The following is a 72,089-nucleotide window of genomic DNA, read 5'->3' as shown; positions in this document are numbered from 1 at the left end:
GGAAGCATCCGACGATCGAACCTGAGTTTTGATCATGGCAAAGAGTTCAAAGTTAAGGTTATTTGTTATCTAACAAAGCTCATTGAGATTGCAGGAAAGTCCTAAGTTATCTTAGGTAAAAGTCCTAGTAGATTCTAGGCAGGTGAAAAACCCTAGGGGGTGGTAACCCTAGGTCATAGGGGGAGGTAACCCTAGGTGGAGGAAAGTCCTAACTATGGTTAGATAGGTGGAAAACCCTAGAGGGTGGTAACCCTAGGTCCTAGGGGGTGGTTGTAACGACCACCCTTCTTACTACTACTACACTCTAAGGATGACCGTTACTTGACTACTAACTCTACTTAACCGGTATGATTAAAAATCACATGGAAACCCTACCGAAAAATTTCGGCAGAGTCTCCCCTGTACCAGTGACCAAATCAACAATACAAATAATATATACTCAGCCACAGGCGGCTGGAACATATAATCACTCAACCACGCAGTATAATAACTCAATAAGAAGAATGAAACTACTCTAGCAATAGTAAACAGATAATACTCCAACAATAAAACATAACAAAGTGCGGAATAGACTCAATTACAATCTCAACTTCATCATAGCATTAAGGAGAAAAGAAAAGGAAATATAACAAATCTTAAACTAAGTGAGTTCTTTAGCTAAGTCCAAAGGATCTCCATAGTCCACACATCACACACCGTCACAGCATCTCCTTGTCGCCTTCTTCCTTATACTTTAGCTTTTCCTTTATCTGCAGTAGGAGGAAAATAGTATCTATAAGCTAAAAGCTTAGTGAGCGCTATCCTACTCACAAAAACTCGATATGCATGTATATAAATAAAAATATGCTAAAACTGAATGCTAACATGTAAAGCTACTCATGCTCATAAATAGCAAAGAAATCAACTAACTGAAAAGCTAACATGTATAGCTACTCATGCTCATAAATAGCAAAGAAATCAACTAACTAAAATACTAAACATGTATAGCTAATCATGCTCATAAATAGCAAAGAAATCAACTAACTAAAATACTAAACATGTATAGCTAATCATGCTCATAAATAGCAAAGAAATCAACTAACTGAAAAGCTAACATGTATAGCTACTCATGCTCATAAATAGCAAAGAAATCAACTAACTAAAATACTAAACATGTATAGCTAATCATGCTCATAAATAGCAAAGGAATCATACTAACTGAAATACTAAACATGTATAGCTAATCATGCTCATAAATAGCAAAGAAATCAACTAACTGAAAAGCTAACATGTATAGCTACTCATAGAACTATCATGTGTATCAATAAGAAACTGAACTGATACATAAGCTGAACTAATTAATGCTAAACTGAGTCTAACTTGTATTCACATAACTAATTTGTAAAGTTTTGAAAAACTATTTACATAATAGATCAAAATAGTAATCATACTGCTGATGGGCCCGGCAACTGTACTTGCTGTGCGCGTATCCCTAACTAAACCCGGGATTGCAAGTTCCGAGTCTAGTAGGATTTACTAGGTTATCTAAACCTAGGGACGACTGTGGGAGCCCAACCCAATGGATATCTAATCCAGTACAGTGCCACTGCTGAAAGTAAAATACTGGATCATAAGCTAATTAACTTATCTTGCTTTTACTAGGTTATCTGAACCTAGAACTAGGTTATCTGAACCTAGAGGCGACTGTGGGAGCCCACCCATTGGACTGTAGTCCCATATAAGCTGAAGCAAGACTAAATAAGTTATTTTAAATGCTTCTACTGCATTAACTGAGCTATTAAAATGCCTACTGTGGCATTATATCGAGCTAAGCATTTTATCAAGCACTTGGTGTGCACTAGAACACACCCTACGTACTGAAAATCTGTATACAAAGCTTAACATAAATCTACATGCAAAGCTTAACAAAAATCTGCATATTAAGCCTATCAAAATCTGCATACTTTACTTATAAAAATCTGCATGCTATATTTATAAAAATCTGCTTATTAAAGTCTGCATACTATACTTAACAAATCTAAAATCTTTAGGCATGCTACAGCAGAAATAAATCAAAGAAAGAAAGATCTGCATTCTTTAAAAGGGAAACTGCATACACTTAGAGGGTAGTTGTTCATGCTTGTTAAAGTAGCGAAGAAACTAAAACTGCAATGCTAATAAACAGGGCTTATCATGTTTGTTAAATAGCAAAGAAAACTAATACTAGGTACTTAGATTAAAGGCTGTTCGTGCCCTCTAAATATCACAAAAAGGTCTAAACAGAAAATGCTAAACATAGGGCTGTTCGTGCCCATTAATGGCACAAAAAGATCTAAACTTGTATGCTAAATATAAGGGCTGCTCATATTAAATCTGCAAAAGATCTAAAACTGGTATGCAATTTGTGGCCGGTTCTTGCTTATGGAGATACAAAAGAAATCTGGACCGCACACTTGAATTAAAGCTGTTCATGCTCAGAATTAACGCTGATCTAAAACTGATCTGGATTTGGCACTAATTTAAAACTGCTTACTAAATAAATAAAAGATCTAAAACTGATCTAACTTGCTATAGGCTTATAAAACCCAAGTCGAAGTTAAACATGAACTTAAAATTCATTTAAGTTAATCACAACCTATTTTGAAGTGTGTCCGCATCTCAATCTGAGAATGAAGCTACAAGATGGCATCTAAACATTTGCAGATTCATTTCCATAAGATACAGAACTATATATATATAACTACATATATATATGTAACTATTTCTTGTTATTTAATTCAATCTAGATGCTCAATTAAACTAAACCATTTCTTGATCCTTCTTTGAAACCCACAGCAGCAACCCCAAAATCGCAAGAACCAAAAGGAAACCAGCCGAACAACAGGAAGGCACAGAAATACCAAATCAGAGCTCATTCGCAAATCAAGACTCGCGGAACTACTCCTACTACAGGTGAGAAGCAACTCACATCGCTGTTCTTGGACTTACAACCGGAGAGGAGAAATCTAGGGTTTCGGGTGAAGCTTGAAGATCTCGGCGGCTCCCTTGAGTTCCCGAGCTCTCTTTGTCGCGGTGACCACGCACAGGTGAAGGCCGACCGGAAGAAATCTTCGTCGGTCGCCGGAGAGAAACCCTAGGTCCAGCGTCATTTTCGCCCGAGAGTAGAAATCGCCGCGCGCCGTCGCGAGGGAAGGGTGAGGAAAAGTTTTCGTTTCGGGAATAAGAAATTAACCCTTTATAACCTAGGTTTTAAACCGAACTATACCTTAAATCAATTTGTTCTCATATCTAGTTAACAAATCGAGCACAGCTCGGTTGGTCGGGCCGAGTTCTGCTTGGGCCGAGGAGCTGGGTTCGAACCCCAGCTTCTACAAACTTATTTTTCTTTTCTTTCATTTTATTTTTAAAACTTCTTCCTCTGGGTAAAAATACCAAACGAACTCCAAAAATTGCATAAAAATACTCTAAAAATTTCTAAAAATCTCTAGAATTTTTCTAAAGCATTTCTAGATTTTTATAAGGACTTTTAGAACTCGAAATAGGGAAAATTGGGTCGTTACAGTGGTAACCCTAGGCAGAAAGTCCAGTCGGTCTGGAGGACAGATTGACAACAGGTAATTTTTCTTGAGAGGAGTAGATGAGGATGCGTTCCCCGGTGAGTGAACAGTAGGCGTTGGTTCGACCTAGGATTTCTGGAGGAAATCCGAAGTCAGAATCGGACAGTCCGAAGATTGTCAACTTAATTATTTAATATATTATTTGCCTAACTCTGTTTTGTAGGAAACTAATAGTTCTGCAGGGCCAGACTCAGTTTTGATTGGTCGACCGAACCCCAGTACATAAAGGATCAAAATCCAGCTCTCGGTGAAGGGTTGACCAGAGAGATCGGTCGACCGAACCTCAGGATCAATCGATTGAATTGAAGATAGATAGAGACCTGGTCGAGCAAGTTGATCGGATCAGATGAGGTAGAGACCATCGGCTGATCATTCGACCGAACAGAGGGATCGGTCGATCGAACGCAGGCGTTATCCAGAGAAGCTGCATCTAGACGGAATGTCGGGCAAGTTCAGCAGGTTCAGTTGACCGAACCTGGGGATCGGTCGACCGATCCGGGTCGAGTCAAGGCTTGATTCCGAAGATCAGGGGATCTGGATTAGGCTTAAAGCTGCTATAAAAAGGGGTCTCGGCCAGCTACTTCGAACAATAATTCTACAAGTAATTTTCGAACCTCCGCTCTACGCCAAAATGACTCAACGACGCTCAGCTGCTGTTCCGACAATCGACGACTACTTCTATCATCTTTTGTATTATCAGTATAATCTTTTAAGTTCAATACTTGTATTTACTTATTTGTAAAGATTCTCGAGCTTATGGTGATTTTCCACCAAAGCGATCAACGATCGCGAGCCTTGAAGTAGGAGTCAACACCGGCTCCGAACCAAGTAACCAAAAAGTGTTAGCATTGCTTCTGTGTCATTACTTTTCCGCTGCGTATTTACTTTAAGTTTTCTGAAACAAACGAAAGTGAAAGCAACGAGCGCTATTCACCTCCCCCCTCTAGCGCTTTTCGATCCTACAGAACTTAGTACAAAACCTTAGTCTAATTAGTTAGGATTCGTAAGAGGTAGCTTCAGTTAGTTCCACTAAGACAAATGTGTAGGACCGTTAGATTCGATAGAGGGGGGGTGAATATCGATTAGAAATTTTAGAGTATAAACGCAGCGGAAAAGTAAAATAGACACAAATATTTTTTTACTTCGTTCGGAGCCTGTGACGACTCCTACTCGAAGGCCCGTGGTCCTTGACCACTTTCGTTGGGCAATCACTAACAAGTCGAAATATGATTACAGAATGAATACAGGAAATGCTAGTGAAAATAAAGCAATACCGACAAGGAAATTAAATAAAAACCGAAGGAGCACTTTGTCGGAGCGTTGTTGGCGTCGCACTGAACGTCGAGCAACAAGACCAGCAGTAAAAGAGTTCTCAGATTAATTATTGATTCTGAAGCTCCTGCCTGGGGCTTCTTTTATATGCTGCTCTGGGCGCCTGGATTCCTTCCGGGCGCCTGGAATGTAACGTAGCTGCTCAAACCGAGATGCTCCACGTGGCGACGACTTGGCTGGATAGAATTTGCCTTCCGGGCGCCCGGACCACCTTGTTCCAGAAATCTCCTTTTTCCTGCAAAACAAAGTTAGTCTGAGGCAATATATATCCTGCAAAACAGATTGTTAGCACATTTTATCATAGTAGGAATTAGCACAAGTAGTATGACTTAGATTCCGTCTTTCCGAGACCGGAATCTAGTCACGATCTCGACTTAGATATCTGAAATGGATCTAAGCCGGATCGACGCCTAATGTTCCCTTCCCGGAAACGCGTCCTCGCAGTCACTCCCCTCCAGTGACTTACCTCACTTACCTACCAGACGTCCGGTCAGCCCTTCGACCCGTCTGGACTTCTTGCCAGCTATCCGGTCAGCCCGTCGACCTAGCTGGACTTCTCGCCAAGCGTCCGGTCAGCCCGTCGACCGTCAGCCAGTCGACCTAGCTGGACTTCTCGCCAAGCGTCCGGTCAGCCCGTCGACCTAGCTGGACTTCGTGCCAGACATCCGGTCAGCCCGTCGACCTGTCTAAACTTATCCTGCACACTCGATCAGAGTGTTAGATAACGACGAACCTAACTTAACCTGATTTGTCATTCATCAAAACCTGAGTTAGACCGTTAGTGCTAACCACACCAACAATCTCCCCCTTTTTGATGGAATGACAACCTGGTTAAGTTAGTGATAAATATATGCAAAAATCAAGCATGATTTTCGAGGTTTTTAAGTTAGTTTTTCAAGTTTGCATTTAGTTGCTCTAACTTAACCACCTAACCCTCCCCCTTTGGCATCCATAAAAAAAAAACAAGGGTAAACATAGTGTAGAATTACTGTAAAATAGCTGATCTTGAAAAATATCTGAGTTTGGTTCAAAAATTCAAGAAAAAATCCAAGTAAAAAGAATCAAGTTGTCTTGGGGGAGACAAGTTGAATTTTGAAAAATATAAAGTTAATCAAGTTTTAACCTTTCAGGCGTGTAAAATTTTTAAATCAGGTTTTTCAACTTTTCAAAAAAAATTTCGATTTTAAGTAACATTTACTTTTCAAAAGGTAAATTTTCAACTTCACTTTTTCAAAACAAAGCAAAAATTAAGTGAGATTAAATTTTGCCAAAATAAAATTTTAAGGCTAATTTGATAAAAGCTAAATTTGTAAAGTTTAATAGTCAACTTTTTAAATCAGGTTTGAAAATTAGGTGGAATTAACCTTCCAAGTTTTTCAAACACTTAGTTAAGTTTAACTTTTTGTAAACATAAATTAGTTTTAAAAACATTTTTCAAACACACAAAATTTTAGTTAATTTCTCCCCCTGAACTTGATACTTAAATTTAACCAGCTGTCTAACCAATTATGTACTAACTGACTATCAGAAGATAGTAGTTTTCACTTGGTTAGTCAGATTAAGTTGACTTGATTGATCAACTTAATCTGATTAATATCTGAGTTGTATTTAACGTCCAGACTTATGCTGATGCACTGAAATAAGCATCTTAAGTCCAGACAATTGGCCTATGCATCTCACCCCTTTCTATGTTTGTCAAACACAAGCAAGGTAAACCTAAGGTGTTGGTGAGATGCTCAAAAACTAGACCTATGGGTACATGCTTTCTAAGGATTCAAAACTAGTCTAAGGCCAAAACTGTTTTTGAAAATCTAAAAATGGAAAGTTTTGAAAGCAAACAAGTTTAACTTATAATTTGAAAGATTTATTTTTGAAAACCATTTTGAAATTTAAAATTCCTAGTCTATTGAGCACATCCCTAATTTTCGACGTAAGTTGCTAAACTCACTTTCAGGGAGTGGTTTTGTGAAAATGTCTGCTAAATTTGATTTGGACTCAATGTATTTGAGTTCAATATCACCTTTAGTAACATGATCCCTGATAAAGTGATGCCTAATTTCAATATGTTTGGTTCTTGAATGATGCACAGGGTTCTTGGTTAAGTTAATTGAACTTATATTGTCAATTAATACTTTTACATTTGTGATATTTAAGTTGAAATCTTTTAGAGTATGCATCATCCATAATAATTGTGCAACACATTCACCTATAGCTATGTATTCTGACTCAGTTGTAGATAGAGCAACACAATGTTGCTTTCTACTAAACCAGTTAACAAGTGATGAACCTAATAATTGGCATCCACCACTTGTGCTTTTGCGGTCTAATTTACATCCAGCATAATCTGAGTCAGAATACCCTACTAGTTCAAAATTATTGGTCCTAGGATACCAAATTCCTACATTTGTTGTTCCTTTAAGATATCTAAAAATTCTTTTAACTTGTGTCAAATGGGATTCCTTAGCACAAGTTTGGTATCTAGCACACATACTAACTGCAAATAAAATATCAGGTCGGCTTGCAGTTAAGTACAGTAGGCTACCTATTGCACTCCTATAATATTTTAAGTCAACTGATTTTCCATTTGGGTCATTATCTAAGATTGTGTTTACTGCCATAGGTGTTTTCATTTCTTTTGTATTTTCCATTCCGAATTTTTTAAGTAATTCTTTAGTGTATTTGTGTTGATAAATATAATTTCCTTCATTTGTTTGTTTGATTTGTAATCCTAAGAAATAAGTTAATTTTCCTACTAGGCTCATTTCAAATTCTTTTTCCATTAGATTAATAAATTCCTCTAAAAAATCAGAATTTGTTGAACCAAATATTATATCATCTATGTATATTTGTGCAATAAATATGTCTGTATTTAATGATTTAACAAACAAGGTTGGGTCAATTTGACCTTGTTTGAATCCTTTAGATGTTAAGTAAGATGTTAGCCTTTCATACCATGCCCTGGGTGCTTGTTTAAGTCCATATAGTGCTTTCTTTAACTTAAAAACATAATCAGGGTGTTCTAGACTTTCAAACCCAGGAGGCTGACCTACATAAAATTCTTCTTTAATTAGTCCATTAAGAAAGGCAGACTTAACATCCATTTGGTATAATTTGAATCCCTTATGGGCTGCATAACTTAGTAACATTCTAATGGATTCTAATCTGACTACTGGGGCATATGTTTCATCATAGTCAAGTCCTTCAACCTGACTAAACCCTTTGGCAACCAGCCTAGCCTTATTTCTAGTAATTTCCCCAGTTTCACTTAGTTTGTTTCTGAATACCCATTTTGTTTCTATTATTTTCTTATTCTTAGGTGGTGGGACTAGGTCCCACACCTCATTACGCTCAAATTGGGCTAGTTCTTCTTGCATAGCTATAATCCAATCTGGGTCTAGTAGGGATTCATCCACAGTTTTGGGTTCAATTTTTGAAATTAAAGAAATTTGACTTAGGTTTCTAAATGATGATCTGGTTTGAACTCTTAAGTCTGGGTCACCAATTATTTGATCAGTTGGATGATTTGGGTTAACCCTTATTATTCTAGGGGGTTGACTCTCTTGATGTTGTTCTTCTTCTTCATGACTTAGAGTTTGGTTGGTTTCTGGAACAAACTCAGGTGGTTGTGTAGGTTCTTTGTCTTGTTTAGTTTCTTCAAATTTTACATTAGTAGTTTCTTCAATTTTTAAGGTAACCTTATTGTAAATTCTGTAGCCTCTACTATTTAGGGAATATCCTACAAAAATTCCATTTTCAATTTTAGAGGTGAATTTTCCTAAGTGTTCTCTTGTATTTAAGATAAAAACTGGGCACCCAAATACTTTAAAATATTTTATATTTGGTTGTTTATTATAAAACATTTCGAAGAACGTTTTGTTATGGGTTTTATTTTTCTGTACATAGCAGGCTGTACTAACAGCTTCTGCCCAAAAGTATTTAGGTAGGTTATACTCATTTAACATTGTTCTAGAAGCTTCAAGTAAGGTTCTATTTTTTCTTTCTACAATCCCATTTTGTTGGGGGGTTTTAGGGCATGAGAACTCATGATGGTAACCGTTTTCTAGACAAAAACTGTTAAAGTTGTGATTTTTAAATTCTCCCCCGTTGTCACTCCTAATTCTTTTAATTTTAATATCTTTTTCATTTTCAATTTGTTTGCAGAAATTTGTAAAAATTCCAAAAGTTTCATTTTTATGTTTTAAGAATTTTACCCAAGTAAACCTAGAATAATCGTCTATAATTACTAAACAATATAAGTTTCCATTTATAGATTTGACTCCATGGGAGTCAAAAAGGTCTAAATGTAGAAGTTCTAATATTGAGTTAGTTTGTGGTTGATTTGTTTGTTTGTGGGTTGATTTAGTTTGTTTGCCTTGTTGACAAGCATTACATATGGTTGAATCTAAGTTAGGTAATTTTGGTAAGCCTTTTATAAGTCCATTTAGTTTACTTATATTTCTAAAGTTGGTGTGAGACATCCTCCTATGCCATAACCAAGTTTCTTCTTTTTGTGTTAAATAACACTTAATGGAAGAAATGGTTAAGTTGATGGCATATATGTTGTCTTTTCTAAAACCTTTTAGGCTTATGGTAGGATTATCTAGATGTTGGATTAAACACTCTGTGGATAGAAATTTAACCTTATACCTAGTATCACACAATTGACTTATACTTAGAAGATTGTATTTAAAATTTTCAATAAGTAAAACATTTGTAATTATAAAGTCTAATTTTAATTCAATATTACCTATACCAATTACCTTGAGTTTGCCGTTGTTTCCAAAGGCAACTGTTCCTATGCTTTTGTAAGTGAGTTGAGTGAACTTGGTGTGATCTCCAGTCATATGTTTGGAGCAACCACTGTCCAAAATCCACTTGGTTTCCTATAGTAGGATTTAAAGTTAGACTTTTTGAGCAGACATTATTGTAGTTAAGTTTTAAGGATTTGAAATTAATTTTTTAAGTTTAAAATGAAAATTTTGAAATCAATTTTTTTTAAGTTTAAAATTAAAATTTTGAAGTTAATTTTTTAAGTTTAAAATTTAAAATTTTGAAATTAATTTTTTAAGTTTAAAATTAAAATTTTGAAATTAATTTTTTAAGTTTAAAATTAAAATTTTGAAATTAATTTTTTAAGTTTAAGATTTAAAATTTTGAAATTAATTTTTTAAGTTTAAAATTTAAAATTTTGAAATTAATTTTTTAAGTTTAAAATGAAAATTTTGAAATCAATTTTTTGAGTTTAAAATTAAAATTTTGAAGTTAATTTTTTAAGTTTAAAATTTAAAAATTTGAAATTAATTTTTTAAGTTTAAAATTTAAAATTTTGAAATTAATTTTTTAAGTTTAAAATTAAAAATTTGAAATTAATTTTTTTAAGTTTAAAATTAAAATTTTGAAATTAATTTTTTTTAAGTTTAAAATTAAAATTTTGAACCTTATTCATCTCACCCGATCTATATTATCAATCAGGGAATCCTATAATTTTGTGAGATGAAATTAGATTTTTTTTTTACTTATGGAGTTTTGGTTTAACTTGTGTTAGATTCAGATTTAGCTTTGGTCTCCACAAATAGGCATTCTTCGGATAAATTTCTAAGCTTGGTGAGTCACATGGACGTCATTAGAAGTAACCAACCTTTTGAGATTTTCCGAATAGTCCTATCCACGGAGCTTAGTACTAAATCTTGGTCTAACTGATTAGGATCCATTTAAGGGTAGCTTCGGTCAGTTCCACTTGGCCAAATGCACCAGATCGAAGCCATATCTTTCTAGACATGCGATGCCCAAGCTTCCCTAACGTACTATCATCCAAAAATTTCACCAGTACCATGATTCAAGTTGAACTTGGTCTTTAATTCTAATTACCCTGCCGGGTTAGTTTATTTTGGGTTACCCTGTCGGGTAAGTTAGTTTTGGAGGTGCCAGCTATTCTGGAGCCTCCCCCTGAATTATTGGCCATTATTTTAAATTTTGATTTTTGGTTTGTGTCGATTCTTTTTATAGTTATGGTTAACTTGATGATAATTTTGTTGATTTTTAAAGTGTTTAGATTTTGAATTTGATTTGGGTTTGTATTTTGAATTTTGGTTTGGTTTATTTGATTTTATATAATGTATTTTTTCTTTAGGTATATAATATTGATTGAGTCCTACTTGCGTGGTTAAGCACGCTTTCGGAACCCAAGCTTGATTAGTTGATTTGTATTGAGTTATTAATGACTTAAAAGTTTTATTTGAGTTTGACTTGTATCCGAGTCCGGTTTTATTATAACATGCTTTTTGATTGTTCAGGATTAAGTCAAGATTTTTTGATCTTGTTGTGAATTTTTCTAACATTCCTTTTAAACTGTTGATCTCATTTTTTAGTGATAAATTCTCCTCCTCAAGTGTTAGATCTTGAGTTGGATTTGAATTTTTGATTTGTTCCTTGAGGTTTTGATTTTCCTCAAGAAGTGATTTGTTTTCATTTTCTATTTTGGTTAATTTACTATTTAAACAGGAAATAATTCTAAAAACTTTTTTTTGTTTAAATTAAAATATACCTCATTCGGGCCTTCGGAAAGAGTACGGACTCGTGGCTTGTTTCGGGTTCAGACCCGTCTTCATCTTCCGACTCGTCTTCTATTTCGTCTTCACGGGCCATCAGTGCGAGGTGGCTTTGATGTTTCTGCTCTTCTTCCTCTGATTCGTCCGAGGAGTCGTCCCACGTTGCTTTGAGTGCCTTCTTTCTGGTTGGCTTTGGTTTGTCGAACTTCAGTTTTGGGCATTCGTTCTTGTAGTGTCCCTTTTTATTGCAGCCGTAGCAAATCACGTTCTTTTGTTCTGAGGGAGAACTGATCTTTTGAAGATCCTTTTTGCTGAAGCTCCTCTTTCTCCTGGTGAACATTTTTCTTACCAAGTTCACCAGGTGTTCTTCGTCTTCGGAGTCTTGGTCGGAGTCTTCTTCAAATTTAGGCTTGCTTTTCTTTTCTTTGGAGGAACCTGCAAATAAAGCTACACCTTTCTCGGCTCCAGCATTAGTTTGTTCATGTAATTCTAATTCACAGAAAAGCTCATCTAATTTTAATTTAGAAAGATTCTTAGAAATTTTGTAGGCATCCACTATTGATGCCCACAAACTATTATGTGGAAAGGCGTTTAATGCGTACCTTATTAAGTCTCTATTATCCATCTGGTGGCCTATCGCATGAAGCCCGTTGAGGATATCCTTGATCCTCGCGTGAAGCTGATTCGCCGTTTCACCTTCCTGCATTTTTATATTAAAAATTTTATTCAAGAGCAAGTCTCGTTTGGTTACCTTGGCGTCGCTCGTTCCCTCGTGCAGCTCGATCAATTTGTCCCACAGCTCTTTAGCATTTTTGTGTGGACCGACTCTGTTTAGTTCTTCTCTTGTTAATCCGCATTGTAGAGTGTTGATTGCTTTATTTTCTGTTGATGCTTTCTTCTTCAAATCAACTGTCCAATCTTCAAGATCCAGTATATTCCTGGAAGTGTTTGTTGGAATTTTGTAGGGCCTCGTAACGCTCATCCACTGGTCGAAGTCTGTTTTGAGGTAGACCTCCATGCGCTTCTTCCAGTACGGAAAATCGTCCCCGTTGAAAAGTGGAGGTCATACTGTGCTGAAGCCTTCTTGTTGGGACATCCTGTACACAGATAAATAACCAAAAAAAATCCCAAGACTTGGTCTTAGATTAGTAGTACGGGAAGAGAGAAAAAAAATCTAGATTGGTGTTGCACCAATTTAGTTTTAATTGCAACAAAAAAAATATTAAAAAAAATGATAAACCAGTTTTGAGTTTAAGTGTAAAACTGAAGACCGAGAGAAAAAAGGAAACAAAAAATTTCACCCCCAGTCTGATTGGTGGTTGCACCAAATCAGAGCGGTACCTGCTCTGATACCACTTGTAGGACCGTTAGATTCTATAGAGGGGGGGGTGAATATCGATTAGAAATTTTAGAGTATAAACGCAGCGGAAAAGTAAAATAGACACAAATGTTGTCTGTGACGACTCCTACTCGAAGGCCCGTGGTCCTTGACCACTTTCGTTGGGCAATCACTAACAAGTCGAAATATGATTACAGAATGAATACATGAAATGCTAGTGAAAATAAAGCAATACCGACAAGGAAATTAAATAAAAACCGAAGGAGCACTTTGTCGGAGCGTTGTTGGCGTCGCACTGAATGTCGAGCAGCAAGACCCGATGAAGAGTTCTCGGATTAATTATTAATTTTGAAGCTCTGCACGGGCTTCTTTTATATCTTTGCTCGGGTGCTGGATTCCTTGGGCGCTGGAATGTGTGCTCAAAGAGATGCTCACGTGGCGGCGACTTGGTTGGATAGAATTTGCCTTCCGGCGCCCGGATCCCTTCCGGGCGCCCGGACCTCCGGGCGCCCGGACCACCTTGTTCCGAAATCTCCTTTTTCTTGCAAAACAAAGTTAGTCCGAGGCAATATATATCCTACAAAACAGATTGTTAGCACATTTTATCATAGTAGGAATTAGCACAAGTAGTATGACTTAGATTCCGTCTTACAGGAATCTAGTCACGATCTCGACTTAGATATCCGAAATGGATTTAAGCGGATCGGCGCCTAATGTTCCTTCAGGAATGCGTCCTCATGATCCTCCCCTCGATGACTTACCTCACTTACGCCGGACGTCCGGTCGCCTTTGACCGTCGGACTTCTTCCGACTATCCGGTCGGCCGTCGACCTGGTGGACTTCTTTCAGCGTCCGGTCAGCCCGTCGACCCGCTTGGACTTCTCGCCAGCTATCCGGTCAGCCCGTCGACCTAGCTGGACTTCGTGCCAAGCGTCCGGTCAGCCCGTCGACCCGCTTGGACTTCTCGCCAGCTATCCGGTCAGCCCGTCAACCTAGCTGGACTTTGTGCCAGACATCCGGTCAGCCCGTCGACCTGTCTGGACTTATCCTGCACACTCGATCAGAGTGTTAGATAACGACGAACCTAACTTAACATGATTTGTCATTCATCAAAACCTGAGTTAGACCGTTAGTGCTAACCGCACCAACAAAATGCACCAGGTCGAAGCCATATCTTCCTAGATATGCATAGACAGAATTTCCCTAACCTACTATCATCCAAAACTTTACCAGTACATTTGTCAAGTTAAATTGTTATCCCTATTTTGGCTAGTCCTAATTACCCAGCTGGGTAAGTTATTATTTTGGAGGTGTCAACTAATTTGGAGCATTCTCCTGAATTGTTGAGTTGATTTTTAAGTTTTAGGTTTGTGTCGATTACTTTTATAATTATAGTGGACTTGTTGGTAATTTAATTTGTTTGATTTTATTTTGTTTTTAAGTTTAGAATTTAGTTTTGAAGATTTGTTTTGGTTTGAATTTAAGGTTTTAGTTGGATTTGATTTTATATAATGGATCTCATTTTTAAGTACATAATATTGGTTGATTCCTACTTGCGTGGTTAGACACGCTTTTGAAACTCAATCTTTAGTTTGAGTCTTATTTTAATTAACTAAGGATATAAAGAATTTATTGGTTGAGCTGGACTTGTATCCGAGTTCGGACTTGTTGTGCACAGTTCTTTGTGACCCAAGTATCATGTCGAGATACTTAGATCTAGTTGTGAATTTTTGTAGTAAATCTTTTAATTCAATTATTTCATTTTTCAATATGAGATTATCCTTCTTAAGTTTTGCAACTTGAGTTGGAATTTCAACTTGAATTGGTTCAGTTGTTAAACTTGATTTTAATTGTTCATTAAGTTTGTTATTTTTTTTTGTTAGTTCATTTATGTAATTTTCAGAGTTAGTTAATTTCTTATTTAAACATGTAATAATTAAAAAAAAAACTTTTGATTAAAGAAAAGTATACCTCATCAGAACCTTCAGAAATGAGTGCGGACTCATGGCTCGATTCGAGTTCGGACCCGTCTTTCGAATCTGATTCGTAAGCCATCGCGCAAGGTATGGTGTGCTTCAGTTCTCCACCGTTTGATTCATCTCCAGACAATTCGTCCCACGTCGCTTTGAGGGCCTTCTTTTTTCTTCAGATTTGGACAGTCGATCTTTTAGTGCCCCTTCTTGTTGCATCCGAAGCAGGTCACATTCTTGCTATTGGAATTGGAGGAGGAGTTGATCTTTTGCAGGTCTTTTTTGCTGAAATTCTTCTTTCTCCTAGTTAACATCTTTCTTACCAGGTTCACCAGGTATTCTTCATCCTTTGAGTTTTGGTCAGACTCAATTTCAAGTTCAAGTTTGGTTCTGGACTTTTCTTATGATATCCCTGCAATAAGAGCAATACCTTTCTCGGTTTTAGTGTTAGTCTATTTGTGCAGCTCTAGTTCACAAAATAACTCATCTAATTTTAATTTAGACAAGTTCCTCGAAATCTTATAGGCATCTACGATGGATGCCCACAGTAGATTTCGAGGAAACGCGTTTAGAGCATACCTTCCTGCATTTTTATATTAAACAATTTATTTAGATATAAGTCTCGTTTCATTACTTTTTGCGATGTTGGTCCCCTTATGTAGTTCTATGAATTTGTTCCATAACTCTTTGACATTTTTGTGAGGGTTGACGTAGTTCAACTCTTCTTTTGTTATCCAGCACGGGATTATGTTGAGGATCTAGAAGTCAATTTGTGCTTTTTTCTTCTTTTCTGGGTCCATTGGAATTCTGGCGCTGCCCATTGGTGCTTTGTACCCTTTGGTGATGTTGAACCACTGGTCGAAGTCCGTTTTCAGGTGCACCTCCATCCGCTTCTTCCAGTACAGGAAGCCGTCAATGTTGAAGAGGGGAGGACGAATGGTGTTGTATCCTTCGTTTTTAGCCATTTCACAACTATAGATAGAAAATTAAAAGAGGTGTCAAGACTTGGTCTTGGATTATCAGAGTTTGAGATAAAGAAATATAAAAAAACTTGAGAGGCGTTACACCAATTTCAAGTTTAAAATCAAACGAAAAATTATCCGAATAGGTAAAGTTTTACCAATTCTAATAGAGTATGAAGAACAAAAAAAATGATTCCCCTGACTTGATTGATGGTTGCACCAATTCAGAGCAGAACCTGCTCTGATACCGCTTGTTGGATCAATACGCACGTGAAAGAGGGGTGAATCATATGATTTTCAAATACTCATTTTGTCGGTTTTAAAATTTGCAGCAGAATATATATATGAAATTGGAATTTAAAGGACATGAGAAAGACACAAGTAGTTTACTTGGTTCAGAGCTTTTGACGATACTACTCCAAGACCCAGGCCCGCGGACCTATCGATGGGTAATTCACTAAAAGCTTCTTTCGGTACCTCCAAAAGAGGAAATCGAGTACAAAAGAAAGTTTGAACATGTGCAACACACTGCACTTATCCTTTTGCAGTAATCAAGTACACAAATGAAAGATTACCGACACTTTAAAAATAGAAGTAGGAGCACTCGTGCGTCGGTATCGGTTTGTCGGCCACGATCGGAAGTTCTTGGAGCAGTTGTCGGGCGTAGCAACTTTGCAGCAGAGTCGTAGTAGAAGCCTGGAGCAGTCGAAAGCTCAAATGGATGCTCAGTATCTCGTATATCAGTGTTATTCCAATGCCTTCTCGAGATAGCCTTATAAAAGGCATGGAAAGCGCCTTTCATAGCCATGGAACAACCCGACACTTATCCACGACTTCGGCCAAAATTTATCTTGCTGAAGACGCCTTCCATAACCATAGAAGGTGTCTTCTATGAACAGTAAGAAGGCGCCTTCGACACTGTTCATCCGAAGACACTTTTTCTCTTTTTGTCTTGCAAAACAACGTTAGTCCAAATAGCTTGTAACACAAGTATTAGGACAAATAATAATTAATAATAAAGACTAATAATTAGTGTTGGTTGCTACTCGGAAAGCCTAGAGGTTCCACTGTACAAAAATTTTGTACAAAGGTCTGAATCTTTTCCTAGCTACCATATGTTCTTTTAAATTAAATTTTGGATCGCCTGTGGAACTTAACACGTTTGATCCAAAACTTAATCTATTTGTTCTTTTAGGTTTTGACTTGGATCTCCTGCGGAACTTAACACGTTCGACCCAAATCACCTTAAGTTATTAATTCCATTAAATATTAATTTCCATAATTGGATCCCAGTACTGACGTGGCGAGGCACATGGTCTTCTTGGATATGGGAGCAACCACCACCGACTAGACAAAACCTTTTATAGAAATCTAATATTTAATTTCCTAAAATAACTTTAGGTTAACCGAAAAGAACAATCAAATCACAAGGAAAAATAAAACAAAAAAAAAACACAACTTCGAAAAACATATTCGAAATACTAGAACGTATGCCTCTTGTATTTGATATTATTTCCATAAATAACTAGTATAATGCGGAAAGGAAAAACTACTAGTTATACCTTCTAGAAAGACCTCTTGATCTTCTACCGTATTCCTCTTCTAACCTCGGATGTTGTGTGGGCAACGATCTTCCGAGATGAGAAACCACCAACCACCTTCTTCTCCTCCTAGCTAGGTTCGGCCACAACAAGGAAGCTTCACTAAGGAAGAAGATCAAAACACCAACCAAGCTCTAAGAGATGCTAGCTTTCTCTCCTTCTTCTTCTTCTTCTCCAAGTAGTATCCGACCTCCACAAAAACTCCAAGCAATAGGGATGTTTCGGCCACCACAAGAGGAAGAGAGGGAGAGGATGATGATGGCCGGCCACAACAAGGAACAAAAGAGGGAGAGAAATAATAGAGGTTATTTTTTCATGAAGGCACCCCCACCCCTTCTTTTATATTCCTTGGCCTAGGCAAATTAGGAAATTTAATTACAATAAAATTTCCTTAATTTCCTTGACATGATTTAATTGAGAAAAATAAAATAAAATTTCCAATTAAAACAATGTTGGCCGTCCACATCAAAAGAAATAAATTCCTAATTTGTTTCCGGAAATTTTAAAAAATAAAATTTCTCTTCAAAAATCTCTTCATGGTTGATAAAAAAAAAATTCTATAATTTTAATTTAACAATATGTGAATAATTTTTAAAGAGAAAATAAAATATCTCACCAATCTACAAATAAGGAAAGAGATCTAATATCTTTCTTTAATCTTTTGTAAATATTTTACAAGAGAGATATTTTAATTTTAATTCTCTTTAATAAACTATATCTTCCACATAATAAAAATTAAAATTAAAATCCTTTTTAATTTAATATGCTGCCAAGCTGCACACCAATTTATGCTTAGGCCGGCCCTAGCTTGGTTCCCAAGCTAGCTTGGCCGGCCCCTATTAGGTGGGTATAGAAAGTGTTGGAGTGTATACTGAAAGCCTAAGCTTTGTAAACATTCATTATGAATAAAGAATCACATTTGGTCAAATTGTCTACATTTAGTTGTAGTTGTTCAATTAATTTATACTGTAGATAACATAGTATGTGGTGCCACATGCAGAAGATAATGTTATCAGTACCTTATAAATTATAAACAGTAGCTCACGACCAAAATGGAAAGGAACAAACCATTAGAAGGTTGTAGTGTAATTAGGTATCAGTTTATCTTGACTGTATAATTACACTAGTACACTTAGAGTGTAATGAGTAGGACCATTTGAGGTTGTTTCTTTTATACTAACTTTATAAAGAAACAAAGACCTCGGTTATTATGGAAGTGTGTGCTCTTAATCCTAATATAATAACAAGCACATGTATTTGATATTTATTTCTTTAATTTATCAATGGGTGAGATTTAGTTCGATGAATCAATAAGCCCGATAAGTTGGGAAATGGTATCACTTATAGTGCGTGTTGTTGATTATAGAAGGAAACTGTGTCCTAGAGATACTAGGTTGATAATGTCCTCAAGAGGAGCTCATAAGGATTGTCATGTTAAACCCTGCAGGTGGAGTTAATCCGACATGATGATAAGGTTGAGTGGTACTACTCTTGGACTAAGATATTAATTAAATGAGTTGTCAGTAACTCACTTAATTAGTGGACATTCGATATCTTAAACACAGGGAGACTAACACACTCATAATAAGAAGGAGCCCAAAAATATAATTTGGAATTGGTGCGGTAGTTCAATAATAGTTCTCTAGTGGAATGAATTATTATTGATAAAATTAAGTTGTGTGTTCGGGGCGAACACGGGATGCTTAATTTTATCGGGAGACCAAAACCAATTCCTCCTCTCGGTCCCTATCGTAGCCTCTTATTTATAGAGTACTATACCCACCTATACCCACTTTCTATACCCACCTAATAGGGGCCGGCCAAGCTAGCTTGGGAACCAAGCTAGGGTCGGCCTAAGCATAAATTGGGGTGGCCGACCAGCAACCCAAGCTGGAGGGGCCATATTAAATTAAAGGATTTTAATTTTTTTATTAGGAAGATATAATTTATTAAAGAGAATTAAAATAAAATATCTCTTGTAGATCAACAAAGATTAAAGAAAGATTGAATCTCTTTCCTGTTATGAATTGATGAGATATTTATTTTCTCATTAAAATTATTCACATGATTAAATTAAAATTATAAATTTATTTTATCAACCATGAAGAAGACAAGAAATTTTATTTTAAAATTCGGAAACAAATAAAGTTTAATTGTTGATTAAAACTTGTCTAATTTTTCTCTTGATGTGGGCCGGCCAATATTGTTTTAATTGGAAATTTTATTTTATTTTCTCAATTAAATCATGTCATTGTAATTAAATTTCCTAATTTACCTAGGCCAAGGAATATAAAAGAAGGGTGGGGTGCCTTCAAGAGAGACTCTATTATTTCTCTCTCTCTTTGTTCCTTGGTGCACTGATCATCTCTCCTCTCTTCCTCTCTCTCCCTTGGTGGTAGTGGGCCGGATACTACTTGGAGAAGAAGAAGAAGGAGAAAGCTAGCATCTGGAGCTTGGTTGGTGTTTGATCTTCTTCGCAGTGAAGCTTCCGTGGCCGAACCTGGGAGAAGAAGGTGGTTTGTGTTCTCATCTCGAAGATCGTTCCCACACAACGTCCGAGGTTAGAAGAGGAAGATCAGGTCTTTCTAGAAGGTATAACTAGTAATTTTCCTCGCATCATACTAGTTTTTATGGAAATAATACCAAATACAAGGACATCGTTCTAGTATTCGAATATGTTCAAGTTGTGTTTATTTTATTTTTCGATTTGATTGTTCTTTTCGGTTAACTAAAGTTATTTTAGGAAATTAAATATTAGATTTCTATAAAATGTTTTGTCTGGTGGTGGTGCTCCCATATCGAAGGCCATGTGCTGCGTGAACCAATTATGGGTGTATTTAATGGAATAACAGGTGATTTGGGTCGGCGTAAGTCGCGAGATCAAGTCAAAAAACAAATAGATTATGTTTTGGATCAAGCGTTGTTCATGACGATCAAATTATTTAAAAGAACACTGTGGAAAGGTTCGATTCTTTTCTGATGGATTTCAAACTTTCGAGTAACAACCAACAAAATGTCGAGCTAGGGTTTTGCCTCGTGTATTTGGTATTAGTTTAATTATGCACATGTCATACATAATTTAGGCAGGATAATAGTAGGATGTGCTAACTTTGTGGATGCAGGATCCAACTATTATGGCTTATAGTTTTATGTGTGTGATTGAACCTTTGGACATGTCAAGGGCATTTATATGAGTGTGCATGATTGTATTAAAAATACAGCAGGAGTTGTATTTAGTTTTAATTAGGATTTTATTTTTGATCTAGATACATGTACATTCCTTTTATGGAATATAGGATCAAAAATGTAAAGTTCTATTTATGTCGCGGATCAAATCTTGCAAAGCGTGGAACCTTCTAAGGACCAAAGGCGCAGCGGAACTAGGAGCAAGATGGATGCGACAGCTAGACCCGGTGGCGGTGGCCAAATATGGCAGCAGCTTGGGATGACAACACACGGAGGACAACTATAGATAAAAGCCATAATAGTTGAAAATTAGATTTTCTATTTATTGTTTTTATATTGTGCTGTGTGTGCATGTTAATATACACGACTAGTAGGCTAGCATAGTTAAAATTCCTCATTTATAAATAACTAAGTGGGAGAGGAATTTTTAAATAAATCCCATGGTCTCCATTACTGGTTTGTAAGTGATGCAAACAAGCTTGCGCGTTGGCTCTGAGTGTCTTCTTCCATAACGGATGAGCTTGTTTGTGGATCACTAGAACAGACTTCCATTTTTGGATGACTATAGGAAGTTAATTAAGAGCGTGTGATCTTCCCCAACGGAAGGGGCATAATCTTATTAATGAGCTTAGTGTCAAGTAATGTTATACACTTAGACACATCTAATAGTATCCTTCCCATCGGAGTCACTGCTATTATTTGTGTGAACAAAAGACGCCAACTATTAATTTTATTTGTCAAAAAGTTAGGTTGACAAGATAATAAAATTAATGGGTTAAAACCCTCCGTTTACAAATGTTGAATTTGTATACGTCCACACTAACGTGGCATACAAAATTCACGGTGTTTTGAGGTGTTGGTTAATTTAAAATAATATTGTTTGAGGAATCAATATTATTCTAAATTTAGAGCCCTGACCAAAAGTTATTTATGATTCTTAGGATGACTTTCAACCCACTGTTCATCATACTTCAACAGAATAGACTTACTGGACCTAATTACATAGATTGGAAAAGGAACCTGGACATTGTCCTTACTGTTGAAAGCTATAAATTTGTACTGACTGAGCCTTCTCCTGAAGCACCTACTGGTGAATCTACCCAAGAGGAGATTGAATATCATAAGAAATGGGTAAAAGGAGATGAGATGGCACGGTGTTACATTTTGCCTTTAATGTCAAATGTATTGCAACATCAGCATCAAGATTTACCAACAGCCTATGATATTATGAACAATCTCAAGGAACTCTTTGGTCATCAGGATAGGGCTTCTAGACAAGACGCCATGAGAAAGATAATGACAGCCACCATGCAAGAGGGTACTCCTGTGAGGGATCATATCCTAAAGATGATGGCTTATCTGAACAAAATACAGATCCTTGGAGGAGAAATTGATGGGGAAACCCAGATCGATATGATCCTCCAAACGCTACCGAGAAGTTTTGAGCAGTTTCGCCTGAACTATAATATGAATAAGAGGATTTATTCATTAGCGGAACTACTGACAGAACTTCAAGCAGCAGAAGGATTATTTCGTCATAATGCTCAAATTCACTATGCTGAAAATGGTTCTACTTCTAAACCGAGAGGAAAGAAGAAGAAGAAACAAGTCGGTTCAGCAAAGAAAGTGAATAAGTCTAAGAGTACGGGATTTAAAGCTGGAGTGAAGAAACCGAAGGACAAGTGCTTCATCTGCAAGCAGGCAGGACATTGGAAGGTGGACTGTCCTCGTAGGAACCAAAACAAAGGTATATCTCATACTCTAGTTGTTGAAACATGTTTAGCGGTGTTATCTACCAGCACCTGATGTGTAGATACAGGAGCCACTGATCATGTCTGCAATTCCTTGCAGGGGTTCCAGGAAACCCGACGACTATCTGAAGGAGAGATTACCGTCTACATGGGCAATGCTACTAAGGTGGCGGCTATTGCAGTGAGAGACGTCTACGTATCTTTTAGTAGTAATAGAAATTTGGTTTTAAGAAATTGTCTTTATGTATCCAGTTTTAGAAAGAATTTAATTTCAGTTTCGAAACTGTTTTTAGATGGATATTCAGTTTCTTTCAGTAACGATGTAGTTATTAAGAGAAATAAAGTGATTATCTGTTCTGGTACATTAGTTGGCAATTTGTATACTTTAAATCCAATTTCTTCCACAAAGCAAAACATGGAAATTTATAACTCATCTTCTAACTCAAATAAAAGAAAAGAACCTTCGAAAATGAACCAAGCATATCTTTGGCATCTAAGGCTTGGTCATATTAACTTAAGTAGGATTCAGAGGCTAATAGCCGATGGACTTTTGGGTTCATTAGAGTTGGAAAATTTTTCAACTTGTGAATCTTGCTTGGAAGGTAAAATGACCAAGAGGCCATTCAAGGCCAAGGGGTATAGAGCCAAAGAAGTGTTGGAATTGGTTCATTCTGATTTGTGTGGTCCTATGTCTGTCCAGGCAAGAGGTGGTTTTGAATATTTTATCTCTTTTATAGATGATTATTCAAGATACATATATATTTACCTAATGCGCCGCAAGTCTGAGTGCTTTGATAAGTTCAAAGAATACAAGGCTGATGTGGAGAAACGATTAGGTAAAAGTATCAAGACACTACGATCTGATCATGGTGGCGAATACCTCTTAGGAGAGTTTAGGAATTACTTATCAGAGGCCGGGATTCAATCCCAATTGTCTGCACCTGGAACACCCCAACAGAATGGTGTAGCAGAACGAAGGAATAGGACTTTTATGGAGATGGTTAGATCGATGATGAGTTATTCAGAATTACCAAAATCGTTTTGGGGATATGCTCTGGAAACAACAGTGTATGTTCTGAACTTAGTACCTTCTAAATCAGTTTCTTCTACTCCCATAGAATTGTGGAATGAGCGAAAACCCAGTCTAAGACATATTCAGATTTGGGGTAGTCCAGCACATGTGCTGAAACCAGATGCTGATAAGTTAGAATCTCGTACAGAAGTTCGTGTGTTTGTAGGATATCCCAAAGGAACGAAAGGTGGTTTATTTTATAGTCCTAAAGACCATAAGGTCATTGTTAGCACCAATGCCCAGTTTTTAGAAGAAGACTATATAATGGATCACAAGCCCAGTAGTAAAGTTGTTTTAGAAGAACTAAGAGAGGACACGTCTACTTTAGTACCAACAGTACAAGATGAAGAGACTGCAACACGTGTCACACATGATACACAACCACGCAGTGCCTCGTCGTATTGGGAGGGTTGTAAGGCAAACTGAGAGATTCATGTTTTGGGAGAGTCTTGGACGTGATCCGGGTAAACATGAACGATCCCAGACATATGGCGAAGCACTCAAGATATAGATCGACATCTTGGCAAAAGGCGATGAATTCGAAATAGAGTCTATGTACTCTAATAAGGTGCGGGAGTTTGTAGAACCACCGATGGTGTAAAAGCCTTGGATGCAAGTGGATCTACAAAGGAAAAGAGGACGACGGGAAGGTAGAAACCTTAGCTTGGCTTTTACGAAGGGTACACTCGAAAGAGGAATCGATTATGAGGAAACATTTTCACCGGTAGCCATGCTTAAGTCTATCGGATACTCTTATCTATTCTGCTCATATGATTAGATTTGGCAAATGGATGTCAAGACAGCTTTTCTTAATGGAAGTCCTGAAGAGAACATCCATATGAAGCAACCAGAAGGGTTCATTGAAAAAGGCAAAGAACATCTAGTGTGCAAGCTCAATCGGTCCATTTATGGACTAAAGCAAGCTTCAAGATCTTGGAACATCCGGTTTAATGAAGTAATCGATCATATGAATTTATTCAAAGTCCGGATGAGTCTTGTGTATATAAAAAAGTGAAGGAAGCGTGGTGGTATTTCTTGTACTATCGTAGATGATATTTTGTTAATTGGCAACAATGTCAGGTATTATCAGGCGTAAGGGTATGGTTGTCAAACAATTTGATATGAAGGACTTAGGAGGTGTGCACATTCTTGGGATCAAAGTAATAAGGGATCGCAAGAAAAGAATGTTGTGTCTGTCCCAAGCTTCATATATAGATACAATCCTTGCTCGTTTTAGCATGCAGGATTCCAAGAAAGGCTTCTTACCTTTTAGGCATGGAATAGCTCTATCTAAAGAGATGTCTCCTAAGACATCAAAGGAGATAAAGACATGAAAGCAGTTCCTTATGCCTCGGCAGTAGGAAGCCTTATGTATGAAATGTTATGTACGAGACCTGATATTTGTTTTGTCGTGGGCATGGTCAGCAGATATCAGAGTAACCCTGGACAAGGACATTGGACTACGGTAAAGCATATATTAAAGTACCTGAGAAGGACTAGAGATTATATACTAGTTTACCAAGCGGGACGATTTGCTCTACATGGGTTACAGTTGATTTCCAATCGAGATAGGGACAACGATAAGTCTACATCGGGCTATGTGTTTACTTTAGGAGGTGGAGCAATTTCATGGAGGTGTTAGCGATCGTTTGGACTCAACCATGGGCGAGTATGTAGCGACCTCCGAGGCAGCTAAAGAAGCAGTATGGCTCAGGAACTTTCTAATGGACTTAGATGTGATTCCTGGTTTGCCCAAAATCATCACAATTTATTGTGATAATAGCGGTGCAGTTGCAAACTCGAAGGAACCACGAGCTCATAAGGCATGTAAACATATAGAGCGCAAGTACCACCTGATACGAGATATCGTGCAGCGAGGAGAAGTTGTCATCGCCAAGATTGCATCAGCGGATAACCTGGCAGATCCTTTCACTAAGGCCCTTCCGGCGAAAGCTTTCGATCGGCATGTGGAGGGAATGGGAATCAGATGTATGGTAGAAGATATGGCAGCTTAGTCATTAGTATAAGTGGGAGATTGTTGGAGTGTATACTGAAAGCCTAAGCTTTATAAACATTCATTATGAATAAAGAATCACATTTGGTCAAATTGTCTATATTTAGTTGTAGTTGTTCAATTAATTTATACTGTAGATAGCATAGTATGTGGTGCCACATGCAGAAGATAATGTTATCAGTACCTTATAAATTATAAACAGTAGCTCACGACCAAAATGGAAAGGAACAAACCATTAGAAGGTTGTAGTGTAATTAGGTATCAGTTTATCTTGACTGTATAATTACACTAGTACACTTAGAGTGTAATGAGTAGGACCATTTGAGGTTGTTTCTTTTATACTAACTTTATAAAGAAACAAAGACCTCGGTTATTATGGAAGTGTGTGCTCTTAATCCTAATATAATAACAAGCACATGTATTTGATATTTATTTCTTTAATTTATCAATGGGTGAGATTTAGTTCGATGAATCAATAAGCCCGATAAGTTGGGAAATGGTATCACTTATAGTGCGTGTTGTTGATTATAGAAGGAAACTGTGTCCTAGAGATACTAGGTTGATAATGTCCTCAAGAGGAGCTCATAAGGATTGTCATGTTAAACCCTGCAGGTGGAGTTAATCCGACATGATGATAAGGTTGAGTGGTACTACTCTTGGACTAAGATATTAATTAAATGAGTTGTCAGTAACTCACTTAATTAGTGGACATTCGATATCTTAAACATAGGGAGACTAAACACTCATAATAAGAAGGAGCCAAAAAATATAATTTGGGATTGGTGCGGTAGTTCAATAATAGTTCTCTAGTGGAATGAATTATTATTGATAAAATTAAGTTGTGTGTTCGGGGCGAACACGGGATGCTTAATTTTATCGGGAGACCAAAACCAATTCCTCCTCTCGGTCCCTATCGTAGCCTCTTATTTATAGAGTACTATACCCACCTATACCCACTTTCTATACCCACCTAATAGGGGCCGACCAAGCTAGCTTGGGAACCAAGCTAGGGTCGGCCTAAGCATAAATTGGGGTGGCCGGCCCTAGCTTGAACCCAAGCTAGAGAGGCCGGCCATATTAAATTTAAAAGGATTTTAATTTTAATTTTTATTATGTGGAAGATATAATTTATTAAAGAGAATTAAAATCAAAATATCTCTCTTGTAAAAGATCTACAAAAGATTAAAGAAAGAGATTAGATCTCTTTCCTTATTTGTAGATTGGTGAGATATTTTATTTTCTCTTTAAAAATTATTCACATGATGTTAAATTAAAATTATAGAAATTTATTTTTATCAACCATGAAGAGATTTTTGAAGAGAAATTTTATTTTTAAAATTTCCGGAAACAAATTAGGAAGTTTTAATTTATTGATTAAAACTTGTCTAATTTTTTTCTCTTGATGTGGCCGTCCAATATTGTTTTAATTGGAAATTTTATTTTATTTTTCTCAATTAAATCATGTCAAGGAAATTAAGGAAATTTTATTGTTATTAAATTTCCTAATTTACCTAGGCCAAGGAATATAAAAGAAGGGGTGGGGGTGCCTTCACAAGAGACAACCTCTATTATTTCTCTCTCTCTTTTGTTCCTTGGTGGGGCCGGCCATCATCATCCTCTCCCTCTCTTCCTCTTGTGGTGGCCGAACCTCTCTCTCCCCTTGGAGCTCTTGTGGTGGCCGGATAATACTTGGAGAAGAAGAAGAAGAAGGAGAGAAAGCTAGCATCTCTTGGAGCTTGGTTGGTGTTTTGATCTTCTTCCTTGGTGAAGCTTCCTTATTGTTGGCCGAACCTAGCTAGGAGGAGAAGAAGGTGGTTGGTGGTTTCTCATCTCGGAAGATCGTTGCCCACACAACGTCCGAGGTTAGAAGAGGCATACGGTAGAAGATCAAGAGGTCTTTCTAGAAGGTATAACTAGTAATTTTTCCTTTCCGCATCATACTAGTTATTTATGGAAATAATACCAAATACAAGAGGCATACGTTCTAGTATTTCGAATATGTTTTTCCAAGTTGTGTTTTTTTTTTGTTTTATTTTTCCTTGTGATTTGATTGTTCTTTTCGGTTAACCTAAAGTTATTTTAGAAAATTAAATATTAGATTTCTATAAAAAGTTTTGTCTAGTCGGTGGTGGTTGCTCCCATATCCAAGAAGGTCATGTGCCTCGCCACGTTAGTACTGGGAACCAATTATGGAAATTAATATTTAATGGAATTAATAACTTAAGGTGATTTGGGTCGAACGTGTTAAGTTCCGCAGGAGATCCAAGTCAAAACCTAAAAGAACAAATAGATTAAGTTTTGGATCAAACGTGTTAAGTTCCGCAGGCGATCCAAAATTTAATTTAAAAGAACACATGGTAGCTAGGAAAAGGTTCAGACCTTTGTACAAAATTTTTGTACAGTGGAACCTCTAGGCTTTCCGAGTAGCAACCAACAGAAAGTGGGTATAGGTGGGTATAGTACTCTATAAATAAGAGGCTACGATAGGGACCGAGAGAAGGAATTGGTTTTGGTCTCCCGATAAAATTAAGCATCCCGTGTTCGCCCCGAACACACAACTTAATTTTAACAATAATAATTAATTCCACTAGAGAACTATTATTGAACTATCGCACCAATCCCAAATTACATTTTTGGGCTCCTTCTTATTACGAGTGTGTTAGTCTCCCTGTGTTTAAGATATCGAATGTCCACTAATTAAGTGAGTTACTGACAACTCATTTAATTAATATCTTAATCCAAGAGTAGTACCACTCAACCTTATCATCATGTCGGACTAAGTCCACCTGCAGGGTTTAACATGACAATCCTTATGAGCTCCTCTTGAGGACATTATCAACCTAGTATCTCTAGGACACAGTTTCCTTCTATAATCAACAACACACACTATAAGTGATACCATTTCCCAACTTATCGGGCTTATTGATTCGTCGAACTAAATCTCACCCATTGATAAATTAAAGAAATAAATATCAAATATATGTGCTTGTTATTATATTAGGATTAAGAGCACACACTTCCATAATAACCGAGGTCTTTGTTTCTTTATAAAGTTAGTATAAAAGAAACGACCTCAAATGGTCCTACTCATTACACTCTAAGTGTACTAGTATAATTATACAGTCAAGATAAACTGATACCTAATTACACTACAACCTTCTAATGGTTTGTTCCTTTCCATTTTGGTCGTGAGCTACTGTTTATAATTTATAAGGTACTGATAACATTATCTTCTGCATGTGGCACCACATACTGTGTTATCTACAGTATAAATTAATTGAACAACTACAACTAAATGTAGACAATTTGACCAAATGTGATTCTTTATTCATAATGAATGTTTACAAAACTTAGGCTTTCAGTATACACTCCAACAATCTCCCACTTATACTAATGACTAAGCTGCCATATCTTCTACCATACATCTGATTCTCATTCTCTCCACATGCCGATCGAAAACTTTCGTCGGAAGGGCCTTAGTGAAAGGATCTGCCAGGTTATCCGCTGATGCAATCTTGGCGATGACAACTTCTCCTCGCTTCACGATATCTTGTATCAGGTGGTACTTGCGCTCTATATGTTTACTTGCCTTATGAGCTCGTGGTTCCTTCGAGTTTGCAACTGCACCGCTATTATCACAATAAATTGTGATGATTTTGGGCAAACCAGGAATCACATCTAAGTCCATTAGAAAGTTCCTGAGCCATACTGCTTCTTTAGCCGCCTCGTTCATACTCGCTTCCATGGTTGAGTCGAAACACATTTCTCCTTAACACTCCTCCATGAAATTGCTCCACCTCCTAAAGTAAACACATAGCGATGTAGACTTCTTGTTGTCCCTATCGATTGGAAATGAATCCGTAACATGGAGCAAATCGTCCTTGGTAAACTAGCATATAATCTCTAGTCCTTCTTAGATACTTTAATATATGCTTTACGATCTAATGTCCTTGTCAGGTTACTCGATATCTGCGACCATGCCTACGGTAAAACAAATATCGTGTCTCGTATAGCATTGCATACATAAGGCTTCCTACGGTCGAGGCATACCTTCATGTCTTTATCTCCTTTGATGTCTTGGAGACATCTCTTTAGATAGAGCTATTCCATGCCTAAAAGGTAAGAAACCTTTCTTGGAATCCTGCATGCTAAAACAAGCAAGGATTGTATCTATATATGAAGCTTGGGACAGACACAACATTCTTTTCTTGCGATCCCTTATTACTTTGATCCCAAAAATGTGCTTCTAAGTCCTTCATATCAAATTGTTTGGACAACCATACCCTTACGCCCGATAATACCTTGACATTGTTGCCAATTAACAAAATATCATCTACGATAGTACAAGAAATACCACCACGTTTCATTATACTTCTTATATACACAAGACTCATCCGGACTTTGAATAAATCCATATGACTGGATTACTTCATTAAACCGGATATTCCAAGATCTTGAAGCTTGCTTCATCCATAAATGGACCGATTGAGCTTGCACACTAGATGCTCTTTGCCATTTCAATGAACCCTTCCGGTTGCTTCATATGGATGTTCTCTTCAAGACTTCCATTAAGGAAAGCTGTCTTGACATTCATTTGCCAAATCTCATAATCCATATGAGCAGAATGGATAAGAGTATCCGGATAGACTTAAGCATGACTATCGGTGAAAAGGTTTCATAATCGATTCCTCTTTCCGAGTGTACCTTTTCGCACAAGCCTAGCTTTGAAGGTTTCTACCTTCCGTCCATCCCTCTTTTCCTTTTGTAGATCCACTTACATCCAACGACTTTTATACCATCGTGTGGTTCTACAAGCTCGCACCTTATTAGAGTACATAGACTCTATTTGGTAATTCATCGCCTTTTGCCAAGATCTTGCATCTATATCTTGGAGTGCTTCATCATATGTCAGGGATTAGGTTCATATTAAGGATCAGTCCAAGACTCTCCCAAAAACATGAATCTCTCAGTCTGCCTCACAACCCTCGACGAGGCACAGTCTCGTGGTTGTGTATCATGTGTGACACGTGTTGCGGTCTCTTGTGGTACTTCATTGTATTGTTGGTACTAAAGTAGACGTGTCCTCTCTTAGTTCTTCTAAAACAACTTTACTCGGGCTTGTGATCCATTATATAGTTTTCTTCTAAAACGGCATTGGTGCTAACAATGACCTTCGGTCTTAGGACTATAAAATAAGCCACCTTTCCTTCCTTTGGGATATCCTACAAACTGAATGTAGAATTACTCATCTTAATAAATGTGAAATGAAACATAAGGCGGGAAATTGCCAATGTCCTCACAATTCTAGGTTAGTAGGACTATGTTTAGGTACTTAAGTTCAAAACAAATTATGGTTCAGTGAGCATATACCTAATTGACCAACTAGGAAATAATAAAGATCACCAGCCTACACCATTAGGTTGGTTGTCCTTTTAACAAGGATTGAAGATCAATCATTAATGAAGAGGTAATCTCCCTAATCCAAGTAGGTATTGCCTGGCCCTTGATACTTTACCTAATCGCTTTCTCCATCAGCCTTGTATTCTTTGAACTTATCAAAGCACTCAGACTTGCGGCGCATTAGGTAAATATATATGTATCTTGAATAATCATCTATAAAAGAGACAAAATATTCAAAACCACCTCTTGCCTGGACAGACATAGGACCACACAAATCAGAATGAACCAATTCCAACACTTCTTTGGCTCTATACCCCTTGGCCTTGAATGGCCTCTTGGTCATTTTACCTTCCAAGCAAGATTCACAAGTTGGAAAATTTTCCAACTCTAATGAACCCAAAAGTCCATCGGCTATTAGCCTCTGAATCCTACTTAAGTTAATATGACCAAGCCTTAGATGCCAAAGATATGCTTGGTTTATTTCCGAATGTTCTTTTCTCTTATTAGAGTTAGAAGATGAGTTATAAATTTTCATGTTTTGCTTTGTGGAAGAAATTGAATTTAAAGTATACAAATTGCCAACTAATGCACCAGAACAGATAATCACTTAATTTCTTTTAATAACTACATCATTACTGAAAGAAACTGAATATCCATCTAAAAACAGTTTAGAAACTGAAATTAAATTCTTTCTAAAACTGGGTACATAAAGACAATTTCTTAAAACCAAATTTCTATTTCTACTAAAAGATAAGTAGACGTCTCCCACTGCAACAGCTGCCACCTTAGTAGCATTGCCCATGTAGACGGTAATTTCTCCTTCAGATAGTGAATTGCAGACATGATCGATGGCTCCCGTATCTACACACCAGGTGCTGGTAGATAACACCGCTAAACATGTTTCAACAACTAGAGCATGAGATATACCTTTGTTTTGGTTCCTACGAGGACAGTCCGCCTCCTGACTGCTTGCAGATGAAGCACTTGCCCTTCGGCTTCCAGCTTTAAATCCCGTACTCTGAGACTTATTCACTTTCTTTGCTGAACCATTTCTTCTTCTTCTTTCCTCTCGGTTTAGAAGTAGAACCATTTTCAAGATAGTGAATTTGAGCATTGTGACGAAATAATCCTTCTGCTGCTTGTAGTTCCGCTAATGAATAAATCCTCTTATTCATATTATAGTTCGGCGAATCTAGGTAGCGTTTGGAGGATCATATCGATCTGGGTTTCCCATCAATTTCTCCTCCAAGGATCTGTATTTCGTTCGGATAAGCCATCATCTTTAGGATATGATCCTACGAGAGCCCTCTCATGGTGGCTGTCATTATCTTTCTCATGGCTTCTTGCCTAGAAGCCCTATCTTGATGACCAAAGAGTTCCTTGAGATTGTTCATAATATCATAAGTTGTTGGTAAATCTTGATCTTGATGTTGCAATACATTTGACATTGAAGCAAAATGTAACGCCATCTCATCTCGCTTTTACCCATTTCTTATGATATTCAATCTCCTCTTGGGTAGATTCACGATGGGTGCTTGAGGGCTCGGTCAGACAAATTTATAGCTTTCGGTGAAGAACAATGTCAAGTTCCTTTTCCAATCTATGTAATTAGGTCCAAGAAGTCTATTCTGTTGAATGGACAGTGGGTTGAAAGTCATCCTAAGAATCACAAATAACTTTTGGTCAGAACTCTAAATTTAGAATAATATTGATTCCTCAAACAATACTATTTTAAATTAACCAACACCTCAAAACACCGTGAATTTTGTATGCCACGTTAGTGTGGACGTATACAAATTCAACATTTGTAAAAGAAGGGTTTTAACCCATTAAATTTATTATCTTGTCAACCTAACTTTTTGACAAATAAAATTAATAGTTGGTGTCTTTTGGTCACACAAATAATAGTAGTGACTCCGATGGAGAGGATACTATTAGATGTGTCTAAGTGTATACCATTACTTGACACTAAGTCCATTAATAAGATTATGCCCCTTCCGTTGGGGAAGATCACACGCTCTTAATTAACTTACTATAGTCATCCAAAAATGGAAGTCTGTTCTAGTGATCCACAAACAAGCTCATCCAACGCGCAAGTTTGTTTGCATCACTTACAAACCAGTAATGGAGACCATGAGATTTATTTAAAAATCTATCTCCCACTTAGTTATTTATAAATGAGGAATTTTAACTATGCTAGCCTACTAGTCGTGTATACTAACATGCACACACAGCACAATATAAAAGCAATAAATAGAAAATCTAATTTTCAACTATTATGGCTTTTATCTATAGTTGTCCTCTGTGTGTTGTCATCCCAAGCTGCTGCCATATTTGGCCACCGCCTCCTAGTTCCGCTTCGCCTCTGGTCCTTAGAAGGTTCCACGCTTTGCAAGATTTGATCCGCGACATAAATAGAATTTACATTTTGATCCTATATTCCATAAAAGGAATGTACATGTATCTAGATCAAAAATAAATCTAATTAAAACTAAATCTAATTTGTATTTAATACAATCATGCACACACATATAAATGCCCTTGACATGTCCAAGGGTCCAATCCACACATAAAACTATAAGCCATAATAGTTGGATCCTGCATCCACAAAGTTAGCACATCCTACTATTATCTGCCTAAATTATGTATGTGCATAATTAAATTAATACCAAATACAGAGGCAAAACCCTAGCTCGATACCAATTGTTGGTTGCTACTCGGGAAAACTAGAGGTTCCACTGACAAAATTTTGTACAAAGGTCTGAACCTTTTCCTAGCTACCATGTGTTCTTTTAAATTAAATTTTGGATCGCCTGCGGAACTTAACACGTTTGATCCAAAACTTAATTTATTTGTTCTTTTAGGTTTTGACTTGGATCTCCTGCGGAACTTAACACGTTCGACCCAAATCACCTTAAGTTATTAATTCCATTAAATATTAATTTCCATAATTGGTTCCCAGTACTGACGTGGCGAGGCACATGACCTTCTTGGATATGGGAGCAACTATCACTGACTAGACAAAACCTTTTATAGAAATCTAATATTTAATTTCCTAAAATAACTTTAGGTTAACCGAAAAGAACAATCAAATCACAAGGAAAAATAAAACAAAAAAAAACACAACTTCGAAAAACATATTCGAAATACTAGAACGTAAGTCTCTTGTATTTAGTATTATTTCCATAAATAACTAGTATGATGCGGAAAAGGAAAAAACTACTAGTTATACCTTCTAGAAAGACCTCTTGATCTTCTACCGTATTTCTCTTCTAAACTCGGACGTTGTATGGGCAACGATCTTCGGAGATGAGAAACCACCAACCACCTTCTTCTCCTCCTAGCTAGGTTCGGCCACAACAAGGAAGCTTCACCAAGGAAGAAAATCAAAACACCAACCAAGCTCCAAGAGATGCTAGCTTTCTCTCCTCCTTCTTCTTCTTCTTCTCCAAGTAGTATCCGGTCTCCACAAAAACTCCAAGCAATAGGGATGTTTCCACAAGAGGAAGAGAGGGAGAGGATGATGATGGCCGGCCACAACAAGGAACAAAAGAGGGAGAGAAATAATAGAGGTTGTTTTTTTATGAAGGCACCCCCACCCCTTCTTTTATATTTCTTGGCCTAGGCAAATTAGGAAATTTAATTACAATAAAATTTCCTTAATTTCCTTGACATGATTTAATTGAGAAAAATAAAATAAAATTTCCAATTAAAACAATATTGGCCGGCCACATCAAAAGAAATAAATTAGACAAGTTTTAATCAACAAATTAAAACTTCCTAATTTGTTTCCGGAAATTTTAAAAAATAAAATTTCTCTTCAAAAATCTCTTCATGGTTGATAAAAACAAATTTCTATAATTTTAATTTAACAATATGTGAATAATTTTGAAAGAGAAAATAAAATATCTCACCAATCTACAAATAAGGAAAGAGATCTAATCTCTTTCTTTAATCTTTTGTAAATCTTTTACAAGAGAGATATTTTAATTTTAATTCTCTTTAATAAATTATATCTTCCACATAATAAAAATTAAAATTAAAATCCTTTTTAATTTAATATGGTCGGCCCCTCTAGCTTGGGTTCAAGCTATGGTCGGCCAGGCCGACCCTAGCTTGGTTCCCAAGCTAGCTTGGCCGACCTCTATTAGGTGGGTATAGAAAGTGGGTATAGGTGGGTATAGTACTCTATAAATAAGAGGCTACGATAGGGACGAGAGAAGGAATTGGTTTTGGTCTCGATAAAATTAAGCATCCGTGTTCGCCCACACAACTTAATTTTATCAATAATAATTCATTCCACTAGAGAACTATTATTGAACTACCGCACCAATCCCAAATTACATTTTTGGGCTCCTTGTTATTATGAGTGTGTTAGTCTCCCTGTGTTTAAGATATCGAATGTCCACTAATTAAGTGAGTTACTGACAACTCATTTAATTAATATCTTAATCCAAGAGTAGTACCACTCAACCTTATCATCATGTCGGACTAAGTCCACCTGCAGGGTTTAACATGACAATCCTTATGAGCTCCTCTTGAGGACATTATCAACCTAGTATCTCTAGGACACAGTTTCCTTCTATAATCAACAACACACACTATAAGTGATACCATTTCCCAACTTATCGGGCTTATTGATTCATCGAACTAAATCTCACCCATTGATAAATTAAAGAAATAAATATCAAATATATGTGCTTGTTATTATATTAGGATTAAGAGCACACACTTCCATAATAACCGAGGTCTTTGTTTCTTTATAATGTTAGTATAAAAGAAACAACCTCAAATGGTCCTACTCATTACACTCTAAGTGTACTAGTGTAATTATACAGTCAAGATAAACTGATACCTAATTACACTACAACCTTCTAATGGTTTGTTCCTTTCCATTTTGGTCGTGAGCTACTGTTTATAATTTATAAGGTACTGATAACATTATCTTCTGCATGTGGCACCACATACTATGTTATCTACAGTATAAATTAATTGAACAACTACAACTAAATGTAGACAATTTGACCAAATATGATTCTTTATTCATAATGAATGTTTACAAAGCTTAGGCTTTCAGTATACACTCCAACAATTAGTTCATGTCCTCCCAAAGCCAGGAATTAGTCAAGGTGTCAGCTTAGGGATCCCAAATGGACCTAAACTGGATCGACACCTACTGTCCCTTCAACCGGGACGCGTCCTCACTTGGTCACTCTCCTCCAGTGACTTACCTTAACTTATCAGTTTGTCAGACATCCGGTCAGCCCGTCGACCTGTCTGAACTTCATGCCAGCTATCCGGTCGGCCCGTTGACCTAGCTGGACTTCTTGCTAGATATCCGGTCAACTCGTCAACTTATCTTAACTTCGTATCAACTATCCGGATGGCCCGTCGATCTAGTTGAATTTCTTGCCAGGTACCCGGTCAGCCCGTCGACCTATCTGGAATTCGTACTGGCTATCCAGTCGACCCGTCGACCTAGCTGAATTTCCTTCACACTTAATCAAGTGGTTAGATCACAACAAAACCTAACTTAACTTACTTGTTATTCATCAAAACTTGAGTTAGACCGTTAATGCAAATTACACTAACAATCTCTACTTCAATTTCAGATTGAGAGTAGACTTGGATTTTATATCGTTTAGCTTCTTGAATCCATTTCTTTGGTAGCATGAGCTGTCAAAGCAACATACCATTTAGAGACTTCCTCCCTATGGTTAAAGAATTATTAAGCTACCTTTCTTCTGGTATTATCAATTAACCTGTTTATAGGAAGTTCACATGTATGCTTGAACAAAGCATTTAAACTCTCTAGACAATTGGTTGTTAGCATTGTGTACCTTCTCCGACTAAAGTATGCATCAACCCATCTTTTAGGGTGAATGTTCTGAAGCCATTTATGAGCATCTGAATGTTTTTCAAGAATGGACTGCATTATGAGATCATATTAGAGTATTATGTTTGCACATGCTGCTGCCCAAAAAAAGCGTAAAGCTGATATACTGCCAGTATCTGTTACCATATTGCAAGACATGTGGTGGAAACAGAAAACATGATGGGTGGTTGGGTAGATTTTTCTAACTGTTAATATAATGTCACGATGTGTATCTGATACTATGCTCATTAACTATGTATCAACAACAAAGAATCTCTTAGTATGATCCAAAAACCACTCTAAGACAGATCTACATTCAACTTCAGCGATTCCAAAGGCTACTGGTAGGACATTGTCATTAGCATCAATTGTTGTAGCCATCAACAACACACTCGGATACTTCCCTCTTAGATGTGTGGTGTCAATTTCGATCAATTTACAAAGATAAAATCTGAATACTCTTCGGCAAGCTCCAAAATTCTAAAAACAGCGTTGGAACTGATTATCATCATTCCTTTGTAGTGTCACATAAGTTTCTGAGTCCCCGACTCTTAACTTACACAGATATAATGGAAGATCTCTATAAACTTGATCATAATCTCTAACGACCTTCTTCATCGCTTTCTCACGAGCTATGTATGTTTTTCTATATGATATGGTCACTCCAAACCTTATTTTTATATTTAATATAATCATACTTGGTTTATACTGTTCATCTGCAACAAATTACTCTTTAACGAAATACGCTACTGATCCGGCGGTTAGAACAGGGGACCCCCATTTTGAGGGGTCAACACCACGTGGAAGTCAAAGGGCCAGGTAGCCGACCGGAGAAGGGCGGGCCGGTCGGCCGACCGGAGAAGGATGGGCCGACCTCCCGGCCGGCTGACCGGTGAATAACCAATGGCAAAAGGCGCCCCGACAGAAGTCGGGGTTCCGGCGCTCAATTGAACAGTAACGAAGGGCCGAGCGGAAGTCATGCTCAGCCGTAGACATAAGGTAACATACTGCTAGCGGTCCCCACATAGCACCTTACCGAGGATCTCCCCAGCATACCGATGCATATGGTGTTGGTTGCTACTCGGAAAGCCTAGAGGTTCCACTGTACAAAAATTTTGTACAAAGGTCTGAACCTTTCCCTAGCTACCATGTGTTCTTTTAAATTAAATTTTGGATCGCCTGCGAAACTTTACACGTTTGATCCAAAACTTAATCTATTTGTTCTTTTAGGTTTTGACTTGGGTCTCCTGCGGAACTTAACACGTTCGACCCAAATCACCTTAAGTTATTAATTCCATTAAATATTAATTTCCATAATTGGTTCCCAGTACTGACGTGGCGAGGCACACGACCTTCTTGGATATGGGAGCAACCACCACCGACTAGACAAAACCTTTTATGGAAAGATAATATTTAATTTCCTAAAATAACTTTAGGTTAACCGAAAAGAACAATCAAATCACAAGGAAAAGAAAAAACAAAAGAACACAACATCGAAAAACATATTCGAAATACTAGAATCGTAAGCCTCTTGTATTTGGTATTATTTCCATAAATAACTAGTATGATGCGGAAAAGGAAAAACTACTAGTTATACCTTCTAGAAAGACCTCTTGATCTTCTACCGTATTCCTCTTCTAACCTCGGACGTTGTGTGGGCAACGATCTTCCGAGATGAGAACCACCAAGCACCTTCTTCTTCCTTACAAGTTTCGGCCATCAAAACTTCTCCTAGGATGAAGAGGTTCGGCCACCACCACCATGCTCTAAGGGATGCTAGAAAAGAGGCTTCTTTTCTCTCCTTTTTCTCCTTCTTAGATCCGGCCACCAAAGCTATCTCCACCATGAGAAGGTTTCGGCCACACAAAGGAGAGGAGAGGAAAGAAAGGGCCGGCCACACCCAAGGAGAAAAGAGAGGAAAAATAGAATAGAGACATTCACCTTGAAGCCTCCTCTACCCCCTCTTTTATAATCCTTGGTCTTGGCAAATAAGGAAAATTTAATAAAAACTTCCTTAATTCTTTTGCCATTAAAAAGGAAAATTTAATTAAAAATAATTTTTCTTTTCTATTTGTAATGGCCGGCCACTCTTCTCCACAAAACAAGGAGAGTTTTAATTAAAACAAAAAATTAAAACTTCCTAATTTGTTTATAGAAATTTATAAAAATTTCTCCAATAATTTTAATCCCTTCATGATTGGTTAATAAAAAGAAATTTTATAAATTAAAATCTTTCTTTTAAACATGTGGATAATTTCCAAAAAGGAAAGTTATCTCTAAAAATTAAAATCTCCTTTCAATCTACAAATAAGGAAAGATATTAAATCTTTTCTTAATCTTTTGTAGAAACTAATAAAAGAGAATTTTTTAATTTTTAAACTTTCTTTTAAATCATGAATATAATTAAAAGGAAAGTTTTTACCAAAATTAAAATCAACCTTTTAATCTACAAATAAGGAAAGAGATTTTAACTCTTCTCTTAATCTTTTGTAGAATCTTATAAAAGGAAGGATTTAAATTTTTAAACTCTCTTTTAAATTATATTATCCACATAAGAAAATTTTAAAATTAAAATTCCTTTTTATTTTAATAGGGTCGGCCACATGAATTCACCAACATACCCATGGCCTGCCCCTATAGGATGGGTAAGAAGGTGGGTATAGGTGGGTATAGTACTCTATAATTAAGAGGCTACGATAGGGACCGAGAGGAGGAATTGGTTTTGGTCTCCCGATAAAATTAAGCATCCCGTGCTCGCCCCGAACACACAACTTAATTTTATCAATAATAATTCATTCCACTAGAGAACTATTATTGAACTACCGCACCAATCCCAAATTACATTTTGGGCTCCTTCTTATTATGAGTGTGTTAGTCTCCCTGTGTTTAAGATATCGAATGTCCACTAATTAAGTGAGTTACTGACAACTCATTTAATTAATATCTTAGTCCAAGAGTAGTACCACTCAACCTTATTATCATGTCGGACTAAGTCCACCTGCAGGGTTTAACATGACAATCCTTATGAGCTCCTCTTGAGGACATTATCAACCTAGTATCTCTAGGACACAGTTTCCTTTTATAATCAACAACACACACTATAAGTGATACCATTTCCCAACTTATCGGGCTTATTGATTCATCGAACTAAATCTCACCCATTGATAAATTAAAGAAATAAATATCAAATATATATGCCTGTTATTATATCAGGATTAAGAGCACACACTTCCATAATAACTGAGGTTTTTGTTCCTTTATAAAGTCAGTATAAAAGAAACGACCTCAAATGGTCCTACTCAATACACTCTAAGTGTATTAGTGTAATTATATAGTTAAGATAAACTAATACCTAATTACACTACGACTTTCCAATGGTTTGTTCCTTTCCATCTTAGTCGTGAGCTACTATTTATAATTTATAAGGAAACCGATAACATAATCTTCTGTGTGTGACACCACACACCATGTTATCTACAATATAAATTAATTGAACAACTACATTTATCATAAATGTAGACATTTGACCAATGTGATTCTTATTTCTAGATAAATGTTTATACCAAAAGCTAGGCTTTTAGTATACACTCTAACATATGGAGGGCCGGACGTGATGTGAGTGCCGGCCGGCCGGACGTGAGATGAGTGCCGGCTGGCCGGACGGGAGATGAATGTCGGCCGGCCGGACGGGAGATGAGTGTCGGCTGGCTGGACGCCCCGGCATGGAGTAGGGAGAGAAGGACAAGGAACATCTTATGATAGTTGTCAAGTCCTATGACTAGGCCATACTCCAAATCTGGCGGCAAGGTGTTCTGCTGTCCCATCGAAGACGTGCCTGGACTGTAGCAGTATGGTGTCAGGTAAGCTTTCTGACAAACACATACCGAGGTATGGGCTAATGACACGTATTTGCCTCGGTAGGTGTGCGTGAGCACTTTCACCGCTCTATATAAAGAGCCTTATATTTCGCCGGAGGTACGCGTTCTACAATTTTTGCAGCCACTTCTTCACTGTTAGCTTGCCTAACTTGAGCGTTGGAGGGTCGCCGCCGGGAACCCCTTCCCGGCCCGACTTCTTTGCAGGATCGCCGGAAGTTCGCACCAGCATTCGAAGACCCACGTCAGCAACCGGAGAGCGCCACGTGCCCAGCGTCCGTTGATTCAACTTTCGGACAGGATCAATTTGGCGCCGTCTGTGCGAACGCTCCTGCATCCGAACATAAGCAATGGACGAGGCTGGACGACACACACGGTGACGCTTTCCATGGAGGAACTCGACGCTCTGATCGAGTTAAGGGATGCTAAGCTTGTGGAACAAAAACAGAAGGCCCCAGTCGAGCGGCCTGAGCAGCAAGCCACATCAGCATCAGGTGGCCGAGCGGAAGTACCACAGGCCACAGTTCCCTTCCATCGAGCTCTCTTCCGCACTCCTCCTGAAGCCGCAGTAGCTAATCGCGATAGAGGCTCTTCGTCATATGAAGTACCAATGCGGGATAACAAAAAAGGCAAAGCCCCCCGAGCGGGTCAATCGTCAATTCTCAGAGGCCATCTTGAAGGACCCTCTGCCAAAGTACTATGTGCCCCCGGCGATCGGTGAATACAACGGAACCACTGACCCGGACGATCACTTGGGTAAATTTGACAATACGGCTACCCTTCACCAATATACAGATGGGGTGAAGTGTCGAGTTTTTCTGACCACACTCTCTGGATCGGCTCAACGGTGGTTTCGGAGGTTGCCGGACGGATCCATTACAAGCTTTAAAGACTTCCGTACGGCCTTCCTCCACCATTTCGCCAGTAGTCGGCGCTACCAGAAGACTAGCGTGAGCCTCTTCACCATCAAGCAAGAGCCAAGAGAGCTGCTCAGAGCTTATATTCAGCGGTTCAACCAGGTGGCCATGGACATTTCAACAGCCACCTCAGAGACAATGATGAACGCATTTACACAAGGCCTCGTGGACGGGGACTTCTTCCGCTCGCTCATGCGGAAGCCGCCCCGAGACTACGATCATATGCTGCATCGGGCCAACGAATACATCAATGTGGAGGAAGCCCAAGCTACCCGAAGAAAGGAAACTCCAACCGAGAGGGCTCCTCCGGCCGAGCGGAAGCCGCACACTGCTCATCAGCCGCCAAGAGGACCAAGGTCCGAAGCAATCCGCTCCCCCCATGTTAGGTCCCATGTCCAAGAAGTTGCAGCCGAGCGGCCCAAGCCAAAAAAGAAGTGGACCCCCATGTTCTGCTCATTCCACCGGACGGACACGCACAATACCAGAGATTGTCGGAGTCTTCCCCTGATCGCCCATCCCGTTCCCCGGAGTGGTGGTCGTCGATCACCATCGTCCGACAGGCGACAGAGGACTCACGGAGCCGATCAGACTATAGCTGATCGCCGACAGAGACAGACCCCCGAACGGCAGCATACTCTTAGGCGTGAAGATAATCCTCGGATGTCCAGGGAGCGGCCCAGACTGTCCGCTCGGGAAGAAGAGAATAGAAACAACACTTCCCGAGGTGAAATCAACATTATAGCTGGTGGTCCGACCGGAGGCGACTCTAACCGAGCAAGGAAGGCTAGCGTCAGGCAGCTCCAAATCCATGCAGTCGGCTGTAGTCAGGAAAGGGCGAGCGGACCCGAAATAAGCTTCGGACCCAGAGACTTGGAAGGAGTCGAAGTGCCTCATGACGACGCTCTCCTCATCAAAGAGGTAATAACCAATTATACTATCCACCGCGTTTTTATTGACACAGGGAGCTCGGTCAATATCATATTCAAAAAAGTCTTCGACCAACTACAAATCGATCGAGCCGAGCTGCTGCCCATGACGACCCCCCTCTACGGGTTTACGGGCAACGAAGTTCAGCCGATCGGACATATCTGACTGGCTATCTTGCTGGGAGAAGAGCCGCTCAGGAGGACGCGGACAGCAAACTTCGTGGTGGTCGACTCTCCCTCGTCATACAACGTCATTTTGGGACGACCGGCGCTCAGCGAGTTCCGAGCGGCCGTCTCCACCTTCCACCAGAAGATCAAGTTCCCCGTTGAGGACAAAGTGGGAGAAGTACGGGGAGATCAACTAGCAGCTTGGCGATGTTACGTTGAGATGGTCCGAGCAGAAGCCAATTCCGCTCAGAAGTCGCCACGGATCGAGGTGAACGCTATAACTGAAAAGCCTCCCTCTTTGATTTATGAAGAAAAAGAGGAAGTGCAGATTCACCCGACCCGATCGGAGACCACGACATTCATCGCGTCCGATCTGGAGGCGAGCCAGAAGGAGGAGGTGATCCAATGCCTCCACAAAAACCATGATGTCTTCGTCTGGTCGACGCATGAGTTGCCCGGAATTTCACCAAGTATAGCGCAGCATGAGCTCCATGTCTGACCGGACGCTCGGCCAGTGAAGCAGAGAAAGAGGGATTTCAGCGCCGAACAGAATGTCATTATCCGAGAGGAGGTGGAGAAACTCCTGGGGGCCGACCACATACACGAGGTCCAGTTCCCGAGCTGGTTGGCAAACGTGGTGCTAGTCTCCAAGTCAGGCAACAAGTGGAGAGTGTGCATCGATTTCCGGGACCTTAACAAGGCATGCCCGAAAGACTTTTATCCTCTACCGCGGATCGATCAACTGGTGGACTCCACCTCGGGCTGCGAGCTGATATGTATACTCGACGCTTACCAAGGATATCATCAAGTGCCGCTCGCCCCAGAAGATCAAGAAAAAGTCAGCTTTGTTACAGCCGACAGCACCTACTGCTATAATGTAATGCCGTTCGGACTGAAGAACGCGGGAGCCACTTATCAGCGCTTGATGAAAAAAGTATTCAAAGAGCAGATCGGGCGAAATCTGGAAGTATACGTGGACGACATTCTCATCAAGTCCGTCCGAGCGGCCGATCTCTTCGAAGACATGGAGGAAACTTTCCGAACGCTACGAAAATATGGAGTCAAGCTAAACCCTCAGAAGTGCCTGTTCGGAGCAAAAGGAGGGCGTTTCTTGGGTTACATAGTGACCGAGCGCGGTATCGAAGCAAATCCCAGCAAGGTGAAAGCTCTACAAGATATGCCGCCTCCAAGAAATCTGAGGGAAGTGCAGCGCTTGACCGGTCGGATAACAGCATTGTCCAGATTCATCTCAAATACCGCCGACCGGAGCCTGCCTTTTTTCAAAATCTTGCGCAAAGCCACCAAGTTTCACTGGGACGAAGAATGCGATCGGGCGTTCGAAGATCTGAAGACGTATCTGAATTCTCTTCCGGTACTAGCCAAGCCAGCTGCGGGTGAGCCACTTTGTATCTACTTGTCTTCAACCGAGCATGTCGTCGGCTCGACACTAGTAAGGGCGAGCGGAGAAAAACTTGCATATTTTCTGAGCCATATTTTAAAAGATGCTGAATCTCACTACACTGGGCTCGAGAAGCTGGCTTTCGCTTTGGTCCTTGCCGCTCGGCGCCTTCTCCCATACTTCCTGGCGCATACCATCGTTGTCAAAACTAATAGCCCGCTCGGACGAGTATTACTGAATCCAAAAGCTTCCAGGCGGCTCATCAAATGGACAACGGAGTTAAGCGAATTCGACATTCAATACCAGCCCCGGTCGGCGATAAAAACACAGTCCTTGGCGGATTTTGTCACCGAAGTACAAAGGCCATAGCCCAAAGCCCTGTGGAAGATATTTGTGGACGGATCGTCCACTCGGCTCGGGAGCGATATTGGTGTATTATTGCTGTCTCCCCAAGAAGAGAAGATGCATCTATCCGTCCGGCTTGATTATAGAGCTACGAATAATGAGGCAGAGTATGAAGCCCTTATAGCCGGCTTACAGGCCGCCCGGCATGTAGGGGCTGGACGGGTGATGCTGCATTCAGATTCTCAGTTGGCCGCCCAGCAGCTCTCAGGTACCTTTGAGATTAACAACGCTCGGCTCAAACTCTATGCCGAAGCCTTTGAAAAACTCAAAGCCGACTTCAGAGAGGTTATTATCCAAAAGATACCCCGAGCAGAGAATCAAGCGGCCGATGAGTTAGCCAAACTCGCGAGCTCAATAACGCCGGTCGCCATCCAGCAGCCAATTGAACAAGTATCTTTGGTGGCGCACGTCGACCGGATGGAGGGCCTCACATTTCCGAGCGACTGGAGGACACCCATCACGGAGTTTTTACGCTCGGGCGCCACACCGTCCGATCGGAATGAAGCCCAGCTGTTAAGGAGGAGAGCCGGCCGGTTCACACTCATTGGAGATCAATTATATAAGAAGGCCTTCTCTCGCCCGCTGTTGAAATGCGTGAGCTTGGAAGACTCGGTGTACATCCTCCAAGAAGTACATCAAGGATCATGCGGAGGGCATCCGGGCGGACGATCGCTGGCTAAGAAGATCCTGCTGGCCGGATACTTCTGGCCAACCTTACAAGCAGACGCCGCTCGGACCGTGTCGACGTGCCTTTCTTGCCAAAGGTATCATAACTTCTCACACCGACTAGCGGAAGAAATGAGAGCAGCTGATTACTTTTCCAAATGGGTGGAGGCAGAGCCGCTAGCCAAGATCACCGAGCAGATGGTCAAGAAATTTATCTGGCAGCACATTATCTGTCGGTTCGGCATCCCTCGCCGACTTGTTTCTGACAACGGACGACAATTCACTGGAAAGTTGCTCGAAGATTGGTGCAAAAGTTATGGCATTGAGCAACACTTCACGTCCGTGGCATACCCCCAAAGCAATGGTCAAGCTGAAGTAGCCAATCGGGAAATTCTTCGCGTTCTGCGTGCTCGGCTCGACCATTTGGGAGGAAGTTGGGTGGATGAAGTGTCGGGCGTCCTATGGGCCATCCGAATGACTCCAAAGGAAGGAACGGGCGTCACGCCTTTCCATCTGGTATATGGCGACGAAGCGGTGATTCCTGTCAAAGTCGGCGTAGAGTCCGTCCGGATCCAGAATTATGATGAAGGCAACGCCGAGCGGAGGAACATAGAGCTGGATTTGGTTGATGAGGAGCGGGCCAAGGCGTCTGTCCAGCTGATGGCGTACCGTCAACGAATGAAGCAAAACTACAACCGGCGCGTAATACCCAGATCATTCAAAGTCGGCGACCTTGTCTGGAAGAAAGTCAAGCCGGTCGGCGACGTCGGCAAGCTGGAAGCTCCTTGGGCGGGCCCCTTCAAGGTTATCGAAAAGCTCCACTCGGGCGCTTATTATTTGGAGGATGAACACGGGCGCCAGCTGGACCGACCTTGGAGCGCGAATCATCTCCAGCCTTATCGAGCTGGGTGAAAGGTGCACTGATGTAACTCATTTTTGTATATATGCTAGTCGCCCATGTCCTTGTAATGCAGGAAGCAAAAATGATTTAAAGAATGGCTAATGTGTTTGCCGAGCGGCTATGTCAAAGTCAGCCTTTAAGGCCGTCGAGCTCCGACGTTAAAAATCGAGAGACGAGCCGGCGTCTATAAACTCTTCGAACGGAAGACCGTCGAGCTCCGACGTTAAAAATCGAGAGACGAGCCGACGTCTATAAACTCTCCGAGCGGAAGACCGTCGAGCTCCGACGTTAAAAATCGAGAGACGAGCCGGCGTCTATAAACTCTCCGAGCGGAAGACCGTCGAGGTCCGACGTTAAAAATCGAGAGACGAGCCGGCGTCTATAAACTCTCCGAGCGGAAGACCGTCGAGCTCCGACATTAAAAATCGAGAGACGAGCCGGCGTCTATAAACTCTCCGAGCGGAAGATCGTCGAGCTTCGACGTTAAAAATCGAGAGACGAGCCGGCGTCTATAAACTCTCCGAGCGGAAGACCGTCGAGCTCCGACGTTAAAAATCGAGAGACGAGCCGACGTCTATAAACTCTCCGAGCGGAAGACCGTCGAGCTCCGACGTTAAAAATCGAGAGACGAGCCGGCGTCTATAAACCCGCCGAGCGGAAGACCGTCGAGCTCCGACGTTAAAAATCGAGAGACGAGCCAGCGTCTATAAACCCGCCGAGCGGAAGACCGTCGAGCTCCGACGTTAAAGAGACGAGCCGGCGTCTATAAACTCTCCGAGCGGAAGACCGTCGAGCTCCGACGTTAAAAATCGAGAGACGAGCTGGCGTCTATAAACTCTCCGAGCGGAAGACCGTCGAGCTCCGACGTTAAAAATCGAGAGACGAGCCGGCGTCTATAAACTCTCCGAGCGGAAGACCGTCGAGCTCCGACGTTAAAAATCGAGAGACGAGCCGGCGTCTATAAACCCTCCGAGCGGAAGACCATCGAGCTCCGACGTCAAAAATCGAGAGACGAGCCGGCGTCTATAAACCCTCCGAGCGGAAGACCGTCGAGCTCCGACGTCAAAAATCGAGAGACGAGCCGGCGTCTATAAACCCTCCGAGCGGAAGGTCGTTAGGCGCTGACGGTAAAATTCGACGTTAAAAGGAGAGCAACCGGAGTCTATAAATCCTCCGGACGGATAACTTTCTGCAAGGTCCTGCTCGGTTGTAAAGGCCGACCGCTGATCGGGCCCGCCAATAAGGCTAGAATAAAGAAAGCGTGGGTCCGAGCGGCTCCTTTATAAAATGTACTTGGGACGCGAGAAAACTGTGACCGAGACGAAAGTAAAGATGGGACGCTGGTCGAACAAATAAATAACAAAAGGAGACAATCCACTTACGCCGAGTGGCGGACAGACAAAATTTATAATATTCACCCCGAACGGCAGGCATACAAAAGATTGCACACTTAGAGAAATTACATAAATCCCTCATTCACTATCATCAAAGTTAAAGAGAGAGTCGGGGATGGAGCCCATCATGGCCGCCAAATCTTCGGAGGGGACGGACAGCTCGGCAGGTATATGGCCTTTGGTCTTCAGATATTCCACTGCCACTTTGATCGCCTCTTCAAAAGTTAAGGACAGCTTGTCGCTGAACTTTTCGCCAAATTCATCCGAGCGGACGAATGCTTTGCGCGCTTCCACCGACCGACCGAGCTCCCCATCTTGATATTCTTTGAGAGTGGCTCCGGAAGCGTCAAGGGCCGCCTGGAGATCTTTCAAAACCCCTTCCGCTTTGACCTGGTCGGCCGAGCGGCCCTCCCGTTCAGTCTTCAGCAAGGCGTCTAGTTCCTTCACTCGTTGCTCCAGCCCCCGGTTCTCTACCTTCATCATATCCATGTCATCGATGGCTTTAAGCTTCCGGGTGGTCGCGGTCTTTATTTCCTTGTCCCGCTGCTTGACCAAAGCTTCGAGTCAAGCCACCTCACTCAACAGATCGGAGGACTTACCCCGCTCGGCTTCCAGCAGTTTTTTGGCCTTCTCCAGAGCGGCCGTTGACTGTCTGCTTTCTCCCGCGGCTCTGAGCTTTTTCAGCTCGTCCTCCAGTTCGGCTAGGCGATTGCTGATAGCAATCTGCTCCACCCAATTCTGCAAACAGACAGGAGCAAGTTAGAAACTAAATCCAAATAACTAACAAGGCAAAGAACATACCCCGGTCGCCTGTTGTAGATTGCTGTCGCCTAGCTGACCGGGAGTCATCATTGTAATTCGGAGCCGAGCATCCTCCCAGACTTTGGCAAGAGGACCCGTGAGGGTGATTTGCTGCTCGGGGACCACTGGCCGATCAGCAGCCGCCATATATTCCTCCGACGGAAGGCGTAGGATAGTTTTTATCAATCTCGGGCCGCTCGGATCACCCTGGGGCGCAGCTGCTTTGCCGGACGGCTCACCACTTGAGGAAGGAAGGTCGCCCAATCGCCTAAGGCGACGCATGGTTCGCGAAGGACTGGCGGGAGCTACCTCAGAGGTATCCCTTGGAGAGCCGCGCGACGTGGGGGTACTCTCTATAGAGACCGTCACGGACAGCACTGGAACTTCATCGCCCCACTCGGACGGCAGTTCATTAGATGGAATTGGTTGAGAGGCTGGCTCTGGCCATCTGCGTTTCCGAGCTGCCAGGGGAACTTCGTCGACCGAACGACCCTCTACCTCGGCTTGAGTAGAGGGCTCTATATCGCCCGCAGCCTCGCCGAGAGAGGCAGAAGCGTCTAAGGCTTCGGGGACACTCTGAGTCCCCTCACCCTCTCCGCCGGCCGGACCAGCTGAGTCCAAGCTCTGCTCGGCGATCTCCCTATTCTTGGCCGCCTCGATCTCAGCGGCTCGCAGTTTCAGCCGCTCCGTAGCCTATGCGCGCCACATAACTTCGGCTGCAGAAACAAAGAATAAATCAGTTAGAACAAAAGAAACAGGAAGATAAGAGAACTTACTCATGCTGCAAGGCAAATCGGCTGGGATAGAAGACAAGCCGAATATATACAGTACTCCCGGAAGGAGCAGCTTGTTGATGTGATAGCGCTGGCCGACCAGCCGGTCGGCTGCATGAAGGTAGGCCGGATCGCCCCTAAACTTGCCGAGTTCCGGTTGCGCTTGCATCGCCGTCTGCCATTTGATACGGAAGGCCGGTGGCTCGGGGAAACGCACGTAGAAAAAATGCTCCTTCTAGTGTTTGTTGGAGCTCGGCATATTATCAAAAAGGACAAAACCTATCATAGATTGGAAAACGAAAGTACCCCACTCGGCTTGCTTAGGGTAGTAGAAATAGTGGAACACTTTGGGGTCCAACGGGATGTTGTTCAGTTTAAACAGAACTACCACCCCGCTCAGCAGTCTGATTGAATTCGGAACTAGCTGGTCGAGCGGGATGCGAAAGTAGTTGCAAACTTGCAAGAAAAACTTAGGGGGTGGAAAGCGTAGCCCGGCCAAAAATTGGTCTCGGAAGAAAAGAACGGTGCTGGGCGGCGGTTCATGAGGCCGGTCGGCGGGAGTGGCTAATACTATGTGGTGGTCGGCAGGGATTTCATAGGTCCGAGAGAGGCGCAGCGCGTCCTCCTCGTCAAACCGGCTCTCCATGGTCGTGTACCAAAGACCGGGAGCGCCGGCGGTCGGCTGTGAGGTACTAGTCATGGTATAAGGCAAGGAACGAACGCGGAATGAAAGGAAAAGGAAATAAAACAAGGAAAGAAGGGGGCAGAATGATAGAGACAACTAACAGGAAGAAAAAGAGGGAGGAAGCGAGTAAAAGAAAGGCTTACGAGCAAAAGGATGGTTGCAAGGGGCCTCGAGGTCGCCGGAGAAGAAAGGAGCAGCGGGGCGTCGGGGATCGATGAAGCCGAAAAGTGGCGAAGAAGAGAAGTCACGAGCTTTATAACGTCGGCTGCAAGCAGCTTCCACCGTCCGATTCAGGTCGTGAAGAACGAGGTCATCATCCAGCCGTTCATTTCAAACGGCGGTTGTCCCATCGGAGGTAATGTCACCGCCATACGCTGACAAAAGCGAGATCGTCACATGTCAGCAGGATACATGTCACATTTAATGAGCGCCCGTTACCGCGCGCAGCGCACGTGATTGGCAGTAGGGGAGAGGATTCGGTATGGATTCCAAGAGAATACAAGGCACGGGCAAGACACCGCCGAACGGATGAGCACCCCTAAGCCTGGCCGAGCGGACTAATGTAGCGGCCATTACTCAGTCAGATCGGCAGTCCAGTCAGTCGGACTTCGCCTCCTTCGACTAGACTTGAGGGGGAGGCAAGTGATCCGGCGATTAGAATAGGGGACCCCCATTTTGAGGGGTCAATGCCACGTGGAAGTCAAAGGGCCAGGTGGCCGACCGGAGAAGGGCGGGCCGGTCGGCCGACCGGAGAAGGATGGGTCGACCTCCCAGCCGGCTGACCGGTGAATAACCGATGGCAAAAGGTGCCCCGACAGGAGTCGGGGTTCCGACGCTCAATTGAACGGTAACGAAGGGCCGAGCGGAAGTCATGCTCAGCCGTAGACATAAGGTAACATACTGCTAGCGGTCCCCACATAGCACCTTACCGAGGATCTCCCCAGCATACCGATGCATATGGAGGGCCGGACGTGATGTGAGTGTCGGCCGGCCGGACGTGAGATGAGTGCCGGCTGGCCGGACGGGAGATGAATGCCGGCCGGCCGGACGGGAGATGAGTGTCGGTTGGCCGGACGCCCCGGCATGGAGTAGGGAGAGAAGGACTAGGAACATCTTATGATAGCTGTCAAGTCCTATGACTAGACCATACTCTAAATCTGGCGGCAAGGTGTTCTGTTGTCCCATCGAAGACGTGCCTGGACTGTAGCAGTATGGTGTCAGGTAAGCTTTTTGACAAACACATACCGAGGTATGGGCTAATGACACGTATTTGCCTCGGTAGGTGTGCGTGAGCTCTTTCACCGCTCTATATAAAGAGCCTTATATTTCGCCGGAGGTACGCGTTCTATAATTTTTGCAGCCACTTCTTCACTGTTAGCTTGCCTGACTTGAGCGTCGGAGGGTCGCCGCCAGGAACCCCTTCCCGGCCCGACTTCTTTGCAGGATCGCCGGAAGTTCGCACCAGCATTCGAAGACCCACGTCAGCAACCGGAGAGCGCCACGTGCCCAGCGTCCGTTGATTCAACTTTCGGACAGGATCAGCTACAAAGGAGGAATAGCATGCTTGATGATCAGCACTTTCCTTGATAGTGCCACATTGGTGTTCCTTTACATATTTCATAACAGTGAACTCTACATCCCCGGGCAACTACTCTCCATATACATGGTTGATTGAAGTAGACAACTTTTACTTTATTTTTTCGGGTGTCAATTAGGTTATATCTCATATGTTTAACCATGACATATTTCACAAGTGCATTCTTGAACTCTCGTTGAGACAGAGAAATCTGTCCAACATAAAATTCATGCTCATCTGTTGCCTCTTCAATTGACATTTGGAGCAACCGAGAATTTAGAATATATGGATCATCAACTATTGGGAACTACTACTCGAAGTCACTATACTGCGCTGGGGGAATTTCATATTGTTCAATCTGTATATCATCAACTAAGAATTCTTGTACATCTATATTGCATTGTAATTCCTCTCCAATTCGGGTATAATGTCCTTCCTCCTCACTCCAAGTATGCTTAAAGTAATCATCAAGTGTTGTACAAGGATTCAGAACCTCATCTTCTAGAATAATTGCTTCTTTATTTAGATTATATGTCAAATTGTTGCCTATATTTCTATTTATGTTATGCACACCGCTATACTCAAAAGACTATGGAATATTTGTTCTAGATAATTCTCCTACATTAACTCCATGTCCATGCAAGAATTTGTATCAAGCATATTCCATATCTCAGAGAGAATTTTTTTCAGCAATATGATCGTCCTTAATAAAAAAATTACAAACTAATTTAGCAAAGTTACGATACATAATCAAGTGATATTGTACATCCAAGTAACAATATATATGGTGTATATATTAGATTTTCATAATTTATCAGTAGTTGTGATACAATCCGACTGATATGGACCTATGGTTTTTATAATTTTCCATAATTTTGAACACTAGAAAGGATTGAGCAAGAAAATGATATATCTGGTGTAAAAGTAAAGTTTTAACCAAAGATCACGCAAGACCTAATATGATCCCACATCAAGCCCATGTTAGGCCTGATATCATCCCATATCAGGCTCTCATTGAAGCAAAAATTTCTGGTAACATTGGACCACCACTCAGAGCCCTAAATAAGCAATGGATAATACAATTTACCTCCTTACAACACCAGAAAGTAACAACACGTTCATTGGGTGTAATCAAATAAATTTAGGTCCTTAAGTGAGTTTTGGTCTAAATCTATTTATGGACCTAGGGTAATTGGATTTATGCAAACTTTCAATCACTACGAAGGGTTAACCAAGGAGAAGGTAGATATGATATCAAATCAAAATTTTGATCAATGAATACAGTGGGTCTGATATGATTGTATGTCAGGCCCAACGTCCTGATACCTACCATATCAACCTAACATGCATGAGCAAGATCTAGCTGAAATCTAGTATCATAGTGAAGCACCTTATAAACCGATTAAATATTAGAGTACATCATATTAAAGTATTGTTGAATATTTATTCTCCAGATATAGAATGAAACCATAAATATAATTTTTGTCATCACCCTGTCACTATTAAACTATTCTTTTTTATATGATAATCTTATTTTACAATAATAAATTTATATATTATTAAATTTTTAACTATCTTCTTCTACTGATTTTCTTCTTGCTACAAATTTATTCTTCAACGTTAGGTTCTTAATCGTCTAACGTTCTTAATCGTTGTTGTCCTATGAACTCTTCTCTTGAAATTCTTTGACAATATCCTTAAATCCAAAATAATCTTTTGTAATACCACCAAACAACACGAGTAGATACGTTCACCATATGAAGCGGGTAGCGTTCTTCCGACGGCGACCACTGACCGACGAAGAGAAACTGCAATCCCTAATCGGTCAGTCTCCGTTAGCTTTTAGGTCGGGATCCTCCGCTCAGCTCATCGTCTGTTCTCTAATTTTATCGACTCTACTCTTGATCTTTCGGATTTTCGAATATTAGGGCCTCTGTTTAAATTTTAAGCGATTGCGTAAGAATTCCAATTAATTTTTAATGGATAACTATTAACTAGTTCAATTTGTTAATTTTATTATTCTTGAAATTTAATTTTTAGTAATGGTCCATTTGTTACTTTAATGAGGTTAAAATGCTCAATTTGTTGCCCAGCCCATAAATCCATCGCCCAATCTGATCGATTTCGTCGTCGCTCTCGTTCCCAATCGCTTGTTCCTGCGTCCTTCGATCTTCCCCACTTCCATGCCCCCGCCCTTCCCTTCCTCTGCCCTTCTCAAGGCCGCCGTCTCCTTTCCCCATCGCCACTACCACCAACACCCTCCATCTTCCCTTCTCCATGGACGGAAGCACCAGCCGCAGCACAAATTGTCTCCGGCGCACACTCGCTTCGGTGGTGACACTGGGAGCGTCGCCTTAAATCTGCCCGTCGCCCAAAGGCGTCACTTTGTTGCCCTAACGAGTGGGTCGGCCTTCCGTGACTCGGCGCGAAGCATCGTGGTTGGATCGTGGTGGATGAGGCCCGAATCTGAGCGGCCGACTATAGGCCGAAGCTCCCTGGGAACCAGGAACTTGTCGGCAGCTGGGTCGGATCGTGGAGGCGGCAGCGGCGATAAAGAGAGACTGCAGATCTTGGGTTCCCCGGACCATGGAGTGTTGGATAGCAATGGAAACCAGCCTGTATGGGAGAAGAAAGAGAAAAGGGATTCCGGTCCTCCTACATCTTTGCTCACGCTACCAACGCTTCTGACCCTTGGGCGAGTAGCCGCTGTTCCCCTTATCGTGTGCAGTACGTTCTCGAAAATTTCTCTTTCATATTACTTGGACTCCAAAAATAAAGTTTTGCATACTACGGAAAGGGTTTCCTTCTTTGTCTTATCTATGGCTGTAATTTGCTATCGTCTAATGTTAGATATTGTCCATCTTCTCCTGTTGTTTTTGCCTCTGATGAATCTCTTAGTATCAGTAAAGCTAGTTCATCTCAGTTGCTAGTTATTACTTAATTGTGCGTTTTTTTTTATTGAGTCAAAGCATGGTTACCGAGTGTTCAATTCTGGGGCACTTGTATAACAACTGAGATTTCCAACTGGAAATTCAATTTGGCAATTACTTGCTGGCATGTTAGTAGTTTGCTTGACTAGTCACATTGGCTAAATCCAATTGTTTTCCATTTCGTTTAGCATTTGATAATTGAGTCGATAACCATATTCGGGTGGTATCATGATATCTGAGACAGTGGTTCAATAGCTACTTTGAGGTTTTTTTGCCCCTCTAGAGAAAAATCAATGCCATTGTACTAGCAAGTAAAATTGAAGTGGATCGAGGATTTTATCCATAGTAGGCTATCGGTGGGAGGATTATCTCTCACAAGCAATTGGCTGCTTTGTTGCACATTTCAATCATGCTCTTTTTCTTGAGAAATACTATTTCGATTGTACATTTGAACTCTCGAGCAGTACATTAACAAAGTATAGCTTCAAAGATGATTATATGGGGCGACCAAATTTGTCAGGTTCCCATATGCCAATAATCTTATGCATTCTTATGTATGAAGTAAGAAAGCTATTGAGTAATGGACCATATGTAGGTAAGTTAGTTCATATCAAATTTACCAAGAGCACAAGGGATACTTCAAACAGAGCCCCATCCTAAAAGCTAAGACTTGACTTTGCAACCATTTACATATAGCATTGGCCTTAGTAGAATACAATAGACTGAAAATTTAGATAGAAACAATCACAAAAAGTGGAGAAGAAACATGCCATCATTATATTAGGGTGTTCTTGTTCTTTCAAAGCCTAGGAGAAAGGCATCAATCTTCAAGGAGTTAAGTACTAAATCTAGCTTCTACTTTCAGCATTTTAACAAATCTCTCTTGGACTTTAGATAGGCCAGTACTAAGCATGTGCTTATCCTTATAGCAAATATGTAACTTGCAAGTCTTCTTTTAATTCAACAATTAGGATGCAAATTCACATTTCCACCTCTACTTCTACATTGAGTCAGCTTGTTATATAGGACTTTTAACTCCACCTCACTAACTAAATCAGGATTAATTTAAATACAATGTATAGGTTTTATTTATCCTATGTCCTAAATCTAAATGCAATCTGCTTCCAAAAATATTGCTGCAAGTTGCCAAACTGGTAACCTACAGGGAAAAAGGATGCAACATATACTTGCCAATCCATCTTTTTTCCTAGAAGTTGATATTCTGTCTGGTTGAAGAATTTTGATGCCATAGATGCTAGAGGGTTTGACATGCTTTCTTGTGGTAACCTTGATTCAAGTTACTGGCTATCAGTTATATCTAGAGCGCTTTTTTCAGTTGAACTTCAAGCATTTGGCATATTCGAATCAAGCAATCATTCCATTTACTCACACCATAAGTTCAGCCTTCAATATCTCCCTCTTCTCTGAAAGCTCATTTTGTTAAGCTGACATATCATTTTCCTTATAGCTTATTACATGAATGGCTGGTGGGCAACAACTGCTACGACAAGCATTTTTGTTGCTGCAGCATTTACAGACTGGCTTGATGGTTACATTGCTCGGAAGGTTTGTGGCTTAGTACATATAAATGCATAAATTTCATAACTAGTGTTTTATCTATCTTGCTTTAGTTAAACATAATCTTGCAAGATATTGATATACTACAGAAGCATCTAGGAACTGCTTTTGGGGCGTTTTTGGATCCAGTAGCTGACAAGGTTTTGCCATTCTTTCTTTTAAAATATTTCTAGCCCTCTCTATTCCCATTTTTTTCCTTCTCTGCTATATCGTCCTTTATTTTCATATAATTTATTTGACAGTTACAACTTTTGAAAAATTATACTGGTCTAATGTAGCTTATGGTAGCTGCCACATTGGTACTGTTATGTACTAGTCCATTGGAATCTTCTACATTTGGAGAAGCACCATGGCTTCTAACAATACCTTCAATTGCAATTATTGGTCGAGAGGTGATCAACTAAATCTGATTCTCTTCTGCTTTGAAGTGGTATTTCATTTCTTATCTAGGTCCATCAATGCATATATTCTTGTCTGTTATACTTCTTTGTTTGCTCCTGGTTTCTTGGAGTTAAATTACGTAAGGGTACTATAATGATAGAGCTTTTAGTTGAAATGTATTTTACATCGTCTCTTGTTTAAGCTAATTATTGAGTTGGGTAATATACTTGAGAAAACATGTTTTACTTATTAATCTTTTATGTAAGGATACTTTTTCGTTTTAAGGTGTAAATATAGTGCTTCTATATGAAAATAGTTCCTTGAAAAGGAAAACAATAAACAACAACAACCAAGTCTTTTCCCACTAGGTGGGGTCGGCTGTATGAATCCTTTTACGCCATTGAGCTCTATCTCCTATTATATCATCATCTATATTTAAATAAATTTTATCTTATTTTATTGTTGCTAACCAAGTCTTTTTTGGTCTTCCTCTTCCTCGTTTGATATGCATGTTTATCATAGTTTCACATCGCCTAACTGGAGCATTTATTGGTCGTCTAAGTACATGTCCGTACCATCTTAAACGTGTCTTTCGGAGTTTTTCCTCAATAGATGAAACTCCGACTTTCTCTCTAATGCTCTCATTTCTTATTTTGTCAATCTTCGTATGCCCACACATCCACCTTAACATCCTCATCTCTACAACTCTCATCTTCTGCTCGTGTGCTCGAGTCATAGCCCAACATTCAGCTCCATATAACATAGCAGGTCTAACTGCGGTTTTATAGAACTTACCTTTAAGTTTAAGAGGTACTTTACGGTCACATAAAACACTCGACGCTCCCCTCCATTTCACCCATCCTGCTTGTATTCTATGTAAGACATCTCTCAATCCCTCCATCATTTTATAAAAATGATCCTAAATATTTAAATCGCTCGGTTCCAGACAACTCGTCCTCTCCTATCTTAACAATTGTTTCATTACTTCTAATATTGCTAAACTTAAATTCCATATATTTTGTTTTTAATTTACTAAGCTTAAAACCTTTCCCTTCTAGTGTTTCCCTCCAAGATTCTAGCTTAGCATTTACTCCTTCACGTGTCTCATCTACCAAAATAATATCATCTGCAAACAACATGCACCACGGTACTATGTCTTGAATGTGCGCAGTGAGTTCGTCAATAATTAGTGTAAAAAGATAGGGACTTAGAGCTGATCCTTGATGTAACCCTATCTTTATTGAAAATGCTTCAGTTATTCCGCCTGAAGTCTTTACTCTGGTCGTTACATCCTCATACATATCCTTAATTAGTTCAATATATGTTACGCTAACACCTCTCTTTTCTAAAATTCGCCATATAATTTCTCTTGGGACTCTATCATACGCTTTTTCTAAGTCAATGAATACCATGTGTAGATCTTGTTTTTGCTCCCGATATTTTTCAATTAATTGTCTAAGAAGATGTATAGCTTCTATTGTCGACCTTCCATGCATGAACCCAAATTGATTTTCTGTCACTGTGGTCTCCTTCCTTAATCTTTTTTCTATTACTTTTTCCTAAAGTTTCATAGTATGACTCATTAGCTTAATACCTCTATAGTTTGCACAATTTTGTACGTCTCCCTTATTTTTATATAAGGGAACTAGAGTACTTATCCTCCATTGATTAGACATTTTTTTCGTTTTCAATATCATGTGTAAGCCATTCAATACCTTGTTTCCCTAAGCACTTCCATACCTCTATCGGAATATCATCTGGTCCAATGGCTTTTCCATTGTGCATCTCATTTAAAGTTTGTTTTACTTCTGAAGTTTGAATTCTACGATAAAAATTAAAATTTCGATGCTCATTTGACCTAATTAAATTACCCAAGTTAATTTGGTCTCCTAAACCTTCATTAAAAAGTTGATGAAAATACCTCTTTCACCGCTCTTTTATTTCTCCATCGCTTACTAATACCCTATTACATTCATCTTTAATACATTTTATTTGGCTAAGATCTCTTGTTTTTCTTTCTCTCACTTTAGCTATTCTATAAATGTCTCTTTCCCCTTCTTTTGTATCCAATTTTTTATATAACCGTTCAAAAGTTTCATTTTTTGCTTCACTCACCACTTTCTTAGCTTCTTTCTTGGCTATTGTATATTTTTTTAAGTTTTCCTCATTCTTACAAATATATAATTCCTTATAAGCTATTCGTTTTTCCTTCACTTTCTCTTGTACTTTCTCATTCCACCACCAAGATTCTTTACTTAGTGGTGCATGCCTCTTTGACTCACCGAGGACACTCTTAGCTACTATTTTCAACTTTAATACCATCTTATCCCATGTTGTATTAGAGTCATCATATATTTCACCTAATGCTTGTACTTCTACCTTCTCCTTAAATATATGTTGCTTCCCATCCTTTAACTTCCACCACTTAATTCTAGGAATTATATATATTTTCTTTCTATTGATACTATTTTTAAGGCGTATATCCAACACTACTACCCTATGTTTGATAAATAGAATTTTTTAATCACATACCTGACTAACTCTACTTCTAGATAATAGCATATTTGGTTTGATATTTCGCTATCGGTTGCTAGATCTACCTATCTCAGCATCTATTCGAAAATTTCCCTCATTAAAGTTTTCTAAATTTGACTCGCCCACAATACAAGGTGCTATATTTTGTTTAATTGGTTAATTGATGATGATCTTAGGTTAGTTCATCGCCTTGTCTATAATGTTGTTTACTGAAGGTGCTCTCCACCTTAGCATGTTGATGTTTGAACCAACAGCTTTATTGTAGACAAGTCGCCTTATCTCTTCCACTCTGCAGATCACAATGTCAGCAGTAAGAGAATGGGCTGCATCTCAAGATAGCAAAATTCTTCAGGTTACTTCCATGCAGCAACTCTCTTTTAACCATTTATTACTACAAAAATCTCATAACCTGTGGTAAGTTATGGCAGGCTGTGGCAGTAAACAAGTTAGGGAAGTGGAAAACAGCAACACAGATGGCTGCATTAACCATACTCCTAGCAACTAGAGATTCCAAGTTGTGTTTTTGCCTTGAAGTTTATTATTTTTCACTTAATATGAGTGGATACTTACTAAGATCGTTTTCTTTACAGCCTTGCCGGGATTAGTTTGCTGTTCACTTCTGGTGTAATTTTACTATACACTTCGGCCGGCCTTGCTGTGTGGTCTTTAGTAGCTTACGTGAAAAATATATGGAGATTCATGCTCTTGTAGCTTCAATCAGTGCCTAAAAGCAAGCAGGTTATGTCTATTTCCATCCTTGATGATCATAATACCTGAGGAATACCAGAGTAACCTTCAAAAATCCTTTCAGTAGATGAATTGTTACATTCTGTTACGCATATAGAGCCGGTGGAGCAATGCCTGTAATATATTTCTTTGGGTGTGCGAAGTTGAGCAATTTGACTCGGATTGGATCTGTGCAGCTTTGCTTCATCTGAGTTCTTGTGCTGACGGATTATTAGTTTGAGACATGGGATGTTGGATATGAAATCTTCTTAACACCTTAGAAATTATAGGTAGCCAAAACATCATTTATCAAACCTACAAATAAGACATTCTACATAGCACTTCCCTATCTAACTATAGGTCCATCAGAAGTCCTGAAAACTATGACCATGTCAGACTATTGTTTCTACAAATGAGTCACAAACATTGGAGTATAAAAAAAATGATATTGCTTGTTGCAAATGGTCTGGTATCGTCTAGATTTTTATTGTTCATTCACTTTCGTCGCTGGGCATCTTCTTGGACTTTGGCTTTGCAGTTGCCTTGGGCTTTGGTTTGACGACCACACCAGGTCTTCAACTTCGATTTGGTGGCGGTAAGCACAGGTTTCGCCTTGGCTTCTCTGGAGTGGTGAGCTTGTAGGAGCCCTTGACCTTGGTAAGCTTGCCCTCGGCGACCAGCTACTTGAGTTGGAAGGTGGGGAACTTGTGGAAATTGAAAAATGATATGCTCAAGGAAAGAATCTCAATGAAATGTTCAAGGACAGATACATAAAATGATGGGGTCCACAAAAAGTGAAATGGTGGGTCATGAATTTATGTGTTTATCCTTAAGCACTTCATTGAGATTTTTCCTTGAGCGTATCATAGCTCGTGGAAATTGGACTGCGGATGTGCTTGTGCTTATCCTCGATATACTTTCCGATTGCACAAGGGCTCGAGCCACTCCCCTCCTATAGTGTTGCAATCGCCTCTTTGATCATCTAAAACATCAAAAATCCAACTTCAGATTCACTACTCTATAGAATCTCAAATTCAGCAAAATGCGCAAAATCCTAACCTCGGCAATGGGGGATGAGACACGGGCTTCCTCACCTTTGAATCCTTGGACGCCATCGCTAGGGTTTCGCGAGGTTGTGGGAACCTTATGGAACCAGCGATGCAATTGCAAGTGCATAAGACAACGATAATTGGAGAGGGGTTTTGGAGTTCACATGCAGATCGACCTCCTTCTCGATTTCAAATGTCGACTCTTGGATCATTCATTTTCAACGGTCCACATTGGCCAATATGTTGAGGCTAGAAGGGAGCTTCCAAGCTTTGTTGACAACGTGGAGTGCAAGTCCTTGGTGCATGGTTCATAAGAACGGTTATGATTTCTAGTTCCAATATCATTTCATGAAATGATTACGGTACAGATTATATATATAACTTTAATAATTAAATTATTATTAATAATAATATTATTAATTTGATTAAATAATAGATTAATTAAAATAATAAATATAAATATAGAAAATTATTTAGAATTTTTTTGAATTTAAATAAATTTTATAGAATAATTTGAGAAGATAAATTTATTAGATATGATTAGATTGAATTATCTAATTAAGTTTGAATTATTTGGGAGTTTCTATTAAAACCTAACTACAGGATTGATTGCAAGTGAGAGGAATGAATCACGTGTATTTTAAAACTTTTTTTTTCGATTTTTTAAAAACAAGCACATTGCGGAAAGAAGCAAGCAAGAGAAGACAAAAAGAACACACGTGTATTTACTTGGTTCGGAACCTTTAATAGCTCGTACTTTAAGACATAGGTCCTTTGGACCTTTCTCGATGGATAATCTACTAATAATCGAAAATCTAGTACATGTAGAGAAAATGTAACAACCTACATTTTCTGATGCAATAACAAGTAAAAGCAATATTTAAATTATATCGACTCTTATAATGGTTGAAGGTTATAGCTCGAGGTTGGTGTCACTCTTGTCTGCACAGTTGGGCATAGCAGTGGTGCAGCAGAGCGGTAGTAGGGAGACGACATAGTTGAATTAACTTGAAAGCTCGTAAAATAGTTGTTCTTTAGTTGCTGGTTGAAACTACCTTATATAGGTAATTCGAGGCGCCTCAAATGACCCAAAACGCCTCCAATAGGCCTTATCTGAAGAAATAAAACTTCTAGTCTAAAGTGCCTCCAATCCATCAGATGCGCCTTCAACCCATCTGAGATGCCTCCAATCCAGACGCCTCTAATCCATTGTTCGACACTATAATCTTCCAGAGGCCATATATTTTGACTCCATACTCGGAATCAAGCTCTGTTAGTAGCCATATGTGCAAGATTCGAAGATCTATATATGTATTTACAATATATAGTTAGAAAAATATATGCATGGACAGTTTATATATATTTATGAGTTAGATCATGTCTTACCAAGACCAGGTAAGACAAAATCTAGTCTTGGTCTCAACCTAAATTTTTAAATTGGATCTAAATTAGACCAGCACCTATAGTCCTACTGGAACTCGTCTTCACTGTATCTCTCTCTTCTAGTGTTTACCTCCACTTACCATTCTATTTACCATTTGCAAACTTACTTGAGTTTGATTTCTTGACCTATTAGGTCTTCCTGCCAGATGGACCATCTAGACTTCAACTAGTCGTCTGGTCCTCCTTGATCCAACTAGACTTTTTGCCAGCTTTCTGATCCTCTCTGACCCATCTGAACTTCCTATTAGTCGTATGGTCCTCTCTGACTTGACTGGACTTTAGTATGATGTCTAATCCTCTAGATCTATTAAGCCTTTCAGTCCTGCACATTTAGTAAACATGTTAGATTACACATAATTTAACTTTAACTATTTGTCATACATCAAATCTGAGTTTAATTATTAGTGTTGATTGCACCAACAGTAACTTTCCATTAAAATTGCCTCTCATCGCACGCACACATACCACAATGTTATTTTACTCGCCGATAACCTATTGCCATGAGTCATCGCAAGAGAAGAGGCCGCGAGCAATTGTTCAAGAATAGTACGTCGTTCCGGCCGTTTCGACTGTTCTGGTCATTTTGGCCCATTCTTTTGCTATTATAACGTCCGAGAACAACGTCCCAAAGCAAGTCACATTATTTACTGGAAGTTTAGAATGACGTAAGATGTTTTCATGCCGGAACACCCATTCCAACCGTTTCACATCCATTTCGATGAATCATGTTTGTGTGTGTTTTTCCAAATTTGGAAGGTCATAAGTTGCATGGCAATGGTTGGTTTTGATCAAGGTTTGAACGAGCTAGGAGCCTTTGGGCTATGAATCCTAGCTTTCCAAGTTGTGTAATTATGAATTAATCATTTAAATTTAATTTTAAAATTTAACGGCTTTATAAAAAACTTATAGCAACTAGGCCAATTGAGAGGCCGAGCGATGATCAAATGAGGCAAGTTATCATGTATTTAACCGTTTTGAGGCTTTCGAATTTGGCGGTAGTATTCCATTTAAACAAAACTATGGTAATGTTCTTTATCTAATAACAAACTGTTCCGGAGAAAATTATTGGTACAAGTTATATTAATAATTTAATTTTGATGTATAATAAATAGATTAAAGTTAGATATATTGTTTGTCTAATTTTTTTACCGATTATGCAGGAGTTGACTAGTTGAAGAACCTGACACCAGGCTGAAATCCAGCTATATACGCGGGACCCGATAGTTGGTGTGAAATTTGACTAGATCCGCGGAACCCGATAGCTGGTGTGAAGTCTAGATAGGTCCGCGGGACTCGATATCTGGTGGGAAGTCCGGTTGGGTCTGCGGGATCTAACAACCGGCCAAAGTCCGGTTGAGTCTGCGGACCTGACAATTGGCAGGAAGACCTGGTGGATCAAAGGCAAGTTAAACGACTGCAAGTGATAAGTGAAAGTAAGCAACTGGAGAAGAGATCTAGTGAGGACGCGTTCTCGATTGAGAGGACTGTAGGTGTCGGTCCAACTTAAGTCCATTTAGGAAACCTAAGCTGAGACCTTGACTAGATCCTGGTCTCGTGGATAAATGATCTAATTACTATTTACTACTACTATCCTATTGAGTTGTGCTAACTTTGTTTTACAGGATAAATATATTTTTATTTAGTTGGACTAACTTTTTTTTTTTTTTTTTGCAAGAAGGAGAAGTGCAAAAAAGGGAAGTCTGATTGCCCAGAGGCGATTAGGGTGCCCGAACGCGATACAGGCACCCGAAACTGGTCCGGGCGCCAGGAGCTAGGGTCCATACTAGAAAATCTATCCAAGAGCTGAGCTGGAGTGTGTTGATTGGCCGAGCCACGTCAGCATGGTCCAAGTGCTCGGAGGGGTTCCAGACGTCCGGAATGGGCCTATATAAGGGTCTTCGACCAACAACTTCAGAATATCAACTGCTATGACTTTCATATTCAAGTGTTGCTCCAAAAAAGCTCCGACGACACCGAAAGGTTGTTCCGAAGTTCGAGGAACAAGAGACTTCATTCTTCTTTCTATTTGTCAGTAACTTTGTTATTTTTAGTTCTTGTAATAAACTTTTGTAAAACTTTTACGAACTGATAGTGATTGCCCAACAAAAGCATTCGATGAGTGTGAGCTTTATAGTAAGAGTCGTCGAAGGCTCCAAACCAAATAAAAACGACTTGTGCTAGCACTTGGCTTCTCAATTTCCTTACCTTCTTATTTTCACTGCGTAACTTGTTGTTAGTCACAATTTTCAACAAATGTTATTCACCCCCTCTCCTCTAGCATCTTTCTGATCCTATAAAGAATTTCTTCTACATTTTAATCACTTAGTGTTTGATTATAAATTAATCTTATGATTTATCTTTTTTCATATAATCTCGGAACGAATTATAAAAAATACCTCAGATGAGATGAACATAATTACTTTTTGACTCCAATTTATCTAATAACGAACCAGTCATAAGTTACTTTTTCTTCACAATATAATATGTCACTAAACTAAATGAAGGTATCCCCGCCATACAATATTGTCAAGATATAAGATCAAGGGCAACATGACCCCTTAGTCGAGTGAGAGATTAGATAGAGCCCATAAAAACCATTCCAAGGCCCAGTCCCAAGCCCAAGCACTTTGACTTTTTGGTTGAATATTTTCATTCTCTTCTCAAAAGTCAAATTACTGAAAAATGCTATTGGTGCAACATCCCTCAGGTCAAGGTTGACCTGGTTGACCAAGCTGAGTCTTGGTTTGGGTTTAGATGTTTGACAATAAGATATTGATTGAAGAAGAGTCAAGTAGGTCAAGGATGACCGGATACTTGACTGGGAAGTCCTAACTGGGATGTTAGGCAGGAGGAAAATCCTGGTGAGTGAAGCCAGGTGAAAGACCTAGTGAGTGAAGCTAGGCAATTGGGAAGTCCTAGTGAGTGAAGCTAGGCAGGAGAAAAATCCTGGTGAGTGAAGCCAGGTGAAAGACCTAGTGAGTGAATCTAGGCAATTGGGAAAGTTCTGGTGAGTGAAGCCAGGCAAGAGAAATCCAGATGGGTCAAGGTTGACCAGACATCTGGTGAGAGTCCAAGTAGGTCAAAGGGATTGACCGGATACTTGGCACGAGGAAGAAAAGTCCAAGTAGGTCTTAGGGAGTGACCGGATACTTGGCAAGAAGAGAAAAGTCCAAGTGGGTCAAAGGGATTGACCAGACACTTGGTGAGAGAGTCCTAGCTGGCCAAGGGTGACCGGATGCTAGGTCTTATGTACCAACAAGTCATGGTTGACTAGATGTTGGTTTAGGGGGCTTTGGGCTTGGTTTTGGGCAAAAACCAAGGTTTGGATTGATCCGTGGATTGATCCAGCAGGTTTGGATTGATCCGTGGATTGATCCAGCAGGTTTGGATTGATCCAGCAGGTTTGGATCGATCCGTGGATCGATCCGGTGAGTCCCCACGAACAGAACCTCTCTGGATCGATCCGTGGATCGATCCAGAGGTCCCAATCGATCAGTGGATCGATTGGGACGCTGCTGCTTCGCGCGATAAGTCCTGCATCGCTCCGTAGATCGATCCAAGGTTTTCAGTACAGAGGCGCTCTGGATCGATCCGTGGATCGATCCAAAGCCTCCCCAATCGATTGGGAGCAATCCAATCGATTGGGATTCGACCGTTGGCGTCGTTTATAGCTGTTGGCGTGCGATTTCTTCAGGAGAACTTCAACGATTCACTCCAGATCTCTCGCCAACTCCTCCACAGCGCTCTCAAAGATCAGATCGCCAGTTCTTGAAGGATCTTGGAAGCTTTCCAAGTCAAGAGGCGGATCAAAGGCAAGAAGAGAAGCTAGGGTTAGGGTTTTCTGTACTCATTGTAAGCTTTGCGCTTGTATTTTGTTTCCCTTTCCTTTCTTCTTGTACTGAGAGTCTTGTAGGGCTTCTCCGCCCTCGGTAGTTACCGAAAAGGAGTGTTTTCATAGTGGAGGGTGCGTGCGTGGTGTGGATCCTTGGACTAGTCACCTCTTGTGAGGTGGATACCAAGTAAACCAACCTTGTTAGCGTTGTGTGATTTGTTTCTTTGTATTTTCCGCTGCACATCTTAGAAGAAACAAGCAACGCCGAGCAACGAGCACGCGACGAGCTATTCACCCCCCCTCTAGCTACTTTTGGTCCTTACAAATGCAACCACAGACTGAAATTTGAGGATCCAAGTTGAATCTTAAAAATTGCAACTTTTCTTTCTTTATCTAGATCGTCATACACCAGCCCTGTATGACTAATTAAAATCCGTGCATCTGGACAGTATGACGAATTAGACTTTCGTTCCCAATTCCCATCTCTTCATACTTGCAACCAAAATTTAAGTTGACTTTTCCCTTGTTGGCTACTAGACAATGCAAACTGCTGAACTTACTCGATCGAGACTTGAGTAGCACTAGCAAGAAACAACGTCGGCAATGACGCTACAGCAGCCAACTAACTACAGTATTAAACACACCAAACTGGCATCTCTAAATTAATCCACTTAAAAATATTCTCAAGGTCAATGACCCCTTTCGTGTGACTGTTGATCTCTGTGATAAAATATATCCATACAAATTAAAACCGGCACACAGTTTTCTACTGCGAGTTTAGTGAGTCGAGGCAAAAAAGATTAGTTATAATTTTTACAGATAAACTTCAAAAAGGATGTGAGGCCATGAGGGCAACTTGCACGCACAAGAAGAATTTAAGGACGTCAACGCTGTGTGTGTCTGTTGCTTATGGACGAAGACAAATTTATGTATGACTATGGAGTAGCTTCAACTTGCTTCAGGATTTATGACAATTAATAACCTGATCAGATAGCTGCAAGCCTGCAAATTAATAAGAAAACCTACTCGACAATGACTGATAGCAACAGAGTGAGCTACTTGGTGATAACTGATAAGGACGGAATGCATTCTAAACGACTAATTAAACGCAGAACAAAGTCGGTAATTGATGCAGTTGTCAGCGACTGGTTCGTATCGCCAACGACTTTCCCTTCCAACGAGGCAACAACCCGATCGATCCCTTCACATTTGGTTACTGAATCAGGTTGCCTATAAATGACATGCATTTGCTCGCTTCTCTGTTTGTGTTGATTTAATTTATAGCTGGTTAAATTGGTGGGATGAAGAGATTTAGCGATCGCGTCGTCGTGGAAGATGAGGAAGCAGAGATCGAAAGCGTACGACTGGCCAACGTGCTGATGCTCCTCTCGCGCGGCGGCGAAGGGATCATCGACGTGTCCGCCGGCCGGTCGGCGTCCCCCGACCGGGTCTTCGAGTGCAAGACCTGCAACCGGCAGTTCTCCTCTTTCCAGGCGCTGGGCGGCCACCGGGCGAGCCACAAGAAGCCGAGGCTGTCCGACGACGCCCGCGGCGGCGAGGTCGGGAAGCCCAGGGCGCACGAGTGCTCTGTCTGTGGCCTCGAGTTCGCCATCGGCCAAGCCCTGGGCGGCCACATGAGGCGCCACCGGACCGGCCTCGCGGCGGCCGCCGCCGCGAGGTTCGACGCCGAGAAGAAGGCGGAGGAGAGGTTGAGGGGCTTGTGGTTGGACCTCAACGTGCCTCCGGCTGACGGCGAGGGCGGCGCTGTGACAAATTTTTTGAGTTTGAGAGTTTAGATTCGATCGATCGGGTCCAACGGCGTTAGATTCTTTCCATGGAGATGGAGCTTGATTTTTATGCTCGTGAGATTTAATTTGTTGCTGCACTGGATGACTGCGATTGGAAGTTTGGAAAATCTTTGGATCATAAGATATGTAATTATTATTTTGAATAGAATGAAGTCGTGAGAGTTTTGATCTGTATATAGTTTGGGATTTGATTTGGAATGTTAAATGATTTTTTTTTTTTTTTTCAAGTAGGGCATGTGAAAAAAAATTCTGGCGATCAGGCTACTCTCGGAACAAAAAAATTGATAATCTCAATTAATCTTAATAATTATTTTTAGGATGATCGGTTCGATTTCATATAATTTTTTCATCGATCATCAGGATAAATTGAAAAGCGCACGCGACAGTCAGCCCAGAAGTCCAGCATCCTTTTGTTACGCCTCCCATTTAGAGGAAAGGTCTAGTCTTACAAAAAATGATAATTTATGACCGACTTTATTGCGGTCGTTATATTAACGATCGAAATAATTTCGGTCGCTAAAGCGGTCGCTATTATAGCATTTTCTTGTAGTGTCTAGTCTCACAGAAAAAAATGATTAATCAGGCTGAGTAACGTCGAGCCTGGGATGACTCGCCCGACCGGATGAAAGTTTTCCATCGGGCACTAGGATAAATCGGGAAGCGTGACCAACCTAGGAGCTCAACATCCTTTAGTTGTGTACCCCATTTGGAGGAAAATTTTCTGCAAATTCGTGGCTCGAACCACGGGTACTTGGGTGATGACCTGGATGTCCTACCACTGCACCATAGCCCGGGGGCGGTCTAGTCTCATAGAAAAAAATGATTAATCAGGCTGGGTAACGTCGAGTCTGGGGTGATTGGTCCTGCTCCACGGAAGTTTCCCATTGGCCATCAGGATAAATCGGGAAGCGCTCACAGTGGGCAGTCCAGGAGTCCAGCATCCTTTAGTTGCGTGTCTCATTTGAAGGAAAAATTCTTACAAATTCACCATAGCTGAGGCTCGAATCATGGGTGCATGGATGACAACAATTTGAATATCCTATCACTGTACCATAATCCCAAGGGCGATCTAGTCTCATAGAAGCACTCATGATAGGTGGTCTAAAGTTTAACTTCCCTTGATTATATGTCACATTTAGAGACAAGTAAGGGCATGTGAGAAGTGATGAAAGGAGACATGTAATAGGTAATTAGTATGTTGATCAGGACGAGCCCAAAAGAAAAGTTCCATGGTGTTGAATTAGTCTTTTGGTACGTTAAATCAGAGTCCAGCCGATTGACGAAAAATCCTATTGTTTTTTTTCCCAAAACGAAAATAAAATAATAATATCCATGTTGTTTCACACATCAGTCAGGCAGAGTAAGGTACGTATAAAGTTTCAGATAGTTTCATCATATCTCCCACGCACTCATCTGGCTGATGGCGTTACGTTGCCTTTAATTAGTGCTGCAAATTTGGACTCCAAATTTGTGCAGGCCCATCCAGAATTGTCGTCAATGGCTTCGTGTATGGAAAATCCATGTCGCTTTGGACTCCAATGGCTTGAGATAACATCCATGTCGTTTTAGGGGGTTATCTTATTTTGCTCCACCACTTCGTGCAGATAGCAGCTGGCCTGTGACTGGACCACCACGAGCTTCATGTATGTATGGAAGGAACAAAAGCCTAATTTAGGTTACGACTGTCAAAATATTAATCTTAGATTCTGCCCTCTTCTACTCACCATTCGTTATTGCTGTGGTGTTTGGTCATGTATATATAACTAATGCTCCTTTGTTAAAGTTGTCTGAATTTGTTATTTCTGACCTAATATTGAAAATGTTTTCCTTTTCTAATACAACAAGAGATCAGTCATTTAGTTGCTTGCATTTGGTCCTTGCATCAACAACCACTCGTTAGACAACTCTTCCGATCAAATATTATGGATGGTTAAGTCATCAATTAATGAACGGACTGAGTTGATATGCGTGCTCTCCGGAGATCGTTTGTGAAGAGAATGAGAGGACCTGAAACATACTTCAAAAGAGGATTAGAATGGTACCAGGATAGATCTTGATAAGCCACTAGATGTTAAAGTCAGGATTTACTTGAGATATGAAAGTTAGAAGAGGGAGGAGTAGAAAAGAGACTCCTTTGTGCTTACCTTCTCTATAATTTATATAGCTATTAGAAGAGCATCTCCACATCAGATGCTGATGCTGTACTACATTCTTCTTCATCATCTTCATATGAGCCAGTGAGGGGATCAAATCCGATAATCGTTTGTTATTTTTCCATTCATCAAATGCCACGTGTTTGAAGGAGAGTATCTAGGAGATCATATCTGATAACTTCTTAGTTGCTTCTCTATTTATCTGGTACCACGTGTTCTGGAATATTCACAAAGAAACGATCTCATTGATGAGAATTTAGTATGAACCCGATCTGGGGATGGATAAGGAAATGACGTCAATGTCGAGTGACTTTAAGAATACATGAGGTCGAGGCAAAAAGGATGTCGGCGACTGAGGCTGAGACATGGATAGTGTTGGGATTTGAGACTGAGCTAGGAAGAATGTCGATAACTCAGGGGAGATATTTGGATCGGAGAATAAGACATGAATGATGTCAATAATAAAGGTCGAGTTAGAGGAGATGTCTAGATTTGAGACTAAGCCGTGAGCAATGTCGGGATCTGAGGCTGAGTCAAGGCTGAGTCAAGCAGAATATCAACAACTAAGATCGAGACAAGAGATATTTGGATTTAAGACGGAGCCGAAGGCGATATCAAGATCTGAGACTAAGTCATGAATATATTGGTGACCGATGATGAGTCAGAGGAGATGTCTAATAGCTAACTTATTCTTGATAAACTCCAATTTTTAGAATGAGTGTATTGAGCATGTTCTAACCAACATGAATTTCATTTGGACGGATATATTCTGAGTCCCTTTGAATCACGTCTGACTCACTTTGATTTTTGACCCTATGAACCATATGGGGGCTACAGAATTCCGCCACGTCAACAACCAGAAAGGATACCGTCACTATCAGGGATGGCCATTTAGTTTCTGGTTATTACTGTAGCAGAAAAGGATGTCTGACCTCAATATTGCCGAGTGATGGTCCACAATGGCTTTAGTTTAGTCGGAAGATAATGCCAAGATAATATGACACGCACTATAATTGGAACGACAGGAAGCTTTTGGAGTAGTGCACTTCCTTATCACTCCCCTTTATAAACGACTTATCAGAGCCGCGATCCCATTGGCATGACTCAAAGCTGCAACAGCACACAGCCCAGCTTAAACTAATTAAGATTTCCTTTAGCATCTTCTCTGTTTGTTTGAATCCCTCCCCTGCCCCAATTTCAGATTCTTCTCGAGCTAAAATGCATTTATCGATGAATGGTTTGAGTATTTTCAAGTCGTCTATCACCTTAATGTCATTAACAGCAAGATGATACAAGCTTTTGGCAAAGCTTAATTGCAGTATCAATTAAAGCATCTCAGTTGTCTACTAACTAAGCTATAATTAGTACTTCTACTTAAGACTACTGTGATCATATCCATATCTGTAAGCACTCTTCGTCATCTAACTCCCACAGTACGGATTCAGAACAGTCTTCCAACATCCTGCTGCTCTCCGAGGCAGATATCTCATCCCATATCTGATCCATACTATATCCATCTCCATCTCCATCTCCATCCACCACAGGTCCCTGTCCTACTACTTCACTGTTTGACGACGATGACTGTGACGACAAAGAGGAGGGTGAACTCATCCTCAGTTCTTCCGCCTTCTTCCTCGTGTGAGTCCTCCAGTAGTTCTTGATCTCGTTGTCTGTACGACCTGGAAGGCACAGTGCAATCCTGGACCACCTATTGCCCCACTTGGCGTGGAGTTGAATGACGAGGCGCTGCTCGTGGGGGGTCAAAGGGCCGTGTTTGAGGCCGGGGTGGAGGTAGTTGACCCACCGGAGCCGGCAACTCTTGCCGGACCTGTTGAGACCTGCAAACAAAGAGGAAGGGGGCATGCGTGCAAGGTTAAAGCAATGGGAGAGCCGGAGCTATCACTACACCCGGCCAACGCTCAAACCTGACACCTTCGCTACGTTATCCCAACGACGCTCACCGAACAAGCGCACGACGAATACGAGTCGAGCGTCCTCCTCCTCCGTCCACGGCCCTTTCCTCCCCGCCGCCGCCATTTTTTTTACTTGCTTCTCTCCTCAGTTTTTTTTTGTTTGCTCTTCTTCTCTGTTCCGCGCCCGGAAATTTATAGACATCACACACGGGCTCAGCTGATGTCATGCCTGATGTATCCCTCATTTTTCATCTAAAATTTTATATTCTTTAATCAACATAAATCTTAAATGATAACTTTTTTATTAATAATCACAATAGATTAAATTAATTAATTTGGGACGGACAGTAATCATTTTTTACTAGCTATCAAATTCCCAGGACTATTGTAGCGTAGTAGTATATTTAAGTTATCATTAAGGTTTAAGGTATTTTGATTCTATTACGTATCTATAAGATTTTTCCTATAAATGAGAGGTGTAATCAAAGTATATTGGACTTCTGGCTTGATCGTCACGTGTATTTTTCGATTTATTCTAGTGGCTATGGAAAATTTCTGTATGACCGAGCGGATCATTCTAGGGATAGTTAATGAGCTTAACTAGGATTA

The 72,089-nt window shown here is 40.2% G+C and overlaps 3 protein-coding genes across 4 annotated transcripts; 2 read left to right on the top strand and 1 right to left on the bottom strand.

Moving 5' to 3' along the window:
• Nucleotides 1-52,939: 52,939 nt before the first annotated feature.
• LOC122004990 (CDP-diacylglycerol--glycerol-3-phosphate 3-phosphatidyltransferase 2-like) lies at nucleotides 52,940-59,514 on the top strand. The gene is made up of 8 exons (XM_042559876.1): nucleotides 52,940-52,956; nucleotides 53,226-53,859; nucleotides 55,531-55,628; nucleotides 55,730-55,780; nucleotides 55,919-56,032; nucleotides 58,852-58,908; nucleotides 58,985-59,070; nucleotides 59,147-59,514. Exons 2-8 carry the CDS (start codon nucleotides 53,316-53,318, stop codon nucleotides 59,265-59,267), a joined length of 1,071 nt encoding a protein of 356 aa, XP_042415810.1. The 5' UTR covers nucleotides 52,940-52,956; nucleotides 53,226-53,315; the 3' UTR covers nucleotides 59,268-59,514.
• Nucleotides 59,515-66,662: 7,148 nt separating this feature from the next.
• Nucleotides 66,663-67,557, top strand: LOC122003471 (zinc finger protein ZAT12-like). Its single transcript, XM_042558581.1, has 2 exons — nucleotides 66,663-66,831; nucleotides 66,914-67,557. The coding sequence occupies exons 1-2, from the start codon at nucleotides 66,736-66,738 to the stop codon at nucleotides 67,400-67,402; spliced, it is 585 nt and encodes a 194-aa protein (XP_042414515.1). The 5' UTR covers nucleotides 66,663-66,735; the 3' UTR covers nucleotides 67,403-67,557.
• Nucleotides 67,558-70,893: 3,336 nt separating this feature from the next.
• On the bottom strand, nucleotides 70,894-71,646 carry LOC122003470 (myb-related protein MYBAS1-like). 2 transcript variants are annotated; one of them, XM_042558580.1, is made up of 2 exons: nucleotides 71,529-71,646; nucleotides 70,894-71,405 (listed from the first exon to the last, which is right to left on the bottom strand). In XM_042558580.1, exons 1-2 carry the CDS (start codon nucleotides 71,602-71,604, stop codon nucleotides 70,957-70,959), a joined length of 525 nt encoding a protein of 174 aa, XP_042414514.1. In that variant the 5' UTR covers nucleotides 71,605-71,646; the 3' UTR covers nucleotides 70,894-70,956. The 2 variants fall into 2 exon arrangements, with proteins under 2 accessions (XP_042414514.1, XP_042414513.1); XM_042558579.1 differs by having other exon boundaries at nucleotides 71,493-71,640.
• Nucleotides 71,647-72,089: the final 443 nt, after the last annotated feature.

The sequence above is a fragment of the Zingiber officinale genome, chromosome 7B (assembly GCF_018446385.1).
Source record: "Zingiber officinale cultivar Zhangliang chromosome 7B, Zo_v1.1, whole genome shotgun sequence".
In the NCBI taxonomy this organism is placed as follows: domain Eukaryota; kingdom Viridiplantae; phylum Streptophyta; class Magnoliopsida; order Zingiberales; family Zingiberaceae; genus Zingiber; species Zingiber officinale.
Note: the sequence above shows the minus strand (reverse complement) of the source record. Positions and strands in the feature narration are given on the sequence as shown.

Excerpts from the sequence above, each read along its gene's own strand:
- LOC122003470 (XM_042558579.1), bottom strand. The coding sequence starts at position 71,604 with ATGGCGGCGGCGGGGAGGAAAGGGCCGTGGACGGAGGAGGAGGACGCT. Across the intron at positions 71,406-71,492 it reads TAACGTAGCGAAGGTGTCAG|GTCTCAACAGGTCCGGCAAG; the intron begins GTTTGAGCGTTG and ends CTTTGTTTGCAG.
- LOC122004990 (XM_042559876.1), top strand. The coding sequence starts at position 53,316 with ATGCCCCCGCCCTTCCCTTCCTCTGCCCTTCTCAAGGCCGCCGTCTCC. Across the intron at positions 53,860-55,530 it reads TGTTCCCCTTATCGTGTGCA|CTTATTACATGAATGGCTGG; the intron begins GTACGTTCTCGA and ends TTTTCCTTATAG. Across the intron at positions 56,033-58,851 it reads TTGCAATTATTGGTCGAGAG|ATCACAATGTCAGCAGTAAG; the intron begins GTGATCAACTAA and ends TCCACTCTGCAG.
- LOC122003471 (XM_042558581.1), top strand. The coding sequence starts at position 66,736 with ATGCAGTTGTCAGCGACTGGTTCGTATCGCCAACGACTTTCCCTTCCA. Across the intron at positions 66,832-66,913 it reads ACATTTGGTTACTGAATCAG|AGATTTAGCGATCGCGTCGT; the intron begins GTTGCCTATAAA and ends GGTGGGATGAAG.